Consider the following 72,089-nt stretch of genomic DNA (forward strand, 5'->3'; position numbering starts at 1 on the left):
TCAGATGGTATGCTGGATACGTGTGCTCCATGTCACTAGGCATACACATAAAGATAGAATTCCCTTACCTATATCGATGAACCAAACCATTGAACAAGCTCGTGGTATGGCCAAATCAATAGACCATCATCCTTCCTCTAACTAGCCCGTCGTCCAGCACCTCAAGGTGTGTAGATGTAAAGAAAGGAATGAGAAAGAAGAGAAGAGAGATGCAAGTTTTAGAGAGATGATAGTTTGAGAGAAGTGATATGTGTGTGATAGGTTTTCACATATAAAGTGGGAAATCCATTTCAATCTTGGAAAATTTTCTCTTGAAACTTCTCTCATTACCTTGTTTCTTAAATTGTAATTAAGAAAATCCCTATATGCGTGTGAGAGGGTTGACCTCTCTTTTTTTATTTTTTTATTTCTAAATATTATGTCATTTTTCAATATCATACACTACACTAATCGATTTTTTTGAAAATAGCCTCTTGGGGCATAACAACCCATGTATACAACTTTAGAGTCTAAGGTGTTGACCTATGCCATTGGATCCTTCTTCAGGAGAGAAGTTCAAGGGTCTAAAAATCACCCGAATCCAATATCGAAGTGGAGAGTTATGCTCAATTTACTAAATAGGCATAGCAAGGGCAAAACTATCTTTTCACATCTCAAATGGGTCGAGATCCGAATAACAAGATTTTCGAGAGATCTAAATGATCCTTCTGATATGTTTTTAAATTATGGATAAGATCTGACCCAGATCCAAATCCTATATATCCAACCCAAAACAAATATTTATGTAATTTGTTTGCTCGCTTTGACCAACTAAACTAGGTTTGCCTACAGGTAAGGAGTAATTTCTTTTATATAAGAGGTTGGGGGTTCAAACCCTAATCCCACTCTCTCGTACCTTTTCTCTTCTTTCTGACAAATTATGGGTTTATTGAACCTAGCCCAAACCTAACCTAATCTTGGCTCAATCCCAAACTGAACCTAACCTAGACCCATCAAGCCTGGTCTATGTCTAATTCAAACTGGACCTTCCTGGTTCGGTTTTTGATTCGTCAACTCGAATCTAGATCCTACTCTACTTTAATGTGGATCCAAACCAGACAAAGATCCAATCTTTGATTTTCATACTAAATATAGATCTAGACCAGGTTCATTCTGAGTTTAGTTCAAAGTAGAACCAACACCCAATCCAATCTGGGTTTGGATTCGAACTGGACCCAAACTTGAACCATTCAGGTTTGGTCCTATTGAATCCAAACCTAATAACTGGATCCCAACCTGATCCGATCTGGTTTGCTCCTACGAGATTCAAACCCAATGTGTTCTGCCTTTGATCTAACATGATCTAAACCTAGATCTGATTCAAGATAGAAAACTGAGACAACCACTGTCTTGGTTTTTTTTCTATAAATATATATATTCCCATTAATCTCTCTCTCTCTCACTCTATCTATCTATCTATTAAAAAGCAGACCGAGACAGAGAAAAAATCTCTCTATCTTGCCTTCGAAATGATCAGACTGGGACTGGTTCAACTAGATCGAGTCAGTCCTCTGACGAGTTGCTCTCTGTCTCACCCCCAAAATGAGCAGACTTGGTTTGCTAACAAGGTTGAGACAAAGGCCTTTCACTCTTTGTCTCGTCCCAAAAATGATCGGAGTCAATCTGGTTTTGACCAGACCGAGTCGGTCTGCTAATAGGGCTGAGATAGAGGGCTTTCGCTCTTTGTCTCACTTTTGAAATGATCAGACTCGGTCTGGTCTTAACCAGACCGAGTCGGTCTGCAAGCAAGCTGAGACAGAGAGCCTCGCCTTGAGCCTGTGACCAGGCTTGGTCTGAGCGAACCCAAACCAAGTCGCACCATACCACATCGACCTATTTTCAACTGGACTCAGTCTGGTCAGCTGGGTGTTGACCAATCGAGCCGACATAGGGAGCCTCGACTCCCTATCCTAGGCTTCACCGGACCATGTTTCCAGACCGGGCCGGCCTGGTGGCCTCCTCATAGTAGACCGAGACAGAGAGGGTTGACTCTTTGTGTCCTCTTTTCTCATTGTGTTTAAAGTTCTGCCCACCATCGACTTGATGACCTAGGCTTATCGTGGGGGATGAGGAGAATGCCGTGCACCTGCGCCAACACTTGTATCATCTATAGTGTCTACCAGTATGTGTTTTGTTTTTACATTTCTGTTATAATTTCTATGAATGCCAACATTATAGCCTCTTCCCCTTCCCACTTCTACAAACGTGGGAAGAGGGAGCTACCCACATTATTGGGATTTATGAAAATAAAACTTACTTCCTCCCTGTATGAAGTAGTAGGGAGAGAGGCAGGCTCTTTATGAGAGGAAAAGAGAGACCTCGATGGGCCTCTGTACGTATAAACCCATTTAGCCTCTCTTGTTCTCCCTAATTTTCTGAGAGAGAGAGAGAGTAGGAAATACGGAGAGTGAGCGTGAGACGGGAGATGGGAGGTTCGAGCAGGTCATGTATGGCAACTTCGGAATTATTTTAGAATTTGCACCAAATTTGATACAAATATTTATTCTATTTGGACACATATCTACTAAATTGAATAATTTTCAAATTTGCACCAAATTTGATCAGCATTGAGAATCAGATACAATTCAGATTGGGATTAAAATCTAATCCAATTGAATTTGCACATGTAAATAACTTGTTTTATCAATTTTCTACTGTATCTAATTTTTTCATGTATATTATGGATTCAAATTCAAACTTGCCCGATTAGATTCATTTCATATCTGAATTCACATTTGAAAATATTAATTTGGATTTGGATTTACCATGATCCATTCTAAATTAATATATGTACTTTAACCAATAAATACACACTTAGCCACCCTGAGAAGTATTCATGACTTGTGATAAGTGAAAAAAAAGAAAGTTAACTAAAAAGTAGGTTTTTTCATGTGTCAAGGCTACGGGTAGTAGCATGTTCATTTTAAAAAAATTATAACGTAATTAAATTGGGGTCGTTTGATTAACTCAGTTAAAACCTTTGGTGGGTACTTGCAAACTCTGAAACATTACGTGTGCGCATGAATTAGGCCAAAAACGTTTGGGGGGCGGTATCTGAAAATTTCTCAATTCTATCTAATACAACCAATTGTAGTAAGTGAAGCCAAAAGATGTGTCAGAATTCTACGAAATAAGGGACATTAGTGAAGGTTACGACCCAGTGTTGCAATAAAGGCTATCAGAACACACTTTCTAGTGGGACTCACCACCACCCAACATGCTCAACTCTAACCTAAAGCCAACACTGGGTGGCCATCTAAGTTTTAGGTTCAGCAATTCCACAACCCCAACAAGAGAATTTGATTGTACCAAAATTACTAAGATGGAATACCAACGAAAAACCTTGTCACGATACAAAGAAACCTGAAAATTAAGATTTAAGGTCGACACTTAACATCTGCCACACTATCTGGTCAACATCATCCAAAACCCATTGAACATATATCTATACAAGGGAACTACTTTTTCAATAGGCAGGAAAAAATCGCAATATAATTTGCAATTTAGGTATAGAAGAATATCTAGCCTGATCTTTTGATTTTAATTATTATCTTTTGATTGGTAGAATCATGGCATTTTGCTTCATTAGGAGGCAAACGGATTGAATAGCATTTTTTTAGGTTTTGGATCCTTAAATTAAAATCCAAATGTGCAATTGGATCCGATTTCAATAGGCTTAATTCATTTTTTTCTTAATATATATCAGATTCCAATCAATATTTTAGGTTGGATCGTATTCAGATTTGCAACAAAATCCGATCCCATTGCATTTTACATATAAAGAGCTTGTTTTTAATCTTTTTTTTTTTCTCCTTTCACTGGATCCAGTATCTTAGCACATACTTTAGATATGGTTTCAACCATATTGCATCATTCAGATTTGGTTGAGAGCCAGACTTGGATTTGGATATACTATTGGTGTTTCTAAATGGAATCTGATGCTTGCATTTCATTTGGCTTGAATTCAGTTGTACTTTTTGCAATTTTAGATTCAGATTCAGATTTGTGGCACTAGTACCAAGCTTGGGTCCAACCAGACCTAGCTTAGACATAATCAGAACTGGGTCCAATCATAGAGGGCACAAATCAGAACTGATAAAATCTTAACTTTTCATTTTTTCACATTGACAATATCAAATCTTAATTGAGCATCAAGTCAGGCCCTGGTCCCGTATAAACATTTCTAAACCAGAGCTTGCTCTATATAGTAATAATTGAATCCTTCAGGTAAGACCCGATTAACTAATTGGACATTTACCACTAATTTCAAATTTTAATTAGATCATAATGGATTTGTTCCAGGTTAAGATCAGGTCATACCCTGCTTGTTGAAAGCCACAGACCAGATAAAGATTGACCACCAGATAGTGCTGAAAATTGGTTGGATAAAGGTCATATCATGGTAGATCCAAATCCCATATTTATGTAATATGGCGGAACTTGTGAGCTGATCTGTGCTACATCCATAGCAGCAGAGTCAAATAAGAATCCAAATTTTGTGTGGCAGTACTGAATCAATTATATAAAGTAGAAATAGTGGTTTTAAATTTTGAAAAATGCAAACAAGTCTGAATAAAAAATTTAATATGGAAAAAGTCCAAACCAATAAATCAATACAATCTGGTTCTATATTTAGTTCTTGTCAGGCCAAACTGGGTCCAATGTGATGCTTGACCGACACCTCAACAACAGGGTTTTTCTTTTACCTGTCCAATCGCTCATACTTCTTGATTTTTATCGAGTCCCAGAGTAGATTACCTGCACCCGCTGTGGTGCCACAAGGGTGGAGCCAGAAATCTAAACTAGGGTGGGCACAACCACACTATAAATTTTTTTTTTATTAATAATATATTTTAAAAATCAAATAATTATTGTAAAACTTACTTTTGCCAATTATGTATATAGAGGAAATTAAGGATGAGCCTCGTTGATTTAGTCTTGTAGAACCTTTTGATAAATGAAGTCCTAAGTACGCACCAAGAATGTAATATCAATCTAATGTTTACATTGTAAAAATATTTGAATAACCAAACTACCTCCATAAAAGTAGAGCTATATAAAGTCCAACACAAATCACGCAAAGAAAAAAACTAAAATCATAATAGAATTAAACATGCAGTCATGAATACTACTAATTGAAAAACACAAAGAAACCCTAAAAATAAAAAGTAAAATCAAAATGATCACTAATTGAAAAATACAAGCCAAAGAAAACAATAACCTTAATTCGACAATTCAATGTTGTGAGCCTGTGTTGGGGACATGAAGGGTGATTGGAATATGCATGTTGTACTTGTCAAGTTTGCATACAACAATAGCTACTATGCTAGCATCGGTTTTGCACCTTTCGAGGATCTTTATGGGAGACCATGTTGATCGCCCTGTGTATTGGGACTTGGTTGCCTAGCAGACTGCAGAATCATCGATCGTATCGCAACATTACACATAATAGGTGCAGATGATTAGAGATAGACTGCGTGTAGCTTAGAGTCGGCAGAAGAGCTATGCGGACAAGCGATATGGATAACTCACTTTTGACATGAGAGATTTGATTTTTGTCACAGTATCACCTACCAAGAGTATGTTCCAATTTTGAAAGAAAATGAGAGTTGATTCCCAGATACGTCAATCCCTTCGTGATCCTTAAGCAGATTGACGAGACAACATATATATTGTGTGATGCAACCTCCTCAATATTCAGATCCATAATATCATCTATGTGTCCATGTTGAAAAATTATATCTCTAATCCATTACATATTATACAATATAAGGATATTCATATTAAGAAGATTTGATAATAGAGTAAAAGCTAGTAGAGATTTGAGATCGAAAACCATTCCTATGGTAAAAGTACATTGACAACATCATGGTATATAGTAATGTATATGGGAACCCGAGGCTGGTATAAGAAAAAAATACTTTTATTTATTTGAGTAGTGTTTGTACCGAATTTTAAGGACAAATCTTTTTAAGGGAGAAGGATGTAATACTTGAAAACTTTCGTCAATTATTAAAATTAATAAAGAGAAATTCTATGTTTCAATTATATATTTAATTATAGTCGAAATTGCATTTGGATGTGTATGTTAATTTGAAATTTAACCTCATGTGAATTGAAATTTTTATAGAATTTAAATTGAAGTTTGAATTTAATTGGAATTTGGATTTAAATTGAATTTGAATTTAATTAAGTATAGATTTGGATTTGGATTTGAATTTGATTTAGAAATTATTTGGATTTGGATTTGGATTGGATATAGGATCCAAACTTAATTAGATCAATTATTTGATTTGAAATTCAAAATAGAAATTTAATTAGTAACTTAATTAAGTAGTTAATTAATCAAGTAAGAAACCCAAGAGAGTGGGATGTCCCTCTCTAGGTGGGGCCTATCTTACTTGGCTGAAATTATATCTCCTAAAGTTCTAAATTAATTAGGAGTTTATATTAGTCTAAGAGTCCATAATTCATTAATACAAGTAATAATTAATTAATTTTTCTTAAGAAATGAGGACTCTAGGTGGGACGCTCTCTATGTTTTTATTAAAAAAAAATAGATTTTATTTCACTGTATTATGACCATGATAGAATTTATGATTGATAAAATATGTTCATGTTATTTCAAGTTGGAACTCAAATTTGAATGTATGTCATGGTTTAAAAAGTGAACCAACTGGACATGAGTGATGTCCAGAACTGACACATGGACACCCTACTTGTTTAAGTACAGGGTGTGGTCCTAATAATGTTATTTGAATACGAACATAAGATTATGCACATGCAATGATTTTTAATCTCATGGTTAAATGAATGTTTGCTTTGTTTATATGCTTGTATGAGAATAATATACAATATATGTTTAGGATATGATGTTAGGTCATGCATCATGATGATAATTTTTGTTGTTATGTGTTATAATATATGAGTTGCATGTTGCACATGTTAAAGCTCCTGAATGAGCTTCTTGGTTCAAAGAACCAATTTAGTACTTGTAAGCATAATTATGACATGTTGCATATTTTTTATTGTTTGATGTGTTAAAGACATGGAGATACATGCATGCACATTGAATTATATTTCAAGGAACTACTTTAGTAACATGAGTGCACGAATGGATGTTGTTGTGGCGTGTAACATCACTGCATTGTATAATATAGAAAATGCATGCACACACATTCACTCCTAAGTGAGCAAAGAGTTGTTGAGAATCCAATGTGGGTGCAGTCAGTGCACCAAGTGATGTTAATAAATGAGCGCATGCACACATAAATTTGATGGTTATCACCTTCACATGTAAAATGCTTGGTTGGTTTAGATGTACCGGAGCATATTGAAAGGGCTATGAACTATGCTGAACAAATAAAATTGTATAACTATCAAGATGGGTAGTATGATGCTGAAGTTCGATAGGGCAATGTGGTAAGTTACCCTAGAGGGGTAATTGGGCTTTTGGAGCTCTATGGTACTATATAGGCATATGTGTTTAATATATGAAAACTTGCTTTAATAAAGGGAAATCATTAACCCATTCAGACTTGGTCTACTTTGTAGGTGTTAGGTGGTATAAAACTCTGATAGATCTTATGTTGTTTTGAGAGCAATGGCGTCTCGTGTGGTTTTCAATCATCAAAGTTAGGGGTCCGGACTACCGTGTGTCCTAGGAGGTTTGTCATAGTACTCTGCAAAGTTTTGTAGGATTGATCTTGTTTACTGCCACTAGAGGGAACTTCTCTCAGTCATAGACCATTCTTAGTGAAATCTGACTTGCTAGTCACTAATTTTTTTTAAATACATAGTATAATAAACGCCTGAGTGGTCTCGACTGTGTTTATGGTTTTCCTATATCATATTCGATGGGAATTTAAACAAAATAAACAATGCATTAGTTGAGTAGGTTCATGCTTCAAAATATGTAATTGTTATATTATGTTAAGTGCATGTAAATTGATGTTGTTGGTCTAAGTTACATAAATTTAGTTGTTCGTGTGAGTGTTTATGCTCTACTGCTTTGTTTATGCTTTATTGATATTTGATTCATGTTGCTTAGTTTCGTATATATATATATATATGCTTAGTTATGGTATTTGCCCATTGAGACTTATTGTGGTCGGGCATCTACTTTATAAATGTCAGGTAATGAGTAGGATGACAAAGCGGTTGTAGGATGCTGCAGGGGTGCCATGTGAAGTATCAATTTGAATCTTGATAACTTTACTTTGATTTAATGATTATTAAATTAAAGACTATATTGTAATAACTTTCATTTATTTGATAGATGCTTTAAATTTATGAATGGTGGTGTGATTAAATATCGGCAACTTGCCTAGAATGTTTAACCGATTTTAATCTAAGGATTTCTGTTGTGATTTTGAAATAAAGGGTTATGTTAATTAGACATCTTTTCTCGAATTTGGTTGTAAGTTGTTATTAAATGCTAGTGCTTATGCAAGCTGACTCCTTAATGCTTAATTCGTTTAAGACAATGTCATATACGAGATCTCTTATAAAAAAATCTCATATTTTTGGATTAAAATTTTGGGGTATTACAAAAACAACACTTTAATATATAATATTCAAGACCATTTTTTTATGAAACATCATAGCCCCTGTCCTAGCAATACCTTATAGTGAAACAAAAAAATCATATTTATAATTCTATGCTTATGTACATTTAGGATGAAGAGAAACACAAACTTGAAAAGGTAAATTGCAAAACAACCAATATATGAAGAACCTATCATAAATAATTCTAATAAATCTTTCAAGCAACGCAATCATATCCCATATTGAATATTACTCCAACGAATTACCAAGAAAAACACGATTTCAATTTACTCTCAATGATGAAAAACAATCCAAAAAAAACCAATAAGAAATGAAAGGGAGTGTCGGCCAAGGGGATAGGGGTAGGGATGGCAGTGGACCGGGGTGGGGGGCGGGAGACAAGGTCTCCACCCCCGCCCCGTTTCCAAATCTGAACCTCCATCCCCACCGAGGATGGATTTTGACCTCCACCCCCGCCTCCATCCCCGTTTCATGTCCTCCATCCCGAGTCCAAACGAGGGCGAGGCGGGGCAGGGCCCATTTTCCCTTGGTCTATAGTCATCCTTTGAAGGATTGGGGATGGGGATGGGGCGGAGCGGGGCAAGGCAGGGATTGAGACGGGGACGAGGCGGGGCGAGGGAAAGCGTAAGTCCATCCCCGCACGGGGATAGATTTTAACCTTCATCCCCGCCTCCATCCTTATTTCATGCCCTTCATCCCCGGTCCAAACGGGGCGAGGTGGGTGGGAGCCCCGTTGTCCCCCCCCCCGGTCCACTGCCATCCCTAGATAGGGGTTTGCTCAGCTTCAATGATGGGCGCTGGCCAAGACCACACCTCCTTAGCTCTTATTTGTCTCACGTCTAGACCTCTGGTCACACGATTGGTCGACTTTCAAACTGGCAGATCCAAGAAGTTGCTTTCACATGAGGTCACCAACAAGAGAGAGAGTGGGAAAGGGTTTCTCCTTCTAGCGTATTCTCTATGGTAGGTGTCTCAAAGGGGATTTTGATTTTCAGCAATATGAGAAACCCCTCTCATGTTTTTGGTGTTCTTATTAGCATGGGAGGGGAAGAGACTTTATCCCCCTCCCTTGGGGTTTCATGTTGCTCCCAAGAGGCCCCAGTGGGGTGAGATTTTGGTCCAACGGCTAGAAGGCCATTAGTTGGATCCAAGTTTGCCCAAAGATCCAACATAGTCTGGATCCAAATATGATCAAGGTGGATCCAGCTAAGTTGTAAAAATAACTAAAATTAAAACAAAACTAAATCGGTTCCTGAACTGAATAGTTTTTCAAAATGATTTTGAAAGTTGGCTTGAACTAAATAGGATCCAATACTTTTGAATCTGTTTTTGATCTTTTAAAAAATATTAAAAAAACATGAGCAATCAAAAAATAAAAGAAATTGAGTAAGAAAAGAATGAAACACATAAAGGAATCGTTTTTTCAATAAATCGGTAAGTGTCATTTCTGATTCATATCGGCCTGATCCATGTCAATTATATTTTGTTTTAACAACTTTGGTTGAAGAGCCTCTATAATATATGAATAGTTTACCATGGATTTGTTTGCTGACTCATGCTCACAACTCTGTTCAGCAGGCCAACTTTGAAAACATGCATGCACTTTTTATTTCTAGAAGTCTGATGAGTGTTGAGGGATCCAGCAATGCACAACTCTCTTTTCTTCTTTACCATAGATTCGATTTCAACAAATTTAATGATTGCCGCCTTTACTTGGAAATGAGAGGGCGCTTTGAAGAACTGCAGGGGATGGCGGTCCATGTTGAAGAGATGGTAGATGGCGAATTGGTCTGTGAATGCACTTGTCAACTTTGCTCTTTGTACTAGAATCTAGCTGATACGATTGGGAGTCTACCTGACGTGGTCCTACTTGAAGGGAATGATGAGATATGAAGAAATGGCCACAGGATGATTCATTTGTCAATCGATCGGGGCCTTCTATTGAGAGGACATTTTTGTTGTGGGGAAGTTGATCCTCCTGAATATGATGCACCAGCAGATTCAGGTTCTCCTATAACCACGTGGTATTGTCCGCTCCAGGTAAGAAGAACGAGCATACAAGTGAACAATCATTGTTTGTCTCACCTTGGCTTGTATAAACTTGTTTATTAGTAATAAATATGTTTTATGTATATTTTATATTATAGAATGAAGATCGTTGAAGTGTTTGCTCTGCAAGTGGGGTTCAAATATTATTGCTTATAAGTTTTATTTTGTAAATGAGTTAGTTTGAGCTTAGCTTTGTAGTCTTAGGATCTCAATTTTATTGTTTTTAACTTTTAAAAGAAACATTTTTTTTTTACATTTTTGGTGTGTTTTGAAATCACATAATGCATAAAAATGTAATTCGACAAAATACAATATTTTTGTGTTTTGAAATCACATTTATAATGCTTAGCTCTCTCTCTCTCTCTTATATATTAAGCTAGGATCTTCACTTGTTAATGGAATCAAGTGCACATTAACGCGAGGGATGTGAAGCACCCAAACCTGATTAAGCCCACATGGCAGATCTCAACCCAAAATTTAATATGGTGTTGAGTGTGGATATAAAGAGCCAAATTCAATAAATTTCCATTTTAAAAAGATCATTTATGTCAGATAATCAATCTTCCATATCGGGATCCATGTATTGCATATATACAGCGGGTCTGACACAGGCCACTTAGCTACTAGTCCCATTAACATTAAAGCCCAAACCAGGTTTTATGCATGGACTCAAACTTGACCCATTCAAAACCCTAAGCAGGATTGATTTGGTTGCTTTCGTGACAGTTATATGGGGGCACACATGGGATATCATAGGACGGTTTTCACTAATTTGGCAAACTAGTCTTGTTAAGGCCTACTCTTTTGAATTTACATAATCAAACTAGGTTGACGTTGTCTGAGAAGGCTCATTACGACCAAACTAGCTATCACTACCACAAGGTTTATTCAGGTGATCTACCAGCTTGTTAACTGAACGCAAAACATAGGCATGACACATACAAACCCTCACAATTTTTAATGTGGTTCGGTCTTAACGCGACCTACATTCACAAACTCTCTCTCTCTTTTTTACACGACAGAGAGGAGGAGAGGGTCTCTGTTTGTTTATAGATGTATGTATATATGTCCAACGTTGGAGATGACTCTCAAGAGTTTGGTCCTCTCAAGAATACATCCAAACTTTGAAAGACTTCTAAGATTGGTTTTACTTAGAGTCTATGATGGACGATCCACTCTGCTATCGTGGACTCACGTTGAGCGAACTTTCTTTTGGATTCACATTGGGGGCAGGAGTCCTCTCATTGGTATAGGTGAACTGCAAGGAAATTTCTGGGTTTTGTTTGGTGGCCAACAAGCATAAACCAAAAGCACAAGAAAACAAACAAGAAAAAAAACAAAACATCATAAAAAAAAAAAAGATGACGCCTGCATCTAATTATCCTTGCACTTCACTCTTAGCTCATTCTTAGCTTAAACATAATTCACTACCCATTTGCTCATCTGGAGGGGGCGACTTGTGAATGTCAGCAAGTTAGCGTTCCTAGAGATAAATTACTAATTAAACATGGGAATACATTAAAGTTAGCACCATAGTGACAAAAGTTAAAATCGACAAAATATCGGCAGCCAAAAACTCAGGGGGAATTTGAATTTTTTTTTTAAATCTTGCATTTTTTGAAAAAAAATCTTAGCCATAAAAATAAAGTAAAAGTATGAAAACATTATTTTTTTATAAATAAATACAAATAAAAATATTTTAAAATAATAACCACACAATTTTTTACAATAAATAGCTGATAAAAACACAAGTATCATGCTTAAAACACGATATTTATACTTTTGACCAAAAACTCGTGAGAAATTGAAAATATCATGAGAAATTCTCGTTTTAAACTTTTGGATAATTTCTCACGTTATCTTCCCGAGATTTTCATAAATCTCATGAGATATCACTATGGTTAGCACTTTATCATTTTATCAGTACAACAATATACTGATAACCAAAAAGTGCCTCAAAGGATTTGGTCAAAGTTCCGTGGCTTATAAAGGTTTACCATAGAAAAATTTAGTGAAAAAAATAGTAACAAATTAACCATTGAAATTGTAAAAGATAGTATTAATACCACCGTGGGTCGCCCGCGTGGCCAGTGGGGTGGTTGTGAAGGTGCTGAGTTGAAAGCACGCACCAGCCAGATCAAACCTCACTGGCGCAAGGGTGTGTCCGTAGCTTTCAGAGGTGGGCCATGTAAGGCAGGGTGGTCATGGGCCCCACCTGGGGTTTTCTCCTCATCATAAAAAAAAAATTTGTAAAAGGTATTGATGATTTAAAAATTTAGTCACCTTTATAATCTTATCTATAAGATAGAAAGATGTCCATTGCATTTGATTGCACAAAGTTTTGTCGCCCTTCTCGTACATTTTATCTTTGTATTGTGAGTGCATAAAAAGTGTGTGCAAAGAAATGCATTTAAGAAGCATAAGAGAAAGCAAGTAATTAAGAAGCCTACAAGGGCTCTGCTCATCTGATAAGGGTAACTTGTGAAAGTCACCAAGTTGATGAGACATCACAAGTTAGAAACCCACAGGTGGCGTCGCTTGCCATGAGGTTGAAGCTGAGTGTTTTCACCGAGTGAGCAGGGGGTACTTCAAGGGTTTTACCAACCCTGGAGGCCAGCCAATGTGGGGGGAGGGAGGGGGACCAAAAAATTAAAAAACAAGAAGCAAGAAGCAAGCAATTGAAGCATGTATAAAGTAATATGAAAAACTAGGTATTTTGTACCTAAAAGTATCCGTTATATATGTAGTTTTTACTTTTACATGTCAATAAAAAGTACAGCTATTTTATCCCTAAAGTATATTTCCAACATCAAGAAAATTTGAATCATATTAGGAAACAGGTTTTCTTCATTTTTTGAGAAGGCAAGCTTCTCATAGAATTTCAGTCTATTGAAGTGTGAAAGAAGCATGTGGTTTCACAATTCTGAAGCCAACTGTTCCACAAGCTTTCAGTAACTGTGTTAACAAACAAATGGAACTATAGAATGCTCCTTAAGCCTATGTACCAAATCAATTATTAATCCATAGGGTGATAAAGATCACTTAGTCTAGTAGTAGTAGCCACAGTTCTTGTGGAGTTTGGCTAGCCCTACATAAATTCATTTTTATGAGCCAATAATAGTGCACCTTGATTGGCCCCATGAACCTTCACGCAGCACGCCTGATTAAAATAGCACGGGGACCTGCCAAGATATTGGACCAACACCATTATTCATTGCTAAAGTACTACAATGCTTTTGCACAATGAAAAGTAGCTTTTTCACTTGTTGCTTTGAATTGTGGTAGAATAAGGTTACTTCACTTCCATGATAATAGGTACCAACCAAGGTTGATTGGTAATGTTACCTTTGAAGATATGCCATGAATGTAAAGATCAATTGTCTTTTGGAGTAATTGTGCTCGGTCAATTGCTTCCATGATGCAAATCCTCAAACCTTCCACAACTTGTAGCATATATTTTAATTTTTCTTTCATGCCAAAAGGCATTATTATTTGAACATAATCATTATATATATAGAAAAAGTATAAATAATTAAAAAAATTCTCAAAGAAACATTTTAATGCTATGTTAACGGTTTAAAAATGTGGCATTTTTAGAACAAATGGTTTTTTTAATATTACATTTTAAGGGCAAATGACATTTGGAATATCTTACTGAATTCATGATATTTTCAAAATATCCGTGATGTTTGTACTACTATATGAGCTGTGGAGGACACATCTAACAAATCTATTTCCAGAACACAAATACCCAATAATGTTTATGTCTATCATCATGTTAATGTGGATATTATGAACTCTAATGTCTACATTGCAACATGAAGTTGGTCACCCTCATGTCTCATCCAGGTAAAGTGTATAATTTTTTGCTTTGTCCTTTAACTTTGTGTTTCATGTTCACAGCTCTAGGAACCACTGAGCCGTTTGGTGCAATTTTCTTGTCTCTAAGAACTTATTAATGATCTCTGTTGCATAAACAAATAAATTAGAGAGATCAAATAAATAAGTTGTAATCATGCCTAGTTCCATTTCATCTTAGCACTACACAACACAATTGAATGATATTTTGTTCTCCTTTTTGAGAGATGCAATTTTTGCTTAATTCTTCCCCTTAGGAATGAAATTTTCTTTCATTCAAGAAATGAAAAAAAAGAAATTCCATTATTGTTAGTAAATAGCTTGTACCCAGGACACATTTGTGGCAATTCTCACACTTGCAAACGCTTGTACTACTCAAATATGCACAGCTAGTGTGTAAAAACAATCATTTTTCAACTTGAAATGAGTGTTTGTGAACTTGGAAAATATTTACCATAATGATTTAGAATCCCCGAAGAACACATAAGCCCACAGAGAAACAGACACTAAGGTCTTTTTCCTGTATTTAAAATGCTAAGTCATTGAACGATAGTTCAACTTTTATCAATGGGGCGGGCCCATTGAGCGACCTGGTCCTTGGTATGGTTTCCTCATTATTAAAAAAAAAAACTATCATAATAAGCCCAAATTCTCAGCATGCTGAAAAAGATCCTGACTTCTATAAAAATAGCAGTAGAACATGTTGCCAGAATTTCCAAGCCTCTGAACAAATAGATGAAAAGGGTAGTGTTGAATGTTCCATGAGTCCTTGTATATCAAGATGATTTCATGTTTTTGGCAAGGCCCATATGCACTGGTGTACCACAAGTACTGAGTGGAACACTGGATCACTAAGCCAATGGTCCAAAACAATGGGTTTGGTGGGACTATACAGAAGAATGTTGAGAGACACTAGAGATGATTGTCCTTTTTGACTACCAGCACAAAGAAACAGTCGATAGTGCACCATCAACCTTGAGGAAAGAAATCTTGAGGATCTTCTTCTTCTTTTGCTTGCCCCAACTCAAATATTTCTTGAAAAGTTAAGCTTTTGTGGCATGAACAACAGAGGACTGTCAGAGCTGGTGAGCAGAAGGGAGAACTTGTCAAGCTCAAGAGTCTTATCAGATCAGGTTAGGTGGCAACCAAAGTCCACCTTAAATTGGACATGGTTGCAGTGTCTGTCCTTCCAAAGAGTCCATTCAACCGCATAGACGTGTCAAGGGTTCAGATTCATGTCAGATATCCTGGTTAAGCCTGAATTGATTTAGGAAGAGACAGTGGCAAGAACAGTATGTGATTTCTCTTTCTGAATTTATAACCCAAAGAGATCGCACCTGGCACGAAAACCTGGTTGCATTGGCTCAGCCTGTCATACCTAGGGTGGCCATGCCGGCAACGTAAAATTCTGAGGCTAAGATCCCAGCCTCGGGCCTATGCTATGGATTGGCTTGCATAGAGGGGCAACACCCACGAGAATCTAACCTTGAATGCTAGTCTAGCAGCCAAGGCCTCACCCCACTAGGCCAACCTTTGCTTTGACTGCCCATCACATAATATGGATTCAATTTTATTTTTTCTCGTGCAAATCCCAACACTAATTCTCATTATTTAGTATCAAATTAGGTTGGATTCAATAATGCCATCTGAACCAAATCCCTGATTTACGACTCTGTTTACATGTAATCTTTTTTTTTTTTTATAGAAAGTTGGGGCTAGTTATACAACCATACCATTTAGGTTTTGAACTTGCAACCTCCCAACACAAGGTGACATGCACTAACTGTTCCTGCCAGACAAGTCGAGCCCCCGGTTGGTTGTTCACATGTAATCTTTGAAAAACTAGGATTTCAAGATGGATTTGGAAGGGCCATAGTCAGGTACAAAATCATGTCTAGTCAATCTCAGAAGTTGATATTGCTGACCCAGTTAGAAAACCCAGTAATACATCATAAGTTGGTGGGAGGCACCTATGCCTTGGATACAGTTCATCCATGAGATGAACAGCTGCCCAAACAACAACATTTTCCCTTGCTTTTCAACTGTTCATTTTTTGTGCCTTAGATGTGTTCATCTGCAAGATGAATGACTCCCAAATTTTGTGTGGGACCCATTTGAGAGGTAAACTATCCAACCATGGTGGCATCCAAGATACCTCTGCCGGTTGACCCGATCCTGTCTGTCTAAGATATGAAAAAAGATAAAAAAAAAGTTGATAGAGCACGCATGCAACTTGAGTGAAACATCAAGAAAACTTCATTGCGAGAAACTTTATTGAAAAGGAAGAATACTTCAACCTTTTGGAAGTGGGTGCTGGTGTAGCACATTATCAAGATTCCAATTTGAGAACTTGAGATTGCTTGGCCAATAAAAAAAAAACGTGTTTAAGACATTAGACTCTCTCTCTCTCTCTCTCTCTCTCTCTCTCTCTCTCTCTCTCTCGTGTGTGTGTGCGTGCTCATAATTGAATGTGTGCCTGTTCATATTCACGAGTATAGGCAACATTGAAAATACCATGATTTCATTGAAATATTTCAAAAACCAAAAAAATACCAATAGATTTTTTAGATCTCAGGATATGATGTTGGTTAATGTTCAAAGTAGCTAGTGGGCAAAGAGCATCCAATGCTCACATTTTTTGTTAGAGTCAAGAATGTACAACATCTCAAACCCACGTCTATTTGAGTCCTTAAAAATAGGCAATATTGGTTAATAAACGTGGTGGGCGTTCTAAGCTCACGTCAAGGCCATAAAGGTAGGTGTTGTTTTAGTGGGTTAAAACTGTAGGTAGTGGTTTCCTAGATTTGTGCTAGTTTTTGCTTTTAAATAGGGGTTTATATATGTTACAAAGTTTAGAGTGAAGAGTTTTCAATAAAAAGTAAAAATAAAAATTTTGTTGCAAGTTTTCTTTACAGTTGTTCTTTATTTTTTTTTGGGCTACCATTTTTTTGGGTTTCTTAGTTCTATTGTAGATAAAATCTTCAATTCTTGGTATCAAAGCTAGGTTGCAGTCGAAGCTGGGCGTTACAAAACACAGTAGGAGCATTGTTGAAGCAAGGAGTTCCTGTAGACTTAGAGTTTTAAAGGATAATCTCTGATTAAAACTGGTATAGCAAACAATTCTAATTCTCTCAACTTGTTCCAATCATTAGTGGTGATTTTTAATGGTGTAAATTATGATTTTTAGAATATTACAATAAAGACTTTTTTTATTTCACAAGACCTCTGGAAGTTGGTTGAGAATGGTTATGCAGATGTTGAAAGAACGAGGGCAACAAAAAAGATTTATGTAAAAGAAGCTCAAAGGAAGGATGCAAAGGCATTGTTAGTATTACAACAGTCCGTGTTTAAGATCGTTTTTTCAATAATTTCTGGTGCTACAAAGTCAAAAGAGGCCTGACAACTTGAAGCAAAAATTTTATGGAGATAAGAAGATCACAACCGTTAAACTTGAAACCTTAAGAAGAGAGTTTGAAACATTTTCTATGAAAACCAGTGAGTCTATTCAAACTTTCTTTTCTAGGCTCTCCACTGTTGTAAATCAGATGAAGGCTTTTGGTGAAGTTTTAAATGATAAAAAAATAGTAGAAAAAGTTTTAAGGTATCTACCTTATAAATTTGATCATGTTGTTACTGTAATTGAAGAGTCTAAGGATTTGTCTATGTACTCTATTAAGAAACTAATGGGGGGTCTCTTTTAACCCCATGAGCATCACATAAACAGGTCGTCAAAAAAAATGTTGAAGTGGGCCTTTCAAACTAAGGTAGAAATTTTAAAAGAAAAGAATAACCAGTGTGATCAAAGGAGTAAAGGAAGAGGTCGAGGACAAGAAGATTTTAGAGGAATCTTTCATGGGCGCGATAGAGGTCGAGGAAGATTTTATGATACTTCTCAAAGGAATAATACAACAAAAAGATAATAAAAATAAATTCTTTAAAGGAAAGCAATATCATTTTTGTAAGAAATTTGGTAATATTGATGCCAAATGTTTTGAAAAAGCAAATCCACAAGCAAATTTTGCAGAAGGAAACAAAAATTTGTTTCTCCCAAGTATGAATGCTAACACTTGTAAAAGTGAAATGTGATTTGTAGGCAGTGGCTGCAGTAATCATATGATCGGTGATAGGAGTCTTTTCAAAAATATTGATGAGACTGTGAAGTTGAATGTGTGGCTCGAGGACAATAATAAAGTAGACGTCAATGGCAGATGATCAGTTGCTATAAAAAAAAATTAGGTAATGAATGATACATTCAAGATGCATATTATGTTCCTTGTTTGGCCCAGAACTTACTTAGTGTAGGGCAATTGGTTTAAAAAGGCTACACTCTTTTATTTGAAAATGACGTATGTGAGATTAAAAACAAGAATGGTGTAGTTCTTGTAAAAAACAATATGGTCCAAAATAAAATGTTCCTACTTGAAACAATCAAGATAGATGAGTGCGCCCTTGTAGTAAATTGTCTTGATCAATCTAAGTTATGGTATATGAGGTATATGCATCTTTATTTTAATGGTCTGAAACTCTTACATCAGAAAAACATGGTGTTTGGTTTGCCAACCATTGATTGTACCAATGAGGTATGTGAATTATGTGTTTATGATAAACAACACCAATTATCATTCTCAGTTGAGAAGGTATAGAGAGCTAAGCAACCTCTTGAATTAGTTCATGCTGATATATGTGGCCCTATGAAAACTCCTTCATTCAATAATAGCAAATATTTTTTGCTTTTTACTGATAATTTTACTAGAATGAGTTGGATGTACTTTCTTACTCATAAATCTCATGCAATTGATAGATTTAAGGAATTCAAGTCTTTTATGGAAAATGAAAGAAAAAAAAACTATAAAAATATTGCACACAGATAGAGGAGAAAATTTCTTATCCGATGAGTTTGATTTATTTTGCAAAAATTATGGCATTCGCAGGCAGTTGACAATAAGAAAGACTCCACAACAAAACAGAGTTGCTGAAAGGAAAAAATGTACAGTGGTGGACATGGCACGCAACATGCTAAGTGAAAAATAGATGCCTAATGATTTTTGGGTAGAAGCCATCAACACAACAGTGCATATTTTGAATATTTCTCCAACAAAAGCAATTCGAAAAGAAAACTCCATATGAGGCCTATTGGAATCGAAAACCAAATATAAGTATGCTGAGAGTGTTTGGATGTGTAGCATATACCTTGATTGATTCTTCAGAAAAAATCAAGTTAGATAAAAGATTGAAAAATACATTTTTGTTGGTTATAGTAATGAGACTAAATGGTATCATCTTTATAATCCTACTTTTAAAAAGTTGATTATAAGGAAAGCTTGTTGGGAATGGGCTAATAATGAAACCTTGAAGTTGCAAATTGATGAAGCTGCAACAAAATCAAATCATGCTGATGTTAATGTAGCATCATCATTAGAAACATCAAGCATGAGAGATGAATTTATAGAAAAGATTGAGTGCACGCTTGATGAGTAGACTTCTCCCAAAAAGGTACACTCCTTGAAAGATATTTATAAATGTGCTTTAGCTTTTGTTGTAATAGGACCATCATTGTATGATGAAGCATGTGCCAATAAAAATTGGGTAGATGCAATGAGAGAAGAAATTAAGGTCATAAAAAAGAATGACAGGTGGGAGCTTTGAGATTTGTCACACAGAAAATAGTTAATTGGAGTAAAGTGGGTCTACAAGGTCAAATATGATGCTGATGGCAATGTGAAAAAGTATAAGGCAATGTCAGTTGCTAGAGGATTTGTATAGAAATATGCAATTGATTTTACTGAAACTTTTTCACCTATTTCAAAATTTGAAACAGTCAAAATCATTTTTGCAAAGGAAAAAAAGAAAAAGTTTATAAATTGAAAAAGACTTTATACGAGCTAAAATAAGCCCCACGTGCTTAGTATAGTCGCCTTGATAATTTTTTTCATCAAACCAAACCGTATAGGGGTGTCAAATTAGTTGAAACTAGGGGTGTCAACAGGCCTGGTTTTTCCAGATCCGACCTAAACCAAACCGTATAGGGTTCAGGTATGGTGATAAATAAGAAGACCCGATTAAGACCAAGGTTCGGACCCAAAGGTCCCATTAATACATGGACCGGGTATAGTTTGTGAAATTTTATATCAGACCCGGACCGACACGAGTTTCGAATAAGACCCACAAATTTTCAATGTAAAAATGAGAAAAAATATGATTTTACCAACTATGGTCTGGGTTTAGTTCATGTAGTTCTTATAGAGTCCGGGTATGGTTTTCTTATAGTGAACCCAATTAGATTTGGGTCCGGACTCGATACCATACCATACTCGAAAATCTGGTCTAACTCTGGTTTACCTGGGTCTGAATCAAACCCGACCCATTGTACCCCTAGTTGGGACCGCCCAATTTTGACATACCAGTTTTTAATTATTTTACAGAGAAAATTATAAACACTTCGGATCGATCACATCCCGAGCCCTACCATGTGTTTCAAGTCAAATCTGGATGCAGACTAGTCCTACTCATGAAAAGTAGGATCTGCAATCGGTTCAACCTAGACCAACTACCATCTGACTAATTTACAGCCCTATTTCTCATGGGGGAAAGCAGGTCCCACGAGCCAAACACTTTATTGCTGGACATGTTGTTTAAACATTCCGTGGGAAAAGGGCCTTTTTTTTTTCTGGAAAAAGGCTCCTGGTTCCCGTGAAAAAAGACAGGCCCTACAAATTCATACTTCATACCCAACCCTAATAGGGTCTACTTTCTTAGGTCTTGGGGTGTCAACCTGTCGGGTTTGGTTCAGACTTAGGTAGAACCAGACTTGGATCAGATTTTTGGGTATGGTATCGGGTCCAAAACTGGGTCTAATAGAGTCCACTATAAGAAAAATCATACCCAGACCCATAAGAACTACATGAACCAAACCCGTACCATACCCCAGTAAAACCATATTTTTATCATTTTTACATTGAAAAATTGGGTGTCAATTGAAACTTGAGTCGGGTCCGGGTCTGGTATAAAATTTCACAAGCTATACCCGAGTCCATATATTAATCAGACCTTGGAGTCCGGCCCTGAGTCTTAATCGGGTCTTCATATTTATCACCATACCCGGACCCTATAAGGTTTGGTTCGGGTCAGGTAGGGGTAAACCAGTTCCGTTGACACCCCTGGTGTCAACTGGTGGGGTATGGTTTGGGCTCAGCTGAGACGAAACCCATATATTTGATTTGAGATGCTGGTATTGTGTCCAGACCTGAATCTAATTGGACCTACTATAAGAGAAAATACTCTGACCATATAAGAATAACATGAACCAGAATCAGTAAAATCATTTACATTAAAATACTGCAGAACTTGGGTGGAGCCAAGGTCAGGTATGAGATTTCATAAACCATGCCAGGCATATGTTAATTGAACTCTTTGAGTATGACCCAAATTCTAATTGGACCTCCTTGCTTATGACCAAACCCTAACTCTATAGGGTTTAGTACGAGCTGAGTCCAAGTCAAACCCAACCTATTGACTAGGCCCAACAGACACCAAAACATGAGCAACTCACCGTTCGGCTCGGCTTGACTCATGAGAAGCTTTGCTTTGATTTGCTCAGACATTGAGCTCGACCAGCCAACTCGTTTGAATAAATGAGCCAACTATGAATATGGGACGATTGGCTCGTAATGAGCTCGGGCTCAGCTTGGTTTGTGATGAGCTCATACGCTGAGCCGGACCAAGGGTGAACCCTTAATAAGCAGAGCCCAAACAACCCAAGCTTGTCTTATTGGGCTCGTCTACCATCCCTAGCCAATGACCAAGTCTCAGCCTGACCCAGAAACGTGAAATGACCAAAACATCCTCGAAGAAATTAAAAACTCAGAATAAGCCATGAAAACAAAAGGAAAGAGAGTGGTGAGAGGGAGCGAGGGAGAGAGCGAAGATGCAGGCAATCCGAAGGTCTCTGGTTTCTACTACCCGAAGCCCTAACCCTCTTTTCTCCACCACCATCAGATGCTTTGCTACCTCAGACCAGTCTCCTGTTAAGAAGAAGGCCTCCTCCCTTCTCGATGCGCTATCTCTTAAGCCAGGTGCGGAAATTCCCCCGCGTTTCTTGACCTAGTTCGCTGCATTTCGAGTCTTCTTTGACTATATTTAATCCAAGTTGATATTTCGTGGAAATATCCCTTTTTTCGTTCTTTATTGTGAGATTTGGGGCTAAAATCGCGTTTTTGGTGCACTGAAGTTCGTCCCGCTGCGAAATTTATACTATCGAAAGAACCTGCTGGTGATCGTTCATAGAATTATAGACAGTTTTGACGATTTTCTAATTCGTTCGATTTATGTGAACGTCGACGGAGAAATCGGAAGAAAAGTGGTTTTTTTTAGTGTGTGATGATTGATCGTCTTGACAATGAACGCAAAAAAGCCCGAAAATTGTTGCTGGAGGAAAAAATTCGATCTGTATTTAACTGAGGGCTCTCGGGTTCGAATCCCAACTATTGTTGTTGCCGATCTTCGCTATCTAGAGAATTTTGCAAAAAATATGTTTGATTTCGATGGTTGATTGTGAAAGAATTTTGTAACGTTCAGGCGATTGAATAAACAAAAGGATCAAAACAAATGTACACGCGTGGGTATAATTTTCGGACGTTTTCACCAAATCGGGTGATTGAATATGCAAAGGGATAAGACTAAATGGACAAGCATAGGTGTAGCTTTGGTAAATTTAATTAATCGGCCATACGTCTTGCTACTTTACAGAAACTGGTTAGTTATTTTATTGACTAAACATGTCTTAATGCACTGGTGGTAGTTCCACCAGCATGGTCTTATGATTTAGCATTAAGTTCTTCCACGGGTGAATGCATTGAAAGGAAAAGGGGAATAGAGACAAGAAGAAATGTAATGGTGTAGGTGTAGTTTTAGTGAATTTGATTAATGGGTCATTCGTATTGCTGCTTTACAGGAACTGGTTAGCTTTTTAAGTGTGCTAAACATGTCTTTGTGCACTGGTGGTGATATAGTTCCATCAGCATGGTCTTGAGATTTGACGTTCAGCTCTTCTACTGGAAAATGCATTTAAAGGAAGGCAGGAATAGAGAAAGGAAGAAGTGTAATAGTGTAACTAGTCTACCTAGGAAGTGAAGGTGTTTTATGATTTCCAAACTTTACTGATAGCCTGTTCTTTGTTTTCTACCATGAATGTACCATGGAGTACAATGCAGTCGACTGTAAATCGTACCTCATAGTTGGAAACTTCTGGTCTATGACTCTCCCTTTGCTTGTGCGGTTGTTTTGAATGCAAACATTTTCCCTTGAACTTTCACTGAAAAGGAAATATTTATGATCTGTTCCGACCTGTATGAGACACTCAAAACCTATGCAATTTTTCTTTTGTTCTTTCTTTTTGCTTTTATCAGTGACATGATCTGTTTATGTTGCCAAGGTTAATGCTCCAAGTACCTATAAGTGTTTACCTTCCTGCTGGTGTTCTACACCTAGATAGTTTGTTAGCTGGTGCAATGTCTAGAAAAAAATCTTGCTGTTTGATTTCTGAAAATAGAAAGAACACAAGGTAGTAAGAGGGCAATATTTTGAAGGCTTGAACCTCGTGAATTAATTGGCATTTATTTTAGAAACGATCTGGAAGAGGAACACAATTTCGTCCTGCAGTTATTATCTCTTGAAGAATTTTAGGATATTATACACTCATTGTGAATCCTCTCAATTATGACGAGAGTTATTGTTTTAATTTTTAAAGAGTGATCAATCAATTAAAAGAAGCGATAAAAGAACCTGGGAGATCTTGTTTATTATATTGAACAAATGTTTGATCTTGTTGGATCCTGGTACGGATCCAGTGTGGCCAAATGTATCACATGGAATCCAATGACCCACTTGAGTAGTGGGCTATTGAGTTAGGAACCACCGGGATAATGGTGGGCCCACTCCTCATTGTATTCCCAGCATGTTTGGGAATCCAATGAAGTTGGTTTGGCTAGGTAATGATTACCCAGGGGAGGATAATTTCTCCAGCCTCTGCCTCTGCAGGATACACCAAGTGGTCTCGATAATCTCATCAAGGATCTCCTCTGAAGCAGGCCGTTAATCTATTCCCCATTTATCTTCTCCTCTTGTTTTCACTGTGCACACCTCGATCCAAGTTTCATCAATGGTATCAGAGCATGGTTTTAGTGTGAACAATGACGCCTGACTGATGCAAGGCTCGTGCACGAAGCTGAGTCAAAGCCATAGGGTGCCAACGTCCTTGAGCATAAGGATGGGGCAGCCTTTGATGTGGATGGACATGAGGCGCTCGAGGTCGTCGACGAGCTTGCCGTTGATGAAGACGGCGGGGACAGCGGGGCAACGTGCGATCTGGTCTAGGGGAGACCCCAACGGGAATGGGGACAACCCCCGACCCCGTTCAAAGCGAGATGGACGATCGCGACACCATTTGCAACCGTGATCCTTTCCGATTCCGATCGCGAAACCCTGAAAAGTAGAAAATGACTCAGATCGAGAGAAATTAATATAAAGAAAAGAGAGGGCTTCTACAACCACTCTTTGTGTTTACCGGCACCAACCCAAAACTTTGGCCTGCAACATCCACAACTTCTCTGATGCTGGACCAAAGATATTTTTTCGGCTGCTCGAAGGTCCAGATGTACATGAAATAGCCAAGCAGCAACGCGTCAAAAGGCCATTCCATAAACGCCTTTTGTTGCAGAGAATGAGGAAAAAGCAGAAGAAAAACAGAAAAGCAAAACCACGAGAGGAAAGGATCGCTGAGGAGATGGAAAGATGCAGAGCAAGGGCTCCACTAGATGGCAAAGAGCAGAGGTGGTGGTGGGGTTCCCTTCACCAGTCGGACGAACTCTGCAGCCCACTAGCCACCAGTGGAGGAATCTCCAGGAAGGAGCGCATAAATGGTCGTTGTCGGAGGGGTTGGTGTAAAGAAGGTTGTGGTTCCCCCCACCGGACGATTCTCGGAATAAGGGTGTTTGCTGGAGGAATCAACTTAAGGAATTTACAGGGGAACACCCTACGACGTCGTCGGATGAGTGTTGTCACCATAGAACTCCTATTTCCTCCCCCTTCTGAAACCCAAACTTTCCTCTCCCCATCGCGATTGGCCGGGATGTTTTTTCCAGTCGGAGTAGGCCGCGGCGAGAGGGATGGTCTTGCAGGATTCGTCTGAAAAAGAGATCTCAATCGGGTCTTTGGGAGCTTCCTGGAGAGGAGCTCCGGCCAGAGGAGGCAACTAACGGGAAGATCTTGAAGGTGACGTCGGAAAAAGATAGCTCGATCGAGTCTTTGGGAGATTCCCAAAGATGAACTCCAGAGAAAGGGATTTCTTGACGTGGGCAGGGTCACCGAACTATGACGACACAGGGCGATCGTCGATGAGGCAGAAGGAGGCCATCGCTGCGCTTCCCGACCACCTCTGCGAGGCAGCACTCATCCCGAACCTCACGCAAGAAAGACAGTGGAGACTGTGAAAATGTCTTCAAAGAGGATATGAACACAAAAGCACTAAGTTCTTAACGTGTGATGTGTGCACAAAGGCACAAAAAAACACTTGAAATAAATGTGCAAAAGGGCACAACATATATAAATGCACAAGGGCATAAAAATAAAATGAAAATCTTTATTGAGATGAGAGAGCTTTTGCTAAAAGCATAGACATTGGAGCCCCTCCATCGGTCATAAATCTGACTGTTGGAGGGGCCCAACGTCTATAGTGTGCCCCCCCCTTTGGCTTAAAAGAAAGAAAATTAAAAAAGGTAAAAAAAAGGAAAAAAAATTACATACATATTCAAAAGGAGAATATGCGTAAAATAAAGAAAAAAACAGATTTACCCTTATCGGGTATTACAACAAATAGACATCTCTCTCTCTCTCTCTCTCTATATATATATATATATATATATATATAGATATATAGGCATATATATAGAATGCTGAAAAGACACTGTCATTCAACTGGATCCAGACCCAATTCGTTTTATCTAACTCTTGTTTTATTAAGAGTTTTATTTAAATACATGCTCATTAATGGCATGTTGTAATTTTAAGATACCATGTAATGGGTATTTTAATACCCTAAATATTGTTCCTGTGTATACTTAATGAGAAAAGCAAGCCACCGAATACCCTATTGGGTTTTCTGCAACCACCGACACCACTCTCCCTCTCTACTCCTCTTTTTCTTGTGATTGACGGTGGAATACCATTTTCTTACATGGTATCAGAGCATCAGATCCTTCATTGAAGATCGTGACCTCCTAGAGCATTCAGTCCAACCCCTTTGTTCTCTTACAAAACTCTTCTCCTATGTGTTTTCTTCTCTTGTGTGTATCTTTCTCCTGTTGTCATCCTGTTGCACTGATTTCAACCCCTTATAAAACTCTTACCAAAGTCCATGTTTGCGTGATTTCTTCTCTCCCATATTAACGTCAGTGCAGAATCTGACTTGCTGTTCTGTCTTGATTGATTAACACCATTCTATCTCTGTTCTACTTTGACATTTTCCTCTTTTAGAAAGAAGACACGTTAAAGAAAACACGTTATTTTCATATTAATGTGTTTTCTTACTGATTGGATATTTTTTTTCTCTGAGCAGTTTTTTCTTTACTGCATATTCTGCCTCGCGTCTAAAAAAAAGCCGCGTTCTCTGAAATTCATTGTTCTAAATTTTTATTTTGTTTACTCTAAAGTGACTTCTCTTTTGGTGTCTTAATCCTCGTTTTTTTTTGCTCCCAATTGACTATGGATTCATTCTCTTCTTCACAATCTAGCCTTTCTTCCAACTTTCTCAGTCAGCTTGTGTCTGAGAAGCTGAACAATTCCAATTTTTTAACTTGGAAAAGACAAATCATCCCATTCATAAGGAGTCAGGATCTTTCTGGACATCTGGATGACTCTGTTCCTGTTCCTCCAGAGATCATATCACAAGAAGGCAAGAATGAAGAGGGTGACACTTCAATTACCTTTGTTATAAATCCAGAGTACGTATCTTGGATGAAGCGAGATCAGGCTTTGGTTGCCTACATCACTTCCACCTGTCACAGGAGGTGCTTGTGGCAATCCCAGATGACTACTCAGCTATGCAGTTGTGGCGTCGTCATGTTCAGACATATTCTCAAGTTTCTCTGGCTAGAATTTTATTTTTAAAGAAAGAGTTTCAAATGCTAAGGAAGGACTCCATGACTGTCATGGAGTACTTAAACAAAATGAAGACTATCACGGACCAGTTAGCCATCATGGGTTGCACGGTCAGTGAGAAAGATATGGTGCAACAGACTTTGAGTGGGTTGGGACCCGATTATCACATGATGGTTACTTCTTTGCTGTGTTTGCCAGAATTACCTACATTTGAAGACCTTCGTGCTAAACTCTTACATAATGAGATGGCCCTGAAGGGATTCTCGGAAGGCATTCACAATCCTATTGGAGCACACGATGTTCTTGCCACAAGAGTTACCTATGGTCGAGGACGTGGCCGGTATGAATCTTGGGAGAGGGGAGGTCAAGAGAAGAATTGACAAGGAGCTCGTGGAATATTACCTGCTCCCAGTATGCCTCCTAATCTGCAAAGGCAAAGGACAATACCTACCTGCTGTCTTTGTAACAAAAGGAGGCACATCAAGGCAAATTGCTGGTATAACCTGCAAAATAGAGGAAAACAATTGGAGACAAGAAAGGGCACAAATACATTGAAGAATACTAGAGAAGTCAAAGAGTTATTATCTGCCTTGGCTGAATTGAATATCAAACAGAATGATCAAGGTACTTGGTATGTTGATTCTGGTGCAACCACTCATGTCACTGGTAATGCTGGTAAGCTCCTAAATCTTGTTCCTTATGTTGGTAGAAATAATATTGTCACTGGAGATGGGTCTCATCACCATATTTCACATATTAAAAATTATGTAATCTCTATGTTCAACTCTTCCCTTGCTCTTTCAAATGTCATTTATGCTCCTAATATTAAGAAAAATATTGTTTCAGTCTTTAAGCTTGTCGATGACATTAATGCTTCAGTTGAATTTACTCATTTTTCTGTTCATGTTAAGGACCTTCACACGAGGGAAATGTTCGCTGAAGGAAAACGACAAGGGAATATGTACGTGTTCCAAGAGAATCCTTCATCTCGTGTTCAATCTGTTAATTCCACCTTGAAGCTCAAATCATCATCATCATCTTCAGTTCCTCCTGAGAGTTTTCTTAATATTTTTGAATGTATTGAGCCACATCTTTGGCATGGTCGTCTGGGTCATTGTAGTAGTCGTTTTATTGATAAGCTTGTTTCAAGCAGTCTCATTCCCAAGTCAAGTATGAATTTAAGTGTCGATAATAAAAAATGTTTGAGTTGTCTTCAGTGTAAGAGTCATGTTCTTCCATTTCATTTCATTAATAAAAGAGCTTCAAGACCATTTGAAATTATATGTTCTGATGTTTGGGGTTCGGCTCCAGTTCTTTCCATGTTTGGCACTAAATATTATCTCATTTTTGTTGATAGCTATTCTCGATATACATGGATCTTCTTTATGAAAAGTAAATCTACAACCTTCAAATTGTTTTAGAATTTTCATTCCTTTGTTTAAAATAAATTCTGTGAGAATATTACTTGTTTCCAATGTGATGGAGGGGGTGAGTTCTCTTCAAATGACTTTATTAATTTCCTCCAGACAAATGAAATAAGTAGGCAAGTGTCTTGCCCTCGTACGCCTCAACAAAATGGGATTGCTGAACGGAAGCATCGTCATATCGTCGAAAGTGTAATGAGCATGATGCATGATAGTAATCTTCCAGTTAACTTCTGGGCAGAGGCTTTTCATACAACAACCTATGTCATAAATTGTTTGCCCATGAACATCTTGGAAAATGAATCACCCTATTTCTCCTTGCATGGTGTGCATCTAAATTATCATGATTTGGGTGTATTCGGGTGTGTATGTTATGCTCATGTTGACAATTCAATGCGGCACAAGTTTCATAATGAGGCTTTAAAGTGCAGATTTGTGGGGTATGTTGATGATTACAAAGGCTACAGATGCTATGATCCCGTGAGCAAGCGCATCAAAATATCCAGAAATGTTGTGTTTGACAAATCAAATTTTGGTCATAATGCTAACACTTCTTCTGAAATTGAAGTTTATCACCCTTGCTTGAACTCAGATCTCTTTTATAGTATTGATGGTGTTTGTTCTTCTAAATGTAATCAAAGAGATGAAGGAAACATATCTATCGCTGCGCCAAGGACTCAGGAAGGTGTGATTTCAGGACCACTATTGGCCCCCCGAAAGGTATAAAGGCATTGTTTACTCTCGACGTGAGAAGGAGATACCTCCCAGCTCTAATCAGGAGCAAAATTCTCCTCCTGTTTTCATTCAATCACCTGCTCACAGAAGGTTTACCCGACCTTGACATCCTATTGATAGGTGGGTTAGTTATGAGAACTTTACGATAGATTTTCAACTCTTCTTAACTTCTTTGGGCAAGAAAGATCAACCCACAACATTTTATCAAGCAATAAATTATAAGAGATGGATTAAAGCTATGAACGAAGAAATGGAGGCTCTTCACGAGTGTGGCACTTGAGATATTGTTCCCAAACCATACAATCGAAATGTGGTTGGGTCAAAGTGGGTGTATAAAATAAAGTATAAGCCAGATGGTACTATCGAGCGAAACAAAGCTAGGTTGGTTGCCAAAGGATTCACATGGGAGCAAGGACAAGACTATGATGAGACCTTCCGTTCGGTCATACAAATAGGCACTATCCGCATCGTACTATCATTGGCTGTTGAGCACCAGTGGACTCTCAGCCAACTGGATGTGAAAAATGCGTTTCTACATGGAACTCTGAAGGAAGAAATATACATGGAGCAACCCACTGGGTATGCAGAAGGAAATTCTAAAGAATACGTGTACAAATTAAAGAGAGCTATATATGGTCTGAAGCAAGCATCTCGATCTTGGTTTGAAAATTTTTCTCTTGAAGTAGAAAATATGGCTTTACTCGGTCTCTCCTTGACCATTCTCTTTTCATATTCAAATGCAAAAATATAGTTACCTTGTTATTGATATATATTGATGACATCATCATTACAGGTTACTCTAATGAACACATTGAACAGATTAAAGAATTTTTAAACCATAGATTCAAGATGAAGGATCTTGGTAAACTGCGATACTTTCTTGGAGTAGAAGTTGACATGACTCCTGAAGGCATGACACTTACTCAACATAAGTATACAACTGATGTTCTTAGCAAGGCAGGTATGAGAGATTGCAAACCTCTAATCACACCCAATGTACTTAATCAAAAACTCAGTTCCCAAGATGGAGATTTGTATGAGGATCCTACAGGATATCACAGGATAATAGGAATGCTTCAGTATCTGACCTTCACTCGACCTGATATTGTCTATTCTGTCAATCAGGTATCTCAGTTCTTGCATAAACCACACATTGGGCATATAGAACCTGTTAAACACATTCTTCGATATTTGAAGGGAACTATTGGAGATGGTCTTCTGTACAAAAAGAGTATGCATAGTCATCACATGCATGAACTTATTTACAGAGATGCAGATTGGGCAGGAGACCCAAATGAGCATAGGTTAGTCTCAGGATACTGTGTTTTTATTGGCCTAAATCTTGTCTCCTGGAGCAGTAAAAAAACAAAAAGGCCATAGCTAAGTCGAGCACAAAAGCTGAATCTAGATCAATGGCAGCTGCTACAGTCGAAGTAACATTGATTAGACACCTGTTGACATAAATAGGAGAATTGATTTCTAAAATTATTCTCTTGTGTGACAATCAAAGTACTATCAATATATCCTTCAATCCTATCTACCACAGTCGTGCCAAACATATTGAAATTGATCAACATTTTGTAAGACAAAAGATCGAAGAAAAGAAAATTGAACCAGAATACATACGGATTGCTGATCAGGTTGCTGACTTGTTTACCAAAGGACTTATCAAGGACAAATTTTGGATGTTAAAAGGCAAGTTGTTTATGGTTCAAAACCATGTACAACTTGAGGGAGGGTGAAAAGACACTGTCATTCAACTGGGTCTGGATCTCAGGATCCAGACCCAATTCGTTTTATCTAACTCTTGTTTTATTAAGAGTTTTATTTAAACACATGCTTATTAATGGCATGTTGTAATTTTAACATACCATGTAATGGGTATTTTAGTACCCTAAATATTGTTCCTCTGTATACTTAATGAGAAAAGCAAGCCACCGAATACCCTATTGGGTTTTTGCAGCCACTAACGCCTCTCTCCCTCTCTACTCTTCTTCTCTTGTGATTGACGGTGGAATACCATTTTCTTACATATATGTACATGTATCTCTATATATATGTATATATATAGGTTATATTTTAACATTCTCCCTTAAACTTACGGTGTGATGACCAAAAGTTTGCCAAGAAGAAAATATAAACGAGGTGAACAAAGTGCCTTAGTAAAAAAATCAGTCAGTTAGTATTATGATGTCAGATAAGGTAGATCAATGATGTTCTTTGGATATTCTTCTCTAACATAGTGGCAGTCCATCTCGATATGCTTCGTGTGCTCATGAAATGTGTGATTCTTTGCAATATATATTGCACTTTTGTTGTCACAGTATAATTTTGTAGGTCCTTGAACACGAATCCCCATATCTTCCAGTAACTGCCGAATCCAAACAATTTTCATTGTTGTAGTTGTCAGGTTTCGGTACTCAACCTCCGTAGAAGACATGGACATCTTCTGTTGTTTCTTACATTTTCAAGAAACTAATGATTCACCTAAAAAGATACAAAAACCAATGGTGGAGTGACGATTATTTGGGTCACCTTTCCAATCAAAGTCAGTATAAGCAATTAAATTTAACTCAAAAGATAAAGATATAAATACTCTCTTATTTATGAACCCCTTCACATATCTGATAATTCGAAGAACGACACTCATATGAACTGATGTAGGGGCATGTTGAAATTGACTTGCAATATGCATTACATGAGAGATATCTGGCCTGATAATGCTAAGATACATCAATGAACCGACGAGTTGCCTGTAAGGAGTAGGATCTTCTAGAGGAATCCCATCATCAATCTTCATCTTTGTCCCTACTGTTTCAAGAGTTTCACAAGTTTTGTCATCTGAAATGCCTGACCTGTCAATGACCTCACAAGCAAGTTTAGTTTGAGACAAAAAAATAACCCCTGTGATAATAGGCAGCTTCAATGCCTAAAAAATATGTTAGAAAACCTAAGTTCAACATTTCAATTTTTTTTTGTTAGTGTAGACTTGATATCCTTTGTTCCTATGGCATCATCACCTCTGATTAACAGATCGTCAACATCTAATAATAAAATCATAATACCTACATCAAATTTCTTGACAAACAAAGTAATTTCAGTATAACATGAAATAAAACCATTTTCTACCATTATACTAGTAAATCGATTATACCAAGCCTTGGGAGCTTGTGTCAAACCATAGAGAGTTTTCTGCAGATGAAGAGCTTTACCTTTAGGCACATCCATACTCGGAGGGGCATCCATATAAACCTCTTCACGTAAATCCTCATTTAAGAAAGCATTTTTAACATCCATTTGATATATGTTCCAATTGTTAATAGATGCAATTGTAATTAGGTATGTAACAGTAACCATTCGAGCAACCGAGGCAAAAGTTTCATCGTAATCTATATACCATACTCTTGACTGTACCCTTGGCAACTAGACGGATTTTATATCTTTCAAGAGACCTGTCACTCTTAGTTTTCACTTTGAAAACTCATCTACATTCTATTGTTTTCTTTCTGATAGGCAAAATTTGAAATTTCTAAGTTTTGGCTTTCCTAAGGGCTGTAAGTTCATTATCCATTGCATCCCTCCACTGTCATTTTTTTGGCTTCTTCAAAACTTTTAGGTTTTACATATGAATGAATAACACTAAAACATGCTTTATGTTTAGGTGAGAATGATTCATAGGATATAAATCTAGAAGGGTTTCTTCTAGTTCTCTCGGTTCTATGAAGATTATTTATTGAGGAAGATTCACTATATTTTTCGATTGCACTTCTAAAATTGTTCTCTGTGTATAGGTGATAGGATCATTAGATGTTCTTTCTTCTATAGGGTGATCAATAGATTGATAGGAAGAATTGTTATTTTTATCTATATTTTCATTATCACTAAGATCATTATATACGAGTTCATCATCGCTAGAAATATCATCGTTTTTAGATAGCAACTCAAACAAGAAAGAGCAGTTCACATTCTCTTTATGAGGTTGACATTCTTCAAAACCACTAACATTTTCTAAGAAAGTTACATTCCTAAAGACATAGTTTATCATTCTTAACATCATAGCATCTAAAACCTTTTTGAGTTTTGGAATATCCAAGAAATGGACAAGGAATAACTTTTGGTGAAAGTTTGCCATTTTTATCAGTAAGGACAAAACATTTGCATCTAAAGATTCTCAACCTATTGTAATCGAGTTTCTTTTGGTATAGAATTTCAAAAGGTGAAATTTTATTTAGATTTTTTGAAGGAAGACGATTTATGAGATAAACAGATGCAAGGGCCGCTTCGGCCAAAAATCTTTTAGGAATGTTTTGAGAAATAAGCAAAGTTCTAGTTGTTTTAATAATATGCCTATGTTTCCTTTCCGCTAGATCATTTTGTTGAGGTATTTTGGGACAAGATCTTTGATAAACAATTCTATGATTTTTAAGATAAATTTTAAAATCATTTAAAAGATACTCTCCTCCGGAACGAGTCCTAAGAATCTTTAGGCTACCATTAAATTGATTTTTAATCATATGAAATGTCTTAAACAATGCAAAGACCTCATGTTTATGCTTAAGGAAATATATCCAACAAAATCTAGAATAATCATCAATAAAAATAACATAATAAGCAAATTCTCCTTTAGATATAACAAGTGCTGATCGCCATACATTCGAATGCACAAGCTCAAAGGGTTTGTTTATAAACATAGATCTTTGTTCAAAAGGCAAGCTTTTCATTTTTCCAAGAATGCAATAATTACAAGTGAATTTACTTTTACAAAGATCCTTAACAAAATGCAAATAAGAAAGCTTGATGACATAAGATGTCCAAGTCTTTTATGCCAAACATTTATATCTTTATGTTGGGCAATATTACAAAAAGAATGTTTTGTAATTTGTAGAAACACCATATATTAGAGATCTTCTTTTCTGAAGCCTTCTCCAATCAACTTCCCGGACCGGCGATCCTTTACCCAACATTTATGTGATGAGAATTTAATATCACATCCATGGTATAAGAGTTTAAAGCAAGTTTAAATTTAATTTTGGTATAAATCTAACTTTGGGAATAAAAAATCTTGTTTTTCAAAGTTTCTAACTCCTTTTATTTCAAGAGAAGCGCCATTTGCGGTTGAAACAAACGATGGTAAAACATTTTTTGTATATTCGAAAAATACAAAAATATTGGGAGTCATACGAAAGGAGGCACCCGAATCTAAGAGCCAAGAGATCTTATCGGGAGGAGATGATATAGCGACACCGAAAATAGATCCTTTGAGGAAAGGTTGAAGAGCCTCCATGACTTGACTTAAAGACAATGCCCCATTGTTAGAAGTAGATGAATTCTTCTTTTTGTGTGGTTGAAACATGGTAGACATAGTCACCTTCTTCTTCCACTTAGGACAAACCGACTTAATATGTCCCGGTTCTTTACAAAAGTAACAAATAATTTTTTCATACTCCCTTATTTCATCTTCTATTTTGGCCTCTTTTCCTTACTCCTTGATTATGATTTTGATCCTTGTTAAAATGAGGAGGCTTATATGATTTTATATTATTTCTAGGCCTAGAGACGTCTTAATTTCCTTCATTCTCATCTTTGTTTGAAGGCATAGCAAGAACACTTGAATTTGATTTACTCATTTCCAAATGAGTCTTCTTCACTTAATTTGGTAGGAACATTTTCAACAGGTGGAGAAGTAAAAGAAGATAGAAGTGAAGATCTTATTTGTTCGAATTCGGGTCTAAGCTCATTCAAAAAGTTAAAGAACCGATCTTCTTCCAATTGTTTGTGTCGAAGCTCAATGACTTATTCACTCCATTTTGGTTCAAGCATAGCAAACTCATCTCAAATAGATGACAATTCGGTGAAATATTTTCTAATGGTCGATTCACCTTATTGAAGGGTCAACACCCTTTTTTGGAGGTAATACTTGTGGGATAAATCTCTTGAGATATTCCCATACATGAGATGATCTTTTAAATTTTAAAATATTTGCATTGATTCTAGTCTCAACAACAACTACGCCTTCATCCCAAAACAATTCGGGTTGGCGATATGAACCAAAAAAGAAAATCATTCTAGTCTCAACCGAAGAAAAAATCCGTGATAGGATTTTGTAATTTTTCATCACCAATTCTTCATGCTTTTTGTTATATTCTTCAAATGCTTTTATTCTCTCTTTTCCATCAATAATTTTTATTTTTCCCTTTTCAACAATAGTAATCTTTGGCTCCGGTTCTGGTGTTGAACCTTGGATGTCCCCCAAAGTCCTTTACCCTTGATGTGAGCCTCCATATTGCCGGCCCAAACATGATAGTTTGACCCATTGAGTTTGAAACCAAGGGAAAACTGAGAATCTTTTTCCGCCTTTTGAGAAACTTGAATGAGAGACAAAGAGAGACTTCAAGAATAGTAGTTATCACAATGAGTCTTTAAAGCTTACTTGATGTGGTGAACCTCACTAGAAATGGATTACAAGAGCTTTCCACGCCAAAATACAAGAATGAGTTATGAGCACGATTTTTGAGGCGACCACTGGGATGAGGCAATGCATGCGCTATTCTTTTGATGACCAAGCTCTGATATGTGAAAATGTCTTCAAAGAGGATATGTGCACAAAAGCACTAAGTTCTTAACGTGTGTTGTGTGCACAAAGGCACAAAAAGAACACTTGAAATAAATGTGCACAAAGGCAAAACACATACAAATGCGCAGGGGCATAAAAATAAAATGGAAATCTTTATTGAGATAAGAGAGCTTTTGCTAAAAAGCTTGAATCTTTACAAAGGGGGATAACCCCTATTTATTCATTATGAGAAGCTTTGGAAGGGCTCCATATAGACGTTGGAGCCCTTCCAACGATCATAAATATGACCGTTGGAGAGGCCCAACGTCTATAGTGTGGGCTCCCCTTTAGCTTAAAAGAAAGATCAAAAGGATAATATGCGTAAAATAAAGAAAAAGATAGATTTACCCTTATCGGGTATTACAACAAATAGACATATCGCTCTCTCTCTCTCTATATATATATATATGTAGATACATATATGCATATGTATCTCTCTCTCTCTCTCTATATATGTATATATATAGGTTATATTTTAATAGAGACCACCCCCTTTCGTAGGGTGGTTGCACCGGCCGGGCAGTTGCTGCATCTCTCGGCGAAGGCGGCAGCGAGGGCGACGACCGTCACCCCCGTCTTCCCCCTTTTATCTCCTCTCTGGTTTCCCAGGGAAACCCTAAGAGCCCTTTTACGAAAAGAGTTGCAAAAAAAGGGAAGAAGTTAGGGTTTTTACCACTCATTTTTTTCTTTTTTTAAAAAAGTGGTTTTACCATTATGCCCCTTTTCTTTCTATTAATTCTGCCTGTACTTTTACATAACAGGGGCTTTGTTTCTGGAAAATTTTAGAAACATGCCTGTTCTTTGAAAATATCAGAGACAAGGTTATAGTTTGATGATTTTCTCATAACCGATTTTTTTAACTTTTCTGAAATTATAGAAAAGCACTTGCAATTTTTTGTTTAACTTAGAAAATTATATTTTAGTGTTCTGGACTGTTGATTTTACCCAGAATTGTTTTGACTTTTCTGATTTTGCATAAAAATGCTTCTGGTTAGCGGAATACCTCCCAAAATGTTATCTAGACAGGTTTGGATCAAGTTAATACAGGTAGTTTCATAAAGACCTGGTTGGATCTGGTAAAACTTCTTGGATCCTGAAATTCTTTTGTTATTGCATTTTTTTTTGCTTAACATTAAGTTTATGTTTTGGATCATATTATATCTGGATCAAGTATGTTTTGCATTAATCTAATTTTTATTTAAATCAAGTTTATTTGTAAGATTTATTAAATATAATGTTTGGGTCATGATTGGATCTGATCAATATTAGATCAGATATTTGGATCTAGTAAAGAGACGTAGATCTAGTTTGATGCAGTAAAGCATATTAGATCTAGTTGAACATATACGAATCTGGATATATCAAATTATTTGATTATAGATCCAGTTGAATTAGTTTTGGATCCAGACAATGTTATTGGATCTTGTTGAACTTGAATGGATCTAGTGTTGGGTTCAGATGCCCAAATATGAGATATGGATCTAGTTTGATCTAATTTTGTGATTGGATCTAGATGAGTGTTATGCCCAGATATGAGATATGGATCCAGAATTGATCTAGAGACAAATCTAAATATATACATATATATTTTGTCAGATATATTGTATGAATCTAGATTGAATCCAAGTTTCATGTTGAATCTGGATAGTATCAGACCATATATTTGGACCTAATAATTATATATGTTTTATATGGATCCAGGTTTTGATATGGTTAGATTCAGATAAGTAGAATATTGGATATTTAATATGGATCCATTTGCATTTGAAAATGGATTTGGATTATGGTCAAATCTTGAGTGATCCATGGTTTTATTTAAGCTTGTACGATGATCAATTTTAATATGGATCGTGTTGGACTTAATGTATAACATCTCAAGTCAGATTTGAATATATATATTCTTGTGGATCCGGTATAGGATTTGAACTTAAATGTTCAAACTTGTGGTTTGATTAAAGCCTTGTAATTGGTTTATCATATTTTGCATATCCAAATGATAATGAGATAACTCTCATTAGAGATATGAATCTGGTGTATATCTAAATTGGATTTGGATATAGAGATTTATGTTTAACTTCATGATGAAAAATCAACCTAGTTGTGAGTATCCTCATGATGATGATATATCATGAAAGAAAAGTTCAGCTAATGTTTGTAAAACCTCATGATGCCATGGCTTAATGCAAATATTGCTTAAATGCAATGCATTGAAAAAGTGAGAGTTGAATTATAATTTTACACATGCATGTGAGGATATTTATATAATGATAAATAATGCTCCTTGTGGTATGCATGTATAAATGCATGAAGGAATATTTTGTTTTTATGCATGAAATGTTAAATGGTGTTGGTTAGTCACAATTATGATTATTTGGATCTGGATATACTGATCTAAAATGACCAGGTAATGATCAACATGTGATAATGCACATGAAAATTGGGAATATAAGCTATGGTGAAATTTTAAAAAGTGAGAGTATTTGTTATGTTTGGCAAATCATAAATTTATGAATTAATAAATTTCATAGTATTCCACTAGTATTTCTGCCTATGGTATAGTTATAGAAGAGCTACAAGAACCCCATGACTATATGAGACCCACATTATGATGTATTCATTTTTGATCTATGAACTGCATGACTTAGTATGCGGTAAATGGTGAATACTTGAAATAAACTGAAACACATGATAAAATTTATGACATGATGGAAAAACAATCTAGTTTATGAATAGCCTCATGATAGGGATATATCATGAAGGAGAAATCCAACTAGCGTATGTAAAACCTCTTAATGTCATGAGTACAATACATAATGCACTGATTGTGATACAATGTGGGTGTTCGTCCCATATAGCCAAGTGAGAGATGTTGGATCCTGATATGGATCCAGTGTGGCTAAATGAGTCTCAATTGAAATCCAATGACCCATTTGAGTAGTAGGCCATTGAGATAGGAACCACTAGGATAATTGTGGGCCCACTCTCATTGGATCCTCCAGCCCTTGCCTCTGCAGGATACACCAAGAGCTCTCGATAATCTCGTCGAGGATCTCCCCTGAAGCAAGCCATTAATTTATTCCTCATTTCTCTTCTCTTGTTTTCACTGCACACCTCGATCTAAGTTCCATCAGATCTGTGGCAAAAGTTTTACACCAGAGTAAAATATACGGTGCTTTTGTTAAATCTGGGATATTGAATGAGTTCATTGACATATATCAAGAATCTTGTGGACCTGAAAGAAAGATTAGGTTACTGCTTTATTTGAATATGTTTTTAAACCTATAGGTCTTATGGATAGTGAGCTATGTCACACATTCTCTTCTAAGAGGGCACCACACCCACATTGCACCCGCACCCAGGCAGGTGCGACACTTGGACACAACTTCCTTTGTTATAGGTGAGTTAGGTGAAGTCAACCACACTGAGGTCCATTTCTATCCAAAAGTAAAGTCAGTTAACTCTAATCAAGTCCATTTTTATCTATAATATATATATATATATATATATATATATATATATATATATATATATATATACATAAATGCATACACATACGTGTAGTGTTAACTTAAAACTATTAAAAATTATATATACGCTCCCCGCACTCAAGTTTTTTTAAAGTGCCGCATCCGCATCCGCATCCGCACCCGCACCTATGTGACAGATAGTGAGAGATGCATTACAAATGAAACATTGTGACAATGATGTTGCTGGAAGGATGTTATCTGAAACATACAATATCAATGTTTCATTGCTTGTGATAAGGCAATGTAAGCATAGAGTGATTATATTGAATTGAATTGCAACTTGCAAAGTGTGCCCTGTCCTATGTCACATGGGTGCGGGTGCGGGTGCGGGTGCGACACGGGTGCGGCACAATTTTAAAATTTTTGGACACGGGGACTCGGCAAAAAAATATATATATATATATATATAAAATTTTATTTTATTTTTAAAATGCCACAGGTGTCTGTGCACAGTCACAGACTGTGACTGTGACTGTGACTGTGACTGTGACTGTGACTGTGACTGTGACTGTGACTGTGACTGTGACTGTGACTGTGACTGCGACTGCGACTGCGACTGCGACTGCGACTGTGACTGTGACAGCACTGTGCACTGTCACAGCACTGTGCACAGTCACAGCACTGTGCACAGTCACAGCACTGTGCACAGTCACAGCACAGTCACAGTGCCTTTTTTTATATATATTTTTTTAAATAAAAAATATAAAAAATTAGTTTTTAGGGACATTTTTGGACTCGGTCAAAGTTGACCGAGTCCAAAATGTGGACGGACTCGGCCTGGACTCGTTGACCGAGTCCGACTCGGCGTTGACCGAGTCCGGGCCGAGTCCGAAGCCGCACCCGAGTCCGCACCCGTGTCGGGGCATGTCGACTCGGGTGCGGCACCTCCTTAGCCGAGTCCGTGTGACATAGCCCTGTCATAGGCTTGGAGTTATGTGCATAGTTCAGTGACCAAGGGATGACCAAGGGATGTTGTCTGACACCTACTAGGCTAGGTTTACAGTCATACAAAAGTAAAAGATCAGATCTGTTTGTTGTGGGCCACATGGGCAAAATATAGCATATTAATACTTAGGCTGCTAGATGTCAAAGGTAGGGATGGCAGTGGTGGGGCTCCACCCCCACCTTGCCCTGTTTGGATGGGGAGGCAGGGATGAAGGTTAAAATCAAAACCCGTGTGGGGATGGACTTAGGCTTTCCTCCACCCCGCCAGCCTAAAATACCTTTAGGGATGGCAGTGGACCGGAGAAAAACGTGGCCCCTCCCCGCAGCGCCCCTTTTGGACCGGGGATGGACATGAAAAAGTGATGGAGGTTAAAATCAAAACCTGTGTGGGGATGAAGGCGGGGATGGAGGGCAGAATTATGAGATGGGGTGGAGGTGGAGACCTTGTCCCCCGCCTCTGCCCCCGTCCACTGCCATCCCTAGTCAAAGGTATCTTTATTTTTCAGTTTTCTGTGTAGAGGAATAACATTTTTATGAAATGCTGGTAGTCTGTGACATGGATGCTCATGACATATATGTGGCTCATAGATATAAGAATTTTGAGATGGCAAGGTGACGGGCAAGAGAGAGTTCCATTAGACTATTATATGTATGTTTATTGTAAAAATCTCTATAAAAAGAGATTTTGTGTATAAACACAATGCTAGAAGCACGAAGTGCACAAAGTGCACAAAGGAGAACTCTCACAAGTGCACAAAGGCACGAATACAAATGCACAAGAATATAAAAAATATCAACTTCAATATATTGGGTCCCAAGAGGGGCTTTACAAAAGCATAGAAGAGCTCAAGGGGGAACACCCCTATTTATACAACATGAGAGACCATGGAGGGGCTCCCAATATGATCGTTGGGACCCTGGCCCAACGATCATGTTGGGTGGGCCCCTCCATGTGCTAAAAGCACAAGAGTTAAAAAGAAAAAAAATAAAAGAAAGAAAGAAAATAAAATAAAAAGGCAAAATTATAAGCATATTCGTAAAATGAATATGTGCAAGAATTGTGAAATGACTAAACTACCCCTATGGCTAATAATAAAGAAATATATATTTTATATATATAATTAGGTAGATACATATACATACATATATATATATATATATATATATATATAGTATATGTATATGTATCACCTTATATATATAATATGAGATTACAATATTTGATATATAATTTAACATTTATTTGTGCTTTTTATTCCAAAAAATGCAAGTAGTTGTATGTATGCATGTATATATTATGCAATATTTATGCATATAAACACAACACATGCATGCATGCCAAATTCATCAAGCTTAGGTATGAGTTTGGAAGTCAGGGATGAAAATTATTGAACAAACAGTCCTAAAAGGCATCACATTATAAATAGATGGGCAAACACGCATTGCCTTGTAGTGTGCATGCTCTGGTATCATCTGTTACATATATATCTATTGAGAATGAACTAGTGCTTTGTTTCAAGTCTGATTAAATTAAATCAGGTTGTAACAGTTTGATTTCTCTCTTCAGCTGGGTTACATCGAATCTGATCGTATCAGATCAGATTTATGTCTCCTTCTAAATCTAAAATTTCTCGTCTTTCAAATCTATTCTTGTTCATTTTTTTATTATTCCTTTTTGTTCAGATCGTTGAATCTGATCTGAATAAGATTTCAACCCCTCAAGCTGAAATCTGTCCTAATCTGTTTATTTGTCCTAACGTGAAATTTTGTTCATCTTCACGTTTGATACATTAAAAAAAAAAAACTAATCAAAGTTTCGATCCAACGAAAATTTCATATCATTATCCTGCCTTGTTCTACTGATTACTTCTGACTATTTGCAGCAATATAATATTTTGCAACAAAAAAAAGGAAAACAGATTTACATTGCTGGAAAATCAAACTACTGGTCAGAGTGTTCTCTTCCTATCGTTCCATATGGATTCTCCTTCCTTTCCTTCCAGTTTCCTTGGACAACTCATATCTGAAAAATTAAACAATTCAAACTACCTGACCTGGAAGCGGCAAATTTTGCCTTTTATTAAGAGTTTTGGATCTCCCTGGATATCTTGCTGGAACGATTCATGCACCACTAGAATTCATCATGCAAGAACAACGAGATGATAAAGGGGAGGTTTCAAATAAATTGGTTTGTAATTCAGAGTTTGCAACATGGAAAAGAAAAGATCAGGCAATTGTGGCTTACACATTACTTCTACGCTTTCTCAAGAGGTATTAGTGGCTATCCCAGATGAGTGTTTTGCCAGAGAGTTGTGGCAGATATTGGCTCAGACTTATTCACAGGTTTTAGAAGCCAGGATTTTGCATTTAAAGAGAATTTCAGCTCGTGAAGAAAGAGAGTTTATCAGTTACAGAGTACATGAATAAAATCCAGAGTATCACAGATCAACTAGCCATGGTGGGTTGCGTAATTCCTGACAAAGAAAAAGTTCAACATGCACTTGATGGTCTACCACATGTTAGTCACCTCTCTTCTATGCCTTCCTTCATTACCTAGTTTTGAAGACCTATGGGCTAAGCTATTGCAATATGAAGTTACCATTAGAGGTGAGGAGATGGCCCTGAATTCCAACAATCATGAGATACTTGTCACAGGAATAGCGTCAGGGCGAGGACGCGCGAGTTTTCGAGGCGGATGTGGTCACGAAAGAGGTAACCAAGGAGGCCGCGGGTTACTTCCCATACCCAACATGTCATCTAACTCGTATCTAGGGAACCAATATTCTAGAAATATACCGACATGTTTTTAGTGTAATAAAATGGGGCACATTAAAGCAAATGAATCCACAAAACAAAGGCAAATTTAGTGGTGCTGGGCCTTCTACTAGAGGACAAGCATGGGACGACCCTAAAGGTGATGAAAGAGAAAATGTGAAGAATCTCCTGATTTCTGCTCTTTCAGAGTCGAGTTTCAAATAAACTGAGCAGGGGACTTGGTATATTGACTCCGGGGTTGTTGCATTTATGACAGATGATGTTGGTAAGATTTCGAAACCCATACCTTATCGTGGTAAATTTAGTATTAAAACTAGAGATGGTGCTCTTCACCCTATCTCTCATGTTGGAAATATTTCCCTTTCACTCTTCGACTCCTCATTACCTTTATGTGATGTTTATCATTCTCCTAGCATTGTTAAAAACATTGTTTCTATTTCTAAACTTGTTGATGATACTAATTCTTTTGTCGAATTTACTCCTTCTGTATGTGTCAAGGACCTTCTCACGAAGAAGACGCTCGTTGAAGGAGAACGACAAGGAAACATGTATGTCTTCAAGGAGTCTCTTCCAGTTCGTGATGCATCACTCAATTAACAACCAGTTCGTCCAGTGTCATTCAAAAATTGTTTTAGTCTATCTCAATGTAATAAGCCAAAGATTTGGCATCGTCGTCTTGGTCATTGCAATAATTCATTTATTGAGAAGCTTGTGTCCAGAGGTCTTGTTTCGAAGTCTAGTTTGAATGTTGAGGTTGATTTTCCTCTTTGTTCCAGTTGTCAATTATGTAAGAGTCATGTTCTTCCATTTCGTTCAATAAATCAAAGAGCTTCTGTGCTTTTTGAAATTGTTTATTATGATGTCTGGGGACCTACCCCTCAACCTTCTTTATCGGGCAATCGTTATTATGTTGCCTTCGTTGACAGTTACTTTAGGTATACCTGAATTTATTTTATGAAACATAAATCTGAAGTTTTCAAACTTTTCTGCTCGTTTTGTGCTTTAGTTGGTAATCAATTTTCAACTAAAATTCAATATTTTCATTGTGACGGTAGAGGAGAGTACTTATCGAAGGAATTTACTGAATTCCTCCAAGATAATGGAATAGGTCATCGAATATCTTGTCCACACACACCACAACAAAATGGTGTGGCGAAAAGAAAACACCGGCACATTGTAGAAAGTGCACTGAGTATGTTACATGACACTCATATTCCTTTAAATTTGTGGACACAAGCTTTTCATTCAGCGGTCTATGTCATAAATCGACTGCCATTGAAATTGCTAGCAGACCAATCCCTTTATTTTACACTCTTTGGGATTCATCCTGACTATAATGAGTTGCGTGTGTTTGACTATATATGCTATGTTCACATTGACAGTTCTCAACGTGATAAGTTTGAGAACAAGGCATGTAGGTGCAAGTTTGTTGGATATGCTGATCAATATAGAGGATATCGGTGCTATGACCCCACTACCAGTCACATTAGAGTTTCACGGAATATCGTGTTTGACGAGACTCATACTAATGATTCAGGAAGTACAGAGGGGCAATGCTGAAAGTTATCAGCCATGGCTTGTTGCTGAGGTGTTTGATCAAATGGCGACGCATGACGTACCCTCATGTCACACTCTATCTGCAGAACGTCATAGTACAAATGTATACCCAGAAAAGGAAAGGCCGGCAAACACACAAGATATTACTATGCCTGTCGTTTCAGATGTTATAAAGTTTCAAGAGATTACTTATGTGCGGCGCAATAAAGACAATGTTCAACGACCGATTGTGCAACCCAGGAGGCTAGAGAGGATTCATCATCCTATTGAAAGATGGGTAAGTTATAACTTTTCTACAGACTTATAATTGTTCATTTCACAGATTGAAAAGCATGATGAACATATCAGTTTCTCACAAGTATCCATGTCAATCAAATGGGTTGAGGCCATGAATGAGGAAATGAAAGCTTTACATAAGTGTGAAACTTGGGAGATTGTTCCTAGATCATGAAACAAGAATGTTGTAGCATCTAAATGGTTCTATAAAATCAAGTATAAACCCGATGGATCCATTGAACGCTATAAGGCGAGGCTAGTAGCGAAAGGGTTCACTCAAGAATACAGGCAATATTATGATGAAACTTTCAGTCCTGTGATTAAGATGAGAACCATTCAATTAGTTTTGTCCTTATCAGTTCAGTATAGATGGACTTTAAGGCAACTTGATGTCAAAAATGCATTTTTGCATGACAGTCTTAAAAAAGAGTTGTATATGGAGCAACCCTCTAGTTATGCAGAACATAGCCTCAACACACACGTTTGCAAGCTACGAAGAGCTATTTATGGGCTAAAACAGGCCTCCCACTCATGGTTTGATAGTTTCTTTGTTGAAGTTCAGAGACATGGGTTTGTTCGATCTCATCTTGATCATTCACTCTTTATTTTTTGAGATCGTCAAGTACACACCTTGATTCTTATATATGTGGACGATATTACTCTTACTGGGAACTCTGATGAACACATCGAAGCTACCAAGATTTTGCTAAGTTGCTAGTTTAAAATGAAAGATTTGGGGGTTTTGCGTTATTTCTTGGGGGTTGAGGTGGATAGACAGGATGAAGCCCTGTCACTAACCCAACACAAATATACTTTAAACCTATTGGACAAGGCAGGCATGAAAGATTGTAAACCACTATCCACTCCTAGTGTCCTCAATCATAAACTCGGTTCTCAGGATGGGGAAGTATATGAAGATTCCAAGCAATATCGGAGTCTTGTGGGTATTCTTCAATATCTCACATTTACTAGACATGACATTGTATATGCAGTGAATCAAGTCTCTCAATTCATGCATGACCCACAAACAGAGCATATGAATGCTGTCAAGAGAATCCTTCGATATTTAAAAGGAACTCTTGGAGATGGTCTAGTTTATCATCAGTCCAAGTCCAAAGGGGAACATCGACTGGATGTATACACATATGAGGATTGGGCTGGAGATCCAGATGACAGGCGATCGGTTTTTGGATATTGTGCCTTTCTTGATGGGAACTTGATAGCGTAGAGTAGCAAGAAACAACGTGCAGTTGCACGATCTAGTACTGAAGCTGAGTATCGATCTATGACGGCTGCTACAGTAGAGGTCACATGGCTGAGACATCTTTTGACTGAAGCTAGAGAATCTATTCTACTCACCACTCTCTTGTGTGATAATCAGAGTGCCATACAGATTGCCTTTAATCCTATTCACCATAGCCGCACAAAGCATATAGAGATTGATCAACATTTCATTCGACAAAAGATAGAAGATAGAGAAGTTGATCCTGCTTATGTTCCTACGGCTGATCAAGTGGCGGATTTGTTCACTAAGGGTCTTACCAGTATGCGTTTTTGGTTCTTGAAGAACAAGTTGTCCATGGTACAAAACCATGCACAACTTGAGGGAGGGTATTGAGAATGAAGTCTAACGGGTCTGGTTCTAGACCCAAATGTTTTTTTATATGATATTTACAGGTTGATGTTATCGGATATGGGTCGACAAACCCGATCCAGTTTGTACCTTATATAACTCTAAATATATGGCACGATATCTCTTAAGAGAATCGTGCCAGCCATTGAGGTCTCTTCTTCCCCTCTGCAGCTTATGAAAGACTCGTGCAAGATACATGATGAACCAAAGGTGCGTGACTTCTGCTAATATCATCCCAAATCTTGTGTCATTACGGACTGTGCAATAAAAGAGAATTTTTTTCTTGACAAATAAAGTGTTTAGGTGATGTCTTTGAAAGGTGACCGTCATCTTTATCCTTCTACTGTTTGTGCAATGGTTACAGTATGAAATAATAATAAGCAATTTAAAAGATATGTATTTTCTACAGTGAATTGTAGGTAAATCTACCTGGGATCTCATGATGTAAGCTGTCTAGATTCAATCTAACACTGTAGATGTGTTCAACATGGTTGATTTGATAGGGATCGACCCTTGTATTGTGCTTTTTTGATGAAGAAATTAGGTTATTTTAGATCAAGAAAATTTTGAAGCGTTTATGGCCTTTGTTTGACTTTGCACTTGTTGGATTACGTCATGGAGTAATATGATATGGGATACCAGATACCATTACGGCTCTTTGTACTGGATCGTAAACATATGTGAGTTTTAATTACTGAGAAGCTGATCATGCATTCCAATTCACTGTGATTGTGACTGGTAGGGATGCGGACTATCTGGTTGATATCCATCAACATGAGATGTGGTTATAGATCTGCTCTTAGGTTTGCTCTTGATTCCAAAGGGCTTTGTGGTGTTGCTTGAAGTCATGGAATATGTAAGTTTTCCTTTCCAATATCCATTCACCAGCGTGCATGAATTGAAAGTGTTCTGATCTCTCTCTTTCTAAATAGAAAAGCCTTTTCTACATGAAGCTCATGCAAATTATCTCACTTGAGTATGCGATTGGAGTTTGAAACTTTATACTACAAGAACCAGCATAGCATATGATAAACAACATAGCATTTTTTTTATCTTCTCTCCTTTATTTGCCTGAATATGCTTTCTCAGTGGAAGGCTATGTATAAAGTGGCTGACAAAATGGTGATAATATTCCATTAGGCCTGGCCATGAAGCTATGGACCCTTTGCGCTCACCAAAATAATCTTAAAAGGCCTTGCCTTACTGATGGGCATCCATCCCAAAATCTTGACTAAATGTGGCCTTTGTTTTCCTTCTACATGAAGCTAGTGGGAAATGGAGATACTTGGCAAGGCCTTTGTTTGTCAGCTGATCGTTCATGAGATGGACAGAATTAATCCTTTTCGTTTTCTTGTTGTTCTGGAAAGGCTTCCATTAGTTGAGCTTTTATATGTGTAAAAGGATTAAAGTACAGGGGTTAACTGGTGTTAAAGTTAAACTATCTACCTATCTAGGGCTAAAATGGCCAATACATACAAGAAGCACACACAGATGTAATAATCATAGTTTAAAAATTCGCTGGGTTGACCAGGTGACTCGGTTGACTTGGCCGGATCACCCAGTCATTGGGTAAAAAAGAAACGTGTAACTCAGTTTTTACAAAACTCGGCCGAGTCTCAGCTGAGTCATGGGCGAGTCATGCATATATATATAATATATTTTATATAATTACATATATTTTATGAAATATAATATACATTATGTATATTATATATAAAAATATGATTATACATGTATTAATAAAATTATACATTAAATATATTATAAAAATATCATATGATGTATATTATATATAATATATTGGTAAAACACTATAAAATACAGATAGTATATACATATATTTATATATTTTATATAAAATATAAAGTTAACATGACCCGACCAAGTCACCGAGTTGACCTGGCAGTCACGAGTCACTTAAGGATGAGTCACCGGGTTTTAAAACCATGGTAATAATAGGCTAAAGGATGCTGATTACTGAAAACCGATCAGTCTTTAAAAATTGAGCCCCAAAGAAATTTTGGTGCAACCTTCTCTCTCCCTGTTTCAAAAGTGTCTGCAACTTTTTATCCATGGCAGCCACACGACATTGGTTGAATTTTACTGTGTAGTGTCACCTGTGAGAAAGGCCATTGGTTGGTGATGTCATAAACCACGCGGGCTTAGGGGCAAATGTGGGTTCATGTCTTGAGGCAGCCACTTCATGTAAAAAGCAGGTTAGAGGGTCGTCTTCAGTCCACCTCTTCCCAACTTAGAATATGGGGTGTACCAGGTACAACCCTTTCTTTTGTATATGGAGTTGAGTAGTTTGAAGACTTTGAGATAAACCATGTTGTCTGAAAATAATGGAAAAGTATAATATGGAAAATTATAATAAATACAGGCAACTACAAAATTATGGTGATGATCAATTAACTTGAATAACCAACATGATCTCCCACTATGTGCTTTGAGAGCTCGGTTTGACTAGTTTTTGAATTATTTATATTTCTAGCTCATTGGTGTGAAACTTTTGGAATTTTGCTGGGCGAATCTCAACCTCCTACAGTGTCATATGGCACTTTGGTACAAAACTGTGGTGATAGTGACTCAGGTAAACTTATCCTTGAATTGGCAAAACATAGACTGCAATTATCAACTATACTTGAACAACCAAATTAATCTCCACATTCTACCTGTCCGTGTGCATCCATAGCTTAGTTCTCGTTGTTGTCTTTATTGCTTTGAACCGTTTAGTTCTGCAATTTTTATAATGTTGGTTGATGAATCTTCTACCATGGCAGGTGGCACTTTGGTGCAAAATTGTGGTGATAGTGACATAGGTAAAGCAGTCATTGAATTGGCAAAGGAGCGCAAGTTTCAGACTATTAGCATAATTGAAGACAATCCTGCTAATCCAGAAACTATTGAAGAGCTCAAGGCCCTTGGGGCAGATATAGTTGTGCCAGAGAGTTACACAAAAACTTGGTACTTCTCCCCTTTTAATTGTTATAATCCATCATAATAAAAAAGTCACAATTGATTGGCAAGAATTTGTGTGACTGATATCCAATCAACACTGCTGCTTGTATTTTACGTTATCTTGATGGTGTAAAAGTAATGGCCTCTGCTATTATTATTAAAAGGAATCTGGAAAAAAAGTTTTGTTATGCACTTCCATTGTAACTTTGCATATTTCATGATGCATCAGTTCCTCCTCCAAGGAACGATTCTATAGCAGTTCCTCCACTCAGTTGAATGTGTTTATTGCGCAGGTACATGAAACGTTTGGTTAGTGAGTTAAGCCCCAGTGCCGCTGTAAATTTTAGTGATGGTTCACAGGCAACTGCAGTTGCTAAGGCTGTAGTGAGTGGTGGAATTTTTGTAACTCATGGTAAACAACTCCCAAAGCATGTCATCTATGGAGGAAGCTGTCGGAAGCCTGTTGAATGGGCCGAATACTTGAAGCGAAAGAACTTGAAGGTGCAGACTCTGTAGCTTCAGCTCCTCCCGAACGTTCCTTGGTCTGTTGTCCTTTGAACTTCCTGTCATTTTTGAAGATTACACCCCTCTCATTGAGTCATGAACAACTTTCTTTCAAGCATAAATGCTCCTCCAATAATGTATTTCTTGTCCAACTCTTGTTCTATGCAAACTTATAAATTTGACATGCATTGAAGGGATTGTCCAGAGGCAATTAAGCAAGATTCATATTATTGTCAAGTCATGCTTTTTGGGGTTTCCCAACCTACATCCGATCCATCTTTTTTTTTTTTGGGTGTTAGACCAAGTGGAAAACCTCCCATCACCAACAGTAGATTGGCTAGCTTCTGGTTGATTAAACTCTTGAGGTCCCCCCTGCTCACTATGGAGCACACCCAGCTTAGACCTTTTGACCAGGGATGACACTGTGGGTTTCAAATGCATGATATTCCGTCAACTTGATGGCGTTCAAAAGTTGACCATACCAGTTGAGGAGAGCCTTTCCATCTTGGTTTATAAGTGATTTTTGAAGAAAAAAGGCGATTCAATCCGGCAAGGTCAGGTTCAACCCAAACCTAGAGAAGACGTCTCTATCTGTCGAGATGGACGGTCTGATGAACCCTTAGCCTGTTTTGATATGCCCTGGTGGATCGGAATTTATTTCACGTGACCCATTTCCATTAGAGCAAACTGATTAGACCTGTAAGCATTGAACACCTGATAAATTACTGAACAGGCTCTGCTGGATCCCAGGTCCAAGTACCAACCTAAAGACAAAAGTGAAGGACATTTTGCAGATCACAGGGCATGTTCTTTCTCATCCATCAATCTCAAGACGAGGTACCACCCAAAGCAAGTCCGGCTTGGGATGTGAACAGCACGGTGGAGGATTTGGATATGTCTTAACCGAAATTCATTTATATGGATTGGTAGAGGGAAGAACATACGATTCATAATTGGATTCTAGAACAAACGATTGAAGGATTTTAGCTTGCAAGCAATATTTTAGAGTTGAAACAGATTTTCTTTTTTTTTAATTTATAACCTGAAGAAACCACACTCGCACTGACTCAGCCTGGCTAGGACGCATGCCCTCAGGGCCTATGCTAAGCGTTGGCTTGCACAGAGCCTTCACTGCCCGTCAAGCAGCCAAGGCCTCACCCCACTACGCCAACCCTCCTTGGGGCAGAGATGAAACAGCTTTGTTCAACGCGCTTTTTATAATTTATTATTAAGTGTTCTGAAACAAGGAAATGCTTTTTTTTCTTTCAAACAAGCCATCTAGAATGAGCCAAGCTAGAACATTCCGTTGGAACACTTCAAGTTCGTCATGTTTGGCTTGTTTACCAACAAGCCCATTCACATGCAGACTCGGTTAAGGTCTTCAAGGTCGGGTCATAGTTCGGACCCAACTATGCCTTGCTTTAGCCCGACCTTTTGTGCTTTTGGATCCATTTACCTGCCCATGAGTGGAACTGTGGAAGTAGTCGAGAGATTGCTTTCTGCTCCCATATTGCAAATTCCCAACTTATCCGGATAAGTGGGTAGATATCTGGATAAGTTGGTGTATCAAAGAACCAACTTGCGTAATTTGTTTGCAAGCAAATAAACAAATGGCCAGAAGAATGGTGGTTAGGCTGCATAAAGCGCCTGTTGAAAGAAATATAATTCTGCTCCAACCAGTTGCGATTGTCCCTCTGGTGCAAGGCAGTGAAGATGGAGAAGAATTTCCCCCCTTTGTTTCTTCTGACCTTCTTAGGCTTATCACTCCGAGGAGGTCTAGGGATCGAATCCCCCGAATTCACCCTCATCCATTCGGAGTCTGAATTTGAGATCAGATTGTACAGGGAATCCTCATGGATGTCTGCTTTGGTCCAAGACATCTCCTTCGAGAAGTCCACCAAGCAAGGTTTCCACAGGTATTCACGTACCGATCCTTCTGTTTCTGACTGTTGTCCGTTTCCCTTCATGGTTTTTTTTTCCTGTAGAGAAAACCCATTTTTTCTGTTATTAATTTCATTGAATTTCTGGTTTCCGATGTGAAGGAAGGGACCATTTTGATACAGAGGTTAGATCGGTGGTATTTGGTATGTTTATGGTTCTTTCATAGGGGAAAGAAAGTAAACAATTTTGTTGAGAAGTTACTTGTATTTAGATGGCTGTTCTTAGAATCCTAGTATGTCGATGGTTCATCCATCATGGAAACTATTATCACCTCATGCGGGAAAACCGTTGTTTCTTTTCTTCCCTTGTTTAATTTAGTTTGTGGGTTTCCTTGGAAGGACGGAACTTTTTCATCATCGGTGTTTCCATTGTTATGGTCATCGATACACATACTAAGATTTAATTTGGGTGTACCATTATATTGGTTTCTAATGGTAATCGTTATGTGCTTGTTGGGTACTTAGATTGGTGGAACATGGTGACAACTTTGCTCGCAAAAAAATGTTAGAAATGCAGGATTCTGCTTGAACAATTGTGTGTATATGTGGTCCTAGTAATAAGAAGGTGAAGACAGAAGAGAAACGGAATAACAAAGAAAAGGGGTTGGCGATTGTTCTTCTCTTTCGATGCTTGGGCTGGACAAGTGAAGAAAGTCAAGAATAAAAAACTGTAGCTTATGCAAGCTTTTCTTCAACCTGGCCTTTTATTCAGGCAACCATGTCCTTCATGTAAACCCTCAAAGAATAGAAACCTTCCTGTTCTTGTTCGGTCTAGCCCGCTGGGATTATTGACTTTGAGAGTGTTTGATGAATCATTAAACCCTGGGATCTAATGATGGTTTTATCTCCGGAGAAAATGCTATAAAATTCTTATCTCTATGGTCCATATCTTTCACAGCTGGAGTCCCCATATTTCTTCCCCTCAACCAAGTTGATGGACGACCGTCCAAGAGTTGGACCTACCGTGTGTGTGTGTGTGTGTGTGTGTGTGTGTGTGTGTGTGTGTGTGAAGATTCAGAAGTTCTCAGTTTTGAGGAAATTGGTCTCCATCTATAACCAATCCTGTGCTAATTACAGTTACTTCAAGGGCCAATACATGCAAAGTAGGATTCAGTTATCTTTGGTGCCTTTTACGTATTGCTTGCAGTTTCAAAGTAGCTTGAGGAGGTTTCAAGCCAAAGTTCCTTCAAAGATGCAGCCTTTTTAGATAATTATTCTAGTTAACTTGCAAAAAGAATTTGATAACTCTCATCTTGAATTTGATCATCTTTTTATTATGGGTGTAAAATGGATCAGATATGGTTCGGGTGAGGCATTATTGAATCCAACCTAACTATATGTTGCCTAATTGGATTTGCAATTGGACGGAAAAGGCTAATATTTATTCCTGATCCAACTACCTTAAATGGCTACTGTTCTACCTTATGGAATAGTGATTCAGATTGAAACTCTATACCAAATCTGAGTCCAATTATTGACGGGAATGTTTACTTTGAAGAATCTGGTTAAATGGATCCAACTGATATCCGACTTGAATCTAAACCTTTGACATCCCACTTATGTTTTCATTATGCCAAGGGAATTTAATTTAAAATTGATTACTATCAAAGTATTGTGAGGTATATTGCATTCCTTTAAACTGCATTTATGTGGCTAAGATTTTCTTTTTGTTGTAATCTGATGTGCAAAAGAAATATGACTTTCATAAACGCTAAATGCTGTCCACAAGATTGAACACAAGAAGTTATATTTGGTGGAACTGTGATGGATACGCTCATTCAACATGCAAAATAAACTACGATTGTCTTTCATCAAATGAAGACTGTATACGAGTTATATCACCTTTGTGTACAGCTTTGCATATAAAGAGTTCTACTATGCCTTTCATATGTTTCCTGAAATGGTCCATATGTATTTCAATTGTGATCAATTGGATCAATAGTACCACTTCATTTAAAGCCCATTTAGCAGAACACATGATTAGCATTTCAGCAAACGAAGTTCAGATGGTTAACCAATTCATAGTATTTTGCAAACTGAAGTTCAGGTGGTTAACCGTTTCAGTGGTATTTTGCAAACTGATGTTCAGATGTTAATGTATGTGGAAGCCATTGTTGTAAAACCACCAATAAACTCATGTTTGGGGGAGTTGGCCTGTAGTTGAAGATTTCATGTGGTCACTGTAAAATTGGTAAATTTTTTAGGCTTGATTTATGTGAGCAGAATTTGATCAACATGACCTCACTTGTTTAGAGGCCATAATGTATTTTGTGGAATTTGATAGCTTGTCTTTAACTTTCATGGCATACTACAGAATCGAGTTGATGGAGTCATTTTGGACCAAATGAAAAATCTGTTGGACGATTCTTTCGTTAAGGTTTGAAGAATTGCTCAAATTGGGTACCTTGTCAAGCTTATACAGTAAAAGGTTAAGCTGGTAAGGGATTGTCCTCTGACTCCAGAAGAGTTTTGCAAACTGGAACAATGTTTGTAGCAATTTATCAATCTCCCTAATTGATCATTCAGCTACAGGGTCGACATGCCTTTGTACCATCCATGGATCTCTATACTGAATCCTTGTGATATTTCTTTCTATACAGGCTGTTTCAGTACATTCAGGGTGCTAATCTGAATTCCTTACGGATCGCCATAACTGTTCCAGTACTTACCAGCATTGTGCCTGGAGCTGGACCACTGCATTTTTCTGGCTACTTTGTGAGGTTTTATCTCCCCATAAAATTTTAAGAAGTGCCGACGCTTCCACTTCCAGAACTGGACTTGCAGGCGGAGAGATGGGAGAGTCGATATGTTGCGGTTAGGAAATTCTCTGGGTTTGCTCGTGACAGTAATATCGTCAAGGAAGCAGAGAGTTTGGCAATCAGTCTTGGCCGATCTCCATGGGCAAATTCAGCTGTTTTTGATGAAGGCAAGTATGCTTACTCGATTGCGCAGTATAATAGCCCCTTCCGGTTCATTGGGCGCACTAATGAAGTGTGGGTGGATGTGGATGGCCCTCAGGGAGGTTGCCCCTCGTTCTAGGGTAAGTTACTAGTGTTTGTGCCAGTGCTGGAATATATATTTTGGTCAGTCTGCCTATGTAAAGACTGTGATATACATCCCTCTCAGTGGTCTGTATATAAGCAATTTGTGACAGCATGTAGAGTATCTGGTGTCTATCTGTATCATATTATGTTATGGACACCAACCTTTGCGAATTAATGTTGACAGCCTCACGTATGATATCCACAGAGCAACACCCACGAAAACAGATAATGATGAGGGTTAAGTCTGATACTAGAAGCTTAAGTTCAGATGCTAAGGAAGGATCCAAGCAATTTAATGGGCTAGTTTCCCTTAAAAAAAATATCAACCTGTAAATCATACTTAATCAAGTAAAGCACTAACATGCAAATAACTTTTACCAGTTGTTGTTCTTGATGATTTAACTTGAGTGGGCAAACATGCAGTTTTCAAAGAATTAAACGGATTTCAAGGCTAGCTATTTACAGTGAGGTCCTAAAAACCTAAAGATGATTTTTTTTTTTTTAATTTATAACCTAAAGAAACCGCACTCAGCACAAAGATTTGGTTGCACTGTTTCAGCTTCCGGACCTACAGTCATTGTGCTGGCCGCATAAAACTCCAAAGCTAGGACCCCTGTCCTCAGGGCTTATGCTAGGTGTTGGCTTGTATAAAGGGGAGACACCCATGAGAATGGAACCTTGACTGCCCGCTTAGCAGACAAGGCCCTCCTTGTGGCAAACTAAAGATGATTTGACAATCTTTTAAAACTCCTGACGGCGTTTTTTAGAAGATGAGTCCATGGCATGGGTGGAAAAAAGCTAAGACAACTGACAAAGGCTGTTTACGTTTTTAGACGAACATGGGTCATCTAATTGTGCCTTTGGTGGGCACGTAAGGCAAGTAAACTAACCTAGCAGCTCACAACTCAGCTCATTACGAACTCATTCGTATAGCTGGTGAGTGGAGCCACGAGCAGCTCATTTAGCTTAATCGAGTTGAGCCCGAACACAAGGTGTTCAGCTGGACTTGGAGAGCTTGTATAAATAAAAATATATATTTACTGTGTAATATATATTTTAAGTATAATATATAAAAAGAAGAATGCATAAAATATAGTATGTATAAATAACATGAAATGTTTTTAAACAAGCCAGCTTGTGTTGGGATAGTCTCAATCAAGGACGGGCTCAAACTCAGCTCGGCTAAACATGAACACGAGCTGATCTATGCACTCAATCCATTGGTAAATGAGCCAAGCTTGAACATGCCCTGTTCAGTTTGTTTGGCTCGTTTACCAGCTCTGTGGACAAGGAGATCTGTGTTTTTCCGTGGGTGTGAAAAAAAGTAACCTTATTTGAAATCTCAAGGATAACAAAAGGACCTACTTGCAAATGTAGTAGTAGTAAGAAAGTTCTTATTGTTTTTTTTGAGCATTGAGAAATGAGCAGAGATTTGGTTGTTAAATCCAGGGTTAGTAAGAAAGTTCTTATGGTCCAACTAGGTTCAAACAAGTCAAATTGGGTTGAATCAGCCAAAACCAGTCAAAAACCAAATGGCTTGACCTTCACTCAATGGTCCAATTGCCCAAAGCGAGCCCCATCAACACAAAGGGTGTGTTCCAGGGTCATTCTTACCCTAGATTAGTTGTGCTAACCACAGTGACAAATATCACGAGATTGTTATCATTGCAAAATTTTACTTTTGCAAGTCAAACTGACCTTTTGAAAAAGTTTTGAAAATAACTCGCCTCCGTTTTAAAATGCAGGATAATTCTGAAGAATGAAACTCGTCTATCGGTATGAGGTTCAACTGTTCCTGATGCCATAACCAGGAGTAATCGAACCAAGGATCAATCACGTGCTTTGCTTTGCTCAATTGTCTAAATCAATCTTCTATTCCTAAATGCACAAAGAATCAGGCATGTGCTATGACTTTGAAAACTTTTTATCTGAAAAACTTGATGTATGCTTCTAATGTTGAAAAATACTTGAAAATATTTGTAAATGAAGACATCTTGAAAATCGTGAATCACACTAAGAGGATGTTTCTGAAGAAAAGAATAATCGATTTATGAAGAAATCCTATTGTATTGAGAAAATTGATTTCTGAGAAAAACTCAAGTGACTTTGAGAAAAATTGATTTCTTTGAATTTTGAAATTGAGAAGTTATTGAAACTTGGAAAATCAATTTTTCAACTTAAAAAAACATTTAGAAATCCCTTGAAAATCATTTTTAATGAAAAGAAAACCTTAATGTTTTGGGAAAATCAAATTTTAAAGAAAATTTAAGGTAACTTTAAGAAATCAATTTTCTGAGATTGGATTAATCAAAAGACTGCGACAGAATTTATCTGTCGCTAAGTAGCGACGGATTATGTTCGTCGTTAATCTGATGCTAAATAGAGACTAATCTGGTTATGCGACATAATTTAATTCGTCGCTAATCAGTCACTACTATTTAGCGAGGGATACGTATCCGTCGCTAATGTCTGTCGTCAATTTGGCGATGGACATTAACGACAACTTTAATTTCATCGCAAACCGACGAATGCTTCGAATTGGCGATGAAGTAGCGACAGACAGTATCCGTCGCTAATTTAAAAAAAAAAATTGAAATTTTCTAAAACTCGAGAAAAATTTCTCGTTATATAAATCATATAACCTGCTTGTAAAAAACAAAATACACATAAAAATACATATACAGGTAGAACAAATGTAATACAAGTTCTAAGTTAGGCAAACTTTAACAACCAAATACAGTCCTTGCCAAGTTATAATTAGTTACAAGTATGTCAAAGAAATTAAACAAATGAATCTAATCCTCGTCAAGATTCTGGGCATCATCCTCTTCATTTTGTCGATCTGTGCCTCCCTTCATGCCTCCATCAGCTCCTCTACACTGATCATCTCCAGCATTCTACAAGAGAAAAAAATGTTAGTATTTATAAACAAAATATAATGAAATAAATTATATACAATGCACCTAATCTAATGCAACAAAGTAAATGACTGAATGACACAGAGAATAGCAATAAACCAAAGGACATTAACAAAATTCAAATATGTGTTCTAAGACTGAAAAAAAAAATGTATAGTGACTCAATCATGCAGACATGTGTTTTAAGTTTATCAAAGAATTTCACAGTGATTCACGCATGCATATATAGTTTATAAGGCTGTCAAATAAATGTGTTATGTATCACAATCATGCACATATATGTTGCAAGACAGTAAAAAAAACTTCCATAGTGATGAAATCATGCTTATATGTGTTCTAAGGCAGTAAAAAAACTTTATATGTGATTCAATCATGCCTATTATGTTCTAAAGCAGTCAAATTTTTTTATAGTTATTCAATCATGCATATATGTGTTATAAGGCATTAAAAAACTTTCATATATTTTAATATCAGGCTCATATATATTATAAGGCATTAAAAAACTTTCATATATGCTAATATCAGGCTCATATGTGTTCTAAGGTTGTCAAAAAACTTTTATAGTGATTAAATCATGCATATATGTGTTATAAGGCACTTAGAAAAATTTATAGTGATGAATTCATGCATATATGTGTTGTAAGGTTGTAAAAAACTTTCATAGTGATTCAATCATGCGTATATGTGTTATAAGGGTGTCAACAAAATTGTATAGTGAACCAATCATGCATATATGTGTTATAAGATGTCAAAAAAAATCATAGTGAGACAATCATGCATATATGTATTCAATCATGCATATACTAGCTTGAAATCTAACGACAAGAAACAAATGACATGAATCTTTATACTTGGCGGGCACCGGAGCTCATGTTGAATGCAGACAAAGTTCTCCTGTCCTGAAAAAAGTTGCACAACTCAATACAGACAATGTTGGGAATGAATTCATTTAAAAAGTATTGAATTTTGTCTTCAAGATGCTGACAGACACCATCCCAAGACATAGCATGGTCAATCAGACGTTGGGAGTTGATGCTGGCGGGAGAACTCTGAGAGTCATGGCTGCAGGAGGCAATGACTGGTGCAGTGTTTATGTTACTCTCAAACCCGAACACACGATCCTTTTTGGGTTAACCAGTTGTAGTCACCCATACTGCAAAATCAAAAGGCAGATGCTGAGTGGAGTCATCGCCATATCGTTGTACCATTTGCTACTCGTATGACTCCTACAAAGTAATGATTAGAATATGAATTAATAATTTAGAATTACAATGTTTATGATAACGCAATTCAAAGTAACTTATATATTACAATGTTTATTAATATAATAAATACATACCGATGTTGCTCTCACCTTCTCTGATATAAAATCTCTCGTGCTCTTACGTTTATGTGTTTCAACACACATCCTTGTAAGGCACAATGTCTCTTTTTTCTGCTTCCTGTAATGTTAAATGATAAAAAAATAGATTAATAAGTATGCTGAAATACTTACAAATTTGATTATATATATATATATATATATATATATATATATATATATATATATATATATATATATATATATATTGATGAGTTACCATTCTCTTCTGGTGGCTCCCAAAAGTCCTAGATTCACCTGTGTGTAGATAGGCATCAGGCATCTTCGCTCGATTTTGTGCAGCCTTTGCTGAGCGGTTTCAAAATTCATTGCTCGCTCACTTGTCGCACACGCCCTCTCAATAATCTCTCTTGATAGTAGAAGGCCTATGACCCTTCCACTGTTGTGGATCATCTATCCCACCAGTTGCTTTTTTTGTTGCAATCTTCATATTGTGCAGCATGTCGACAAATCGATTGGCAGCCACCTTCTGCCACACTACCATCGCATTTTTCTCCTTGTTTGTAGTCGTGAAGCGATAGAAAGCCTACAAATACTTTCAAAAAGTTGGCATACATAAATATAAAACACTTGTTATGATAAACGATTGCATACCATGAATAAGGACATTAATTTGTCCAACACCTTTCTCGGGTACTCTTTTCATTGCGTTACCGGTCCTGGAAGATGATGCAGTAATGACTTCGTAATTTCTTGTATTACTTATTGCTGCTTAAACCTCGCACTGGACATGAATTGATACACATTAATAATCAACTGTCGCTATACACTTTTTATAAGTTAAGTATTGGACAAGTGACAATGAAATACTTATGGTCAACTATTGATATATACTATTTGAATTACTTGTCGTGTGTTACATTGAGAAGACCCTACATCCGGCGTAGGTGGGTCATGTGTAGGCGAAACAATACCTACAGAATAATGAGTTAGAAATTCACACAATACACATTTAAACTAATCAAGTATACAATTATTTAAATGATATACCTGTCGAAGTAGCCCGTGAAGATGAAGGCTCAGACTGGCTACCACTGGGTGCTCGACGACTGTGACCTCCACAAATCATATTCTAACAAATAAAAAATGTCATGCAATATATTCAAACATTGTAATATATTTCAATACATTCAAATCATTCACATCAAATATTGTAATACATTAAAATATAAGATATCTCCATGGACCTACATTAAAACATAAGATATCAAATATTGCAATACTTATCCTTAACTTGCAACACAATTGGATCAATTACACAACTCTATATCTTCATGGATACATAATCAAATCGAAAAAAACTTCATGCAAGATATTAAAATATTGCAATACATTCAAACAATTCTAACACATTACAATACATTCACTTCAGTAGTTCAAACATATCGAAGATACATAATCAAATAAAAAATAAGTTCATGCAATACATTCAAGCATTGCAATATATTTCAATACATTCAAATCATTCACATCAAATATTGCAATATATTAAAACATAAGACATGAAATCACTTGCTAATCATGGATAACTTATCCTTAACTTGCAATACAATTAGATCAGTTACACAACTCTATATCTTAATGGTTACATAATCAAATAAAAAAAAGCTTCATGCAAGACATTCAAATAATTCTAACACGTTGTAATATATTCAATTCATAACTCTATACCTATCAAAGATACATAATCAAATCGAAAAATAAGTTCATGCAATACATTCAAACATTGTAATACCTTCAAAAGATTCAAATCATTATAATATATTTTAATACATTCAAATCATTCAGATCAAATACATGTATGTATTACAAGATGTATTTCACTAGCTCAAGAATGATTCCTTATCACTTGTTTGACTTTCATACTTTTCTTCTTCCTCCTCTTCATCATCATCTTCTTCTTCTTCATTTAGCGCCCATCCACTTGGTATATAATTTGGATCACATTCTTCCATGCATGTGCCATCGGACAATAGAGATATGACATGCATACCATGTGCGACATCGTGACCATAAGAGAAGTCATACATATCATCTGATTGATAGTAATCACCTTCTTCAACAATCTTGTCTTCCTGTAACTGATCATACTCGGGGTATAGTTTAGACTTCACCTTACAAACTACCCACCATTCATTTCTATCTAACTTCCTTATACTCGGATATGAAGTATAGTAAACTTGTTGATCTTGCGAGACTAATATAAATGGTTCATATGTTCCAAACCTTGATTTATGATTCACCTTCACAATGCCTGAGGCATTATCGACTCTTGTTGCTGTGAGATCAAACCAATTACACTTGAATAAAGTTAAGCTATTATTTGTGCCTAAGAAAGTCATCTCTATTATTTCTTCTATAACACCGTAGTAGTCATGTTCATTTTCACTGTAGCTGCTATCCTTGATGCACACGCCACTATTCATCGTTGACTTGTTGACACCGTAGTCTTTTGTATAGAATCGATAACCATTTACAATGTACCGTTGTAACATTACACAACTTTGGACAAACCATTTTGTAAATCACATATTCCTTGATCTTTAACATCACCATGGCGGACCTATAAGAATAAACAATGACTGTGATCATGACCAATTAAGTATCTTATTGTTGTTTACAGGAAAAAAATGTATACAATCGTCATTACCAACTCTTTCAACCATGCCACAAACTTATTTTCACGTTCTTTTTGTACTTCTGCATTAGTGAAATGTGAAAGTTTTCTTTGCAACTCCAGATCAAATCATATGCACTTAACAAAAACTTATTTTACCGAACCATGTATGCACGTATAGACTAGTGTTACATATTAAGTATACTTACTCGATGTATGGGTCAATTGCTGAGCAATTAAAAAGGAGGTAGATTTGTGTTGCATCTTACTCTCGATCTTTCAAGAGTCTTGACTGACAATTGCCAAATGCATGCCCAAGTGGTTGAAATATAAACAATTTGTCAGTTACAGTTAATTGTTATCCATCATCATTATGAGGTGGGCATGTGTAATGTGTTGGAATGTGAGGTTCAAAGTACATAGATGAGAAATTTAAAATCTCTTCTAAAGTATACGCCTCACAAATAGAGCTCTATACTCTTGCTTTATTCTGAGCCTTTTTTTTAGGTCAAATATGCATCTCTCAACAATATACATCTCGGATTATAATAAAATTTTCAATAGCATTGAAATGAAATTTTTTAAAAAACATATATCTTTCAAATGGGTACATCTATCGATATTGCACAGGTCCACCAACCCTAAGTTCATATGGCAAATATATGATCACATGTTCTATAACATCAAAAAATGCAGGTGGAAAAATATTCTCTAGCTGACAAATAGTAGTTATGATAGATTCCTCGAGATTCTTTACGTCAGATACTATGACTTCTGATACGCACAATATCCTAAAAAATCTACTCAACTTGGACAATACCCTCCATATAGGTTTGTCTAACATATCATGAAATGCTAGGGGTATCAACCATTGCATAATGCCATGTCAATCATGGCTCTTCAACCCATATAACTATCCCTCGTCTATCTTCATATCCCAAGCAATGTTAGAAACGTATCTATCTGAAAATCTTAACTGTCTCAACCATTGACATACCAGTTTTACTTGATCTGGTCCAAACATGTACCTTACCTTTGGTTTCAGTACTTTTCCATTGTACTCTTTGAGTTTCAATTCTGGTCTTTTACATATTACTTTTAAATCCATATGAGCCTTTGGATTATTGTCAACATCATCCATATATTCATGTGACACTTCATTATCAATTATCCTACAGTACATTCATTCATGGTTTGCAGTCATTTTGTCCTATAATATTATAGATATTATCATCACCAGTTAAAAGCGAATCTTAATAATCCTTTGATGAAAAAAATATCTAATTTATGTATTAATTCTTGTTTGGTGATTATTTGTGAGCAATTTTTTGAATGCATAAATTTTTGTATGTAACACCATCACATCATATTTATACACCTCATGAGGATATTTAGAAATATGAAATCACATTTCATAAAATGATACATTTATTTGAAGCATGTTTTCAGGATACAATTTTACATGGAAGGTATAATCAAATGGAAAATAACTTCGTGCAAGCATGAATATAGACACATCAAACATTGCAATACATTCAAAACATTCAAATCAAAACATATATCAAACATGTACCTGCAGCAAATACACTCAAATAGCCTGCTAACTACTACCATGCTGAGCATGAAATCCGTACTCCAAAAATAAGAACACTTCTATTCTCATACATTAAAATTATGCTCGGCATGATCTCCAAACTCCATCGAAGCAGTCTTAGATATCCATAACTAAGTGAGTGTGTGAACAAAAAAGTGTTGCATCCAATAAATTAAATAACATGTGATGTGCTTGCATCACTTACCCACCACGGGTATTTACCTGATTTGAATTGCTTATGCCTTTGCATTTTTTTCTTATTTCTGTTTGCATTGCATTTTTAGCCACATGAAATATTGAGCACTAAGTATTGCGCAATTAGCTCAGCAACGTACCTGCAAAGTATAAATATACAATACAATACAGGGAGGCGGGTTGGGGGGTTACCTGCGAGGTTGCTAGAGACGAGGGTAAGGCGTCGGGGATGTCCGAAACACGAGCGGAAAAGAGGGGGAAAGGGGATGTCCGGATGGGGGTGTCGGCCTAGGTTGGGTGCGCGGCGGAAGGGGTCGACAAGGCTGTCGAAGAGGGAGGGGGTAACAATGAGTTAGATAGGAGGGTTAGCGGCAATGTTGTCGGGCCGGGGGGCGACGGGCCGGGGGGTAACAGGAGGTGGGCTGGGGGGTGACAAGAGGCGGGTTGGGGGCCGACGGGAGGCAGGCCGGGGGGCGATGGGAGGTGGGCCGGGGGGCGACGGGAGGCAGGTCGGAGGGCAACGGAAGGCAGGCCGGGGGGCGATGGGAGGCGGGCTGGGGAAACACAGTGAAGACGAAATAGAAAAGAGAAAGAAAGGAGAAAAAATTAGAGATTTACGGAGAAATTAGCGTCGAATTCACGACGGCCAAATTCCGTCGCTATTTGGCGATGACTTAGCGACGAAATAGTTCTATCGCTGATTTGTCGCTAAGTTGCAATGAATATGGTGACAGAATAAAATCCATCGCTAATCCGTCACAAAGTAGTGACAAATTATCGACATAATATTTTCCATCGCTAAAATCGCAAATGAATGATATTTTAGCGACGAATATCTTTCTATCGCTAATTCATCACCAATTTGTGATAGATTTTGTCCATTGTAAATGTTCGTCGCTAATTAACATTTTTCTTGTAGTGAACATTAAGGTTTTCTTTTCATTAAAAATGATTTTCAAGGGATTTTCAAATGTTTTTCCAAGTTCAAAAATCATTTTTTCAAGTTCCAATAACTTCTCAATTTCAGAATTCAAAGAAATCAAATTTTCTCAAAGTCACTTAAGTTTTTCTCAAAAATCGATTTTCTCAAAACAATAGGATTTCTTCCGAAATCGATTCTTCTTTTCTTCAGAAATATCCTCTCAATGTGATTCACGATTTTAAAGATGTCTTCATTTACAAATATTTCCAAGTATTTTCCAACATTAGAAGCATACGTCAAGTTTTTCAGACAAAATTTTTCTAAAGTCATAGCACATGCCTAATTCTTTGTGCATTTCAGAATAGAACATCGATTTAGATAGTTGAGGAGAGCAAAACACTTGATTGATCCTTGGTTTGATTACCCCTGGTTATGGTGTTAGGAGCGGTTGAACCTCGTACCGACAGGCGAGTCACATTCTTCAGAATTATCCTGCATTTTAAAACAGAGGTGAGTTATTTTCAAAACTTTTTCAAAAGGTCAGTTTAACTTGCAAAAGTAAAATTTTACAATGATAAGAGGTTTGGCGATCGTGACGAGACTTGTCTTCGCCTGATCAATCTAGTGTTTTGTTCTACTCAATTCTCAAAATCATGTTCTACAATGTCAGCTCTATTTCATGTGAACCTAGGAGCCTAGAATCAGACCCAACTAACACGGATTGCATGTAAACCTAAGCATGGTTTGGTAGGACCGATTGAGAAGGCATTATTCATGCTCACATATACTTAGGTCTCATACAATCCTCCTCAATCTAAGATTTGATTGAAAACAATGTTTGCTTCTGATAAAGTTTTCAAAAATCTACTTCTTTAGGTCTTAAAACCTTCTGTTTTCTTACATGTTGATCATATTTCATAAATAACCCCACTTATATTGTCACAGTCTTCACATTGTTGGGCTTTCTTCCAAAACCATAGTTCAGGACAAAGCCTTACAACTGGGCCACCTATTTGGGTCAAACCCCCTACCACGTACCGAGGACCATAGTCCAAAATTTATCAAAAGACGCTCAAAGATGTTAGAAAACATGAGCCTAAAACTGAATAAATTATTTTTATGCCACGTACATCAGGCTTTGACTCGAGTATATCGGCATATCATGATTGCACACAGATGATCTAAGCCTTAGAGTTAGGATTAGAGTCCTACAACCATTTCAAAATTTGTTGCATTTAGAGTCAGCATTTTAGGGAATGTTGTATGCACATACTTGATTGTGCAGGATGTGATTAAATGTTATTTCTCTTTATTTCCTTATACTTTTCCCAATAATTATTCTAAAAATTTTTGGACATTTTTTAAAATCTCCTATTTTCCATATATTTTTCTTGTATTGCATTACATTCTCTTTTATCAAACCTTGGGCGATTTTTCAAAAATCTCTATTCTTCAAAACTCCAGGCAATTTTTCTTTTCCTTCCTTTCTTCTGGATCTCAAATTTTCAGCCTTGTTTTGATCCTGCTTGCAATTTTTCAAAAATCGTGTATTTTTTCTGCTTTCTCTTCTGGATTTTGATCTTTCAATTCTATTATCTATTTTCAAATCTCTTCACCTTATTTTCCTCATATTTTTCAGTAAATTTCTTGATCATTCAAAAAACTGATAATGCCAGTGCTCTCTTATTTCTCTCATCTTGCTTTCATAGTTTTGAAAAGACAATGCAGTTTCTTTCCTTGATTTATCATTCATCCTTCAATGCGTTAATAAAATTATCATTTTCCCTTATAACTTGGCATCATTTTCTTTATTTCTCCTTCTTTGCAAAATATCTTTTTATGGGGAGTGACCTCCTTCAGAGTGCCTCTTGAATAAATCAAGAAGTCTGTTACATTCAGAGAGCGTTCATCAATGTCAATTATCCTTCTCCTTCTTTCCCTGTTATATTGGGGCCTCTTTTGAAAATTTGTTTTCAAATGACCTGTATGCAGGCAGGATCAAACAAAATCTTTCATCACTCATTTGCATCTATTTGCGTTCATTTGCATCTATTCACATTTATTTGCATCATTTTATATCAATTCACTACCCATTCAGGATAAGGGATAATTCTGAGACCCCGACAGTTGTCCAAGTCATCATGAGAGTGAAGATTGAAAATCGCCCATCACAATCATCAAGCACTTTCAAGACACTGATCTTTTCAAATTCGACCTCTGAGTCAAGTCCTTTTACTAAGAACTACCCCTTTACAAAGTCAACCTTCAGGTTGAGTTTCTTTTTAAAAACTATCTTCTCCAACTCTTTTCAAGATTAACTCTCACATTGAATTCATTTTTTTTCTAAAAAACCCAGTGTTCATGCTCGTCTTCTATCAAAAAACAGTACTCATATTGGTCACTTTTCTAAACCCAGTCCTCGCACTCGTCTTTCATCAAGATTCAACCTCATCCCCAAGTAGACCTTTGAGCCAATCAATTTTTGCAATCAAACCTTCGGGTTACAATCTTTGACAATGACAATTATTATAATCAAACCTTCGGGTTACAATTTTGCCAAATATCAACCTTTTACAAAATCCAACTTCTGAGTTGGTCCTTCAAAAATCCAATTTTCGAATTGGTCCTGCCAAATCCAGTTTACCCTGGTCCTTTAAAATCCAATTTTTGAATTGGTCCTTCCAAATCCAGTTTAGTGTTGGTCCTTCCAAATCCAATTTTTGAATTGGTCCTTCAAAAATCCAATTTTCGAATTGGTCCTTCCAAATCCAGTTTAGCGCTGGTCCTTCCAAATCTAATTTTTGAATTGGTCCTTCCAAAATCTAATTTTTGAATTGGCCCTTCCAAATCCAGTTTAGCACTGGTCTTTCAAAATCCAATTTTCGAATTGGTCCTTCCAAATCTAGTTTAGCATTGGCCCTTCTAAATCCAAAGTTTGAATTGGTCCTTCCAAATCCAATTTTTGAATTGGTACTTCCAAATCTAGTTTACCTTGGTCCTTCAAAATCCAATTTTTGAATTGGTCACTCAAAATTCAATTTTCAAATTGGTCCTTCCAAATCCAATTTTCGAATTGGTCCTTCAAAATCCAATTTTCGAATTGGTCCTGCCAAATCCAATTTACCCTAGTCTTTAAAAATCCATTTTTCGAATTGGTCCATCAAAATCTAATTTTTGAATTGGTCCTTCCAAATTCAATTTTAGAATTGGTCCTTCAAAATCCAATTTTTGAAATGGTCCTTCAAAATCCAATTTTTGAATTGGTCCTTCCAAATCCAATTTAGCACTGGTCCTTTAAAATCCAATTTTTGAGTTGGTCCTTCAAATCCAGTTTACCCTGGTCCTTCCAAATCTAGTTTAGCACTGGTCATTCCAAATCCAATTTTTGAATTGGTCCTGCCAAATCCAATTTTAGAAATGGTCCTTTAAATTCCAATTTTTAAATTGGTCATTCTAATTCCAGTTTAGCATTGGTCCTTCAAAATCCAATTTTCGAGTTAGTCCTTCCAAATCCTGTTTAACCTGGTCCTTCTAAATCTAATTTTTGAATTAGTCCTGCCAAATCTAGTTTAGCACTGGTCCTTCCAAATCCAATTTTTGAATTGGTCCTGCCAAATCCAGTTTACCCTAGTCCTTCAAAATCCAATTTTCAAATTGGTCCTACCAAATCTAGTTTACCCTGGTCCTTCAAAATCCAATTTTTGAATTGGTCCTGCCAAATCCAGTTTACCTTGGTCTTTCAAAATCCAATTGTCGAGTTGGTCCTTACAAACCCAGTTTAGCACTGGTCCTTCAAAATCCAATTTTTTATTTGGTCCTTCCGAACCCAGTTTAACACTGGTCCTTCCAAATCCAATTTTCGAATTGGTCATGCCAAATCCAGTTTACCCTGGTCCTTCCAGAATTCAATTTTCGAATTGATTCTGCCAAATCCAGTTTACCCTGGTCCTTCAAAACCCAATTTTTGAATTGGTCCTTCAAAACCCAATTTTTGAATTGGTCCTCTAAAATCCAACCTAGCATTGGTCCTTTTACCAAATCCAACTTTGCGCTAGTCCTTTTTACCAAATCCAGCTTTTGTGTTAGTCTTCTCTTCAAATACGGTTTTGTGCTAGTCTTTCCAAATTCAACTTTCGAGTTGATCTTTTTATCAATGCCAAGGTCCAATATTTAGCCACAGATATGTCAATTGGATGTGAAGCAAATTTTTCCATCAAGGATATCAAGAATATTTTGCCAAAATTGCTATCAGAAACAATTGTTGATCTCAAGCTTTTATTGCACAAAGAATTACCTCAAATTGCCTTCAATATTACTTCCAAAAGGGTAAAGCTCTTGTAAAGAAAGAATAAAATTCAAGCTTTTTTGTTGGTTGACCAAAATAATGAAAGAAAAATCCTTGATATGATGAGCAAGGAAAATTCAATGATGTTGAAAAGCCATAAGTGAGCTGATATTGATCATAACTATGACACATTTTAAAGACATTCTTCTGGTAATAAGGCAGTGGAAGTATCTCGCATGATAAAAAGAATCCATTCAATCTCAATATCTCTTCAATCAATCAAGCTGCAATCAGCTATCTGCAAAAGAAATCTCTCAACTATCGCCAAATTGAAGACTAATGGACAAGTTAGACCTCTGGGGCCAAAGAAGACTCGAATCATCTCCAAGTTGAAGGCGCATGTGATGTGTCCTTTCAGAGAAAGTTTAGATCATCACCAAGTTAAAGGTTGATGCGATGAACCTCTCGACAAACCCTAAAAGATATTTGATCATTGTTATTATCAAGAGATTTTAGTCAAAGAGACAATATTGTCAATCTAATTCCTGGGACCGATGAAGACTCAGATCATCTCCAAGTTAAAGGAGCATGTGACGTGTTCTTCTAGAGAAAATCAGAACATCACCAAGTTGAAGGCTGATGCAATAAAATTCTCGCCAAATCCCAAGAGAGCTCAGTTCCTACATCTCAAAAGAGTGCAAAAAGATCATGGGTAAATCCCAGATATCAAACTGCGAAAACTACCAAGAATTATCTTTATTCATGTGAAATTCTTCTATTAATATTTTTTCATTAATTGCTTTTATGATGCTGAAAACATTATTCATTTCTTTTCATATTAAGGAAATAGATAGATTCCTTGAAGAAACTCAACAACAATAATTTGATTTTGATTCTAGATTCTATAGAGTTAGCCCAGTTGGAGGTAATACTCTAGGTAGAAGAGAGAATATCTTTCAAACAAATGTGCTTGCTTTCAATTACTCTGAATCAACTATAATTTTTTATCATTTTGACAATATTCTTCAGTTATCCTTTCGTGAAGCAAAAAAATGATGTCACATATTAACATCACCTTATATCTCTTTGAAAGAGTCACCTTATTCATCTTTTGCGTTGTTGAAAGAATTGCCTAGCTCCTCTCTGAAAGAATTGCCTTATTCATCTTTTGCGTTGTTGAAAGAATCGCCCTTCTCCTCTCTGAAAGGATTCCCGATTCGCCTTTCGCGTTGTCGAAAGAATTACCTCGCTTCTTTTTGAAAGGATTGCCTGATTTATCTTTCGCATTGTCGAAAGAATTGCCTCACTGTTCTCCGAAAGGATAACCTTATTCGTCTTTTGCATTGTCAAAAAAATTGCCTCACTCCTCTCCGAAAGGATCGCCTTATTAGTCTTTCGCATTATCGAAAGAATTGCTTAGCACCTCTCCAAAAGGATTGCCTGATTCATCTTTTGCATTGTCGAAAGAATTGTCTCGCTCTTCTTCAAAAGGATTGTCTGATTTGTCTTTCGTGTTGTCGAAAGAATTGCCTCACTTCTCTCTGAAAGGATTGCCTGATTCATCATTCACATTGTTGAAAGAATTGCCTCGCTCCTCTCTGAAAGAATTGTCTGATTCGTCTTTCGCGTTGTCGAAAGAATTGCCTTGCTCTTCTCTGAAAAGATTGCCTCATTCATTTTTCGCATTGTCGAAAAATTACTTCGCTCCTCTCTGAAAGGAGCTCCTTATTCATCTTTATCATTGTCAAAGTAATTTTCTCGCTCCTCTCCAAAAGGATTTCCTGATTCGTCTTTCGTGTTGTCAAAAGAATTGCCTCGCTCCTCTTTAAAAGGATTGCCTGATTTGTCTTTCACATAGTTGAAAGAATCGCCTACCTCCTCTCCGAAAGGGCTGCCTGATTTGTCTTTTACATTGTCAAAAGAATTGCCTATCTCCTCTCCTCAATGATTGTTTGATTTTGAAAGTGCACTAGGATCGAGGCAACGAGCACTAGAGAGCGGGTGAATAGTGCTTTTAAAAATTTTTGCGGAATATTGAATGATTTTGCAAATCTCAAAGCAAATATACAAAGAACACAAGATTTTATTCTGGTTCGGTCTATCCCGACCTACATCCAGTCCCCAAGCAAAACCCGCTTGAGATTATCCACTATCAACCTTGTAAACTACAAGATCACACAGACCATAACTGGTCCCACTTTCAATAACAACCCTACTAAAAGCAAACAACTCCTTTACACCAAGAAGTCCTTCTTTTTACACAAAAGAAATAACAACTTACAATACAACCTATGAGCCTTCCTTTTGAATGCAAATGAGATGCAATTGGCTTTTGAGGTTGTTGAAATACTCTACTCACGAATTCACTATCTATCAAAGTGATTTGAGTGAAAAACTGAAGTGAAAATATCACGTGAGTGAAAAAACAAATACTTGAATGAATAGGAGTGAAAAGCAAGAAGTAATTCAATATAATTCTATTGAATTTTTATTTTTGATTGATATTTTTGAGTGCAGAATGCACTCATATTTATAGCTAAAAGTTTTCATACGTTGAGAGTATGAAAGGGTGTCAAA

General features: G+C 37.0%; 1 protein-coding gene and 1 pseudogene across 2 annotated transcripts; both read left to right on the forward strand.

Moving 5' to 3' along the window:
• The first annotated feature begins 22,406 nt into the window (after nucleotides 1–22,406).
• On the forward strand, nucleotides 22,407–50,835 carry LOC149832192 (uncharacterized). The gene is made up of 3 exons (XM_090014354.1): nucleotides 22,407–22,586; nucleotides 49,935–50,118; nucleotides 50,406–50,835. The coding sequence occupies exons 1-3, from the start codon at nucleotides 22,439–22,441 to the stop codon at nucleotides 50,626–50,628; spliced, it is 555 nt and encodes a 184-aa protein (XP_089870480.1). The 5' UTR covers nucleotides 22,407–22,438; the 3' UTR covers nucleotides 50,629–50,835.
• Nucleotides 50,836–52,271: 1,436 nt separating this feature from the next.
• Nucleotides 52,272–55,738, forward strand: LOC149832193 (uncharacterized; annotated as a pseudogene). Its single transcript, XR_016433092.1, has 2 exons — nucleotides 52,272–52,532; nucleotides 55,157–55,738. The product of XR_016433092.1 is annotated as an uncharacterized LOC149832193 (transcript).
• The last annotated feature ends 16,351 nt before the right edge of the window (nucleotides 55,739–72,089 follow it).

This window comes from Nuphar pumila, chromosome 7 (genome assembly GCF_984573655.1).
Source record: "Nuphar pumila chromosome 7, dmNupPumi1.hap1.1, whole genome shotgun sequence".
In the NCBI taxonomy this organism is placed as follows: Eukaryota; Viridiplantae; Streptophyta; class Magnoliopsida; order Nymphaeales; family Nymphaeaceae; genus Nuphar; species Nuphar pumila.

Coding starts and splice junctions, on each gene's coding strand:
- LOC149832192 (XM_090014354.1), top strand. CDS start 22,439: ATGCAGGCAATCCGAAGGTCTCTGGTTTCTACTACCCGAAGCCCTAAC. Junction 22,587..49,934: donor TGCGCTATCTCTTAAGCCAG/GTGCGGAAATTC, acceptor CTACCATGGCAG/GTGGCACTTTGGTGCAAAAT. Junction 50,119..50,405: donor GAGAGTTACACAAAAACTTG/GTACTTCTCCCC, acceptor TTTATTGCGCAG/GTACATGAAACGTTTGGTTA.